This window comes from Musca vetustissima, unplaced genomic scaffold (assembly GCF_032173495.1).
Source record: "Musca vetustissima isolate MV318-11 ecotype Yass unplaced genomic scaffold, APGP_CSIRO_Mvet_v1 utg112749, whole genome shotgun sequence".
Taxonomy (NCBI): domain Eukaryota; kingdom Metazoa; phylum Arthropoda; class Insecta; order Diptera; family Muscidae; genus Musca; species Musca vetustissima.
The window spans coordinates 1-72,089 of NW_026888073.1; the positions used below are offsets into that span (position 1 = coordinate 1).

The window sequence follows — 72,089 nt, forward strand, 5'->3', positions numbered from 1 at the left end:
TTTAAAGGCCTTAAAATGCCTTTTTAGACCACAGAAAATTAAAATGCGTTTTCTAGGCGTTAGAAGCGTTTAAAGGCCTTAAAATGCCTTTTTAGACCACAGAAAATTAAAATGCGTTTTCTAGGCGTTAGAAGCGTTTAAAGGCCTTAAAATGCCTTTTTAGACCACAGAAAATTAAAATGCGTTTTCTAGGCGTTAGAAGCGTTTAAAGGCCTTAAAATGCCTTTTTAGACCACAGAAAATTAAAATGCGTTTTCTAGGCGTTAGAAGCGTTTAAAGGCCTTAAAATGCCTTGTTAGACCACAGAAAATTAAAATGCGTTTTCTAGGCGTTAGAAGCGTTTAAAGGCCTTAAAATGCCTTTTTAGACCACAGAAAATTAAAATGCGTTTTCTAGGCGTTAGAAGCGTTTAAAGGCCTTAAAATGCCTTTTTAGACCACAGAAAATTAAAATGCGTTTTCTAGGCGTTAGAAGCGTTTAAAGGCCTTAAAATGCCTTTTTAGACCACAGAAAATTAAAATGCGTTTTCTAGGCGTTAGAAGCGTTTAAAGGCCTTAAAATGCCTTTTTAGACCACAGAAAATTAAAATGCGTTTTCTAGGCGTTAGAAGCGTTTAAAGGCCTTAAAATGCCTTTTTAGACCACAGAAAATTAAAATGCGTTTTCTAGGCGTTAGAAGCGTTTAAAGGCCTTAAAATGCCTTTTTAGACCACAGAAAATTAAAATGCGTTTTCTAGGCGTTAGAAGCGTTTAAAGGCCTTAAAATGCCTTTTTAGACCACAGAAAATTAAAATGCGTTTTCTAGGCGTTAGAAGCGTTTAAAGGCCTTAAAATGCCTTTTTAGACCACAGAAAATTAAAATGCGTTTTCTAGGCGTTAGAAGCGTTTAAAGGCCTTAAAATGCCTTTTTAGACCACAGAAAATTAAAATGCGTTTTCTAGGCGTTAGAAGCGTTTAAAGGCCTTAAAATGCCTTTTTAGACCACAGAAAATTTTAAATGCCTTAAAATGCCTTTTTAGACCACAGAAAATTAAAATGCGTTTTCTAGGCGTTAGAAGCGTTTAAAGGCCTTAAAATGCCTTTTTAGACCACAGAAATTAAAATGCGTTTTTTAGGCGTTAGAAGCGTTTACAGGCCGTTAAATGCCTTTTTAGACCACAGAAAATTAAAATGCGTTTTCTAGGCTTTAGAAGCGTTTAAAGGCCTTAAAATGGCTTTTTAGACCACGGAAAATTAAAATGCGTTTTTTAAGCGTTAGAAGCGTTTAAAGGCCTTAAAATGCCTTTTTAGACCACAGAAAATTAAAATGCGTATTCTAGGCGTTTATTCTAGGCGTAAAATGCGTTAAAAGCGTTTAAAGACTTTAAAATGCCTTAATAGACCACAGAAAATTAAAATGCGTTTTCTAGGCGTTATGAGAGTTTAAAGGCCTTAAAAAGCCTTTTTACAGAAAATGAACATGCGTTTTCGGCGTTAGAAGCGTTTAAAGGCCTTAAAATGCCTTTTTACACCACAGAAAATTAAAATGCGTTTTCTAGGCGTTAGAAGCGTTTAAAGGCTTTAAAATGCCTTTTTAGACCACAGAAAATTAAAATGCGTTTTCTAGCCGTTAGAAGCGTTTAAAGGCCTTAAAATGCCTTTTAACACCACAGAAAATTAAAATGTGTTTTCTAGGCGTTAGAAGCGTTTAAAGGCCTTAAAATGTCTTTTTACACGACAGAAAATTAAAATGCGTTTTTTAGGTTTTAGAAGCGTTTAAAGGCCTTAAAATGCCTTTTTACACCACAGAAATTTAAAATGCGTTTTTTAGGCGTTAGAAGCGTTTAAAGGCCTTAAAATGCCTATTTAGACCACAGAAAATTAAAATGCGTTTTCTATGCGTTAGAAGCGTTTAAAGGCCTTAAAATGCCTTTTTACACCACAGAAAATTAAAATGTGTTTTCTAGGCGTTAGAAGCGTTTAAAGGCCTTAAAATGTCTTTTTAGACCACAGAAAATTAAAATGCGTTTTTTAGGCGTTAGAAGCGTTTAAAGGCCTTAAAATGTCTTTTTAGACCACAGACAATTAAAATGCGTTTTCTAGGCGTTAGAAGCGTTTAAAGGCCTTAAAATGCCTTTCTAGACCACAGAAAATTAAAATTCGTTTTTAGGCGTTAGAAGCGTTTAAAAGCCTTAAAATGCCTTTTTAGACCACAGAAAATTAAAATGCGCTTTTTAGGCGTTAGAAGCGGTTAAAGGCCTTAAAGACCTTATTCAGTACGCTGTTTCAAATTTCGTGCAAATCGAAAGATATATAGGGACTTTGGTACACCACATTAAATCGGACGAAAATATATATGGGTGCTATATCTAAATCTGAACTGATTTTTTCCAATTTCAATGGGGTTCGTCCTTGGGCCAAATAAGAGACCTATGCCAAATTTCATCCAATTCGGATCATAATTTTTTTCCAATTTCAATGGGGTTCGTCCTTGGGCCAAATAAGAGACCTATGCCAAATTTCATCCAATTCGGATCATAAATGCGACCTGTACTTTGTTCACAATTTTATATGGACATACAGACGGACGGACATGCATAAATCGGCTTAAAAAGTGATTCTATGCATATTCTCAAAAGGAACCATGTGTCTATCTCGTTTCCTTTTGTCTGTTACAAACATATGCACAAAGACATAATATCCTGTACCACAGTGTGGTGAAGGGTATAAATAGATCAGATTTTAGCAAATACGTACAGGTTCCACATATAGTTTCATTTATTACTTTTCGAGCATATAGGTACACATTTTTAAGACTACCTCCATACCATCACCACCACTAAATTTAGTATCAATTACTTCCAAACACAGTTGGCGATTGGGCCTTGTTAGTAACTTTTAAACGAAAAACGATATCTTCAGCCGTTTTTTTTTTCACAGCTCAGAAAACAGTCATAGATTTTTTTAAGAAAAAAAATTGTTTAAATTTTTTTTTTTAATTTTTTTAACTTCAATAAATAAACTTTATAAATCAAAATTATCTTCGGAATCAGAATCAGACATATCTGGATGTTTCATTAAAAGATATCTCTTGACATCATCGTCTATAATAATATTTTTTTGCAGACGAAATTGAAACCCATTTGACAATGAAGATATCAAAGGGTCTGGCGAAACTAATAAATCATTTATGATATCATTTTTCCTTAAATTTTTCCTTGTATTGCTCTAGCGTATGTTTCGATAGTCCTTGTTCCTGGCTTCAAGAGCTTCTTCGGACATTATACCAAGGTATCAGTTAAATGGTACCAAGGTATCAGTTAATTGGGTGTTATTATTATTTGATTTTGAAAACTTTCTGGGCGTGCTTCAATAATCCTAGCAATCATATGGTTTGTAATGGTACTTCAGCGAAATTATCAGTGACCGTCATGACACTAGGATAGTGTCACTAGGATAGTGTCAATGCTACGACAACGCAGTTTGTCGTAGCATGGATATATATCGACCCTTTAGCGGCTCTCTTTGACAAATTCCATGTGTACTTGATATGTCCAACATCTACAAATAGCGCCAGTGCTTTTTCATGAGACCTGCTTTAAAATAGCAATCGTAAGTTCAAATTTAAGAATTTCAGCTCTGTCTGTTCTCCAAATTGTACCAGATTTGGTACAATTCTGTACTTTTCATACACTCCCACAGTAACCTAAGTGGCAGCTTTCCGAATTCGAGTTCTAACCGTTCACTCAAGTCCACATTGTACCAAATTTTGTGCTTTTCGTACCCATAAGTACGAATTTCCAAAACTACCTCAGTCATGCACTCCAATAATAACCTTATGCCATGTTCTGACGGGCATTCGAACAACGTAGTTCGCTCTCAGAATTACGTACATGAATTAACCCGTTCATACAGCACTATTCTTAATTCATGTCATCAGAGTTTTTTATTTCAAACTTTTTGTTTCTTGTTTTACACCAAAATTGTAACATATTTGCGTGAATCACATATGGATCTAAATAGAAAAAATAATTCTCTTTCTCCTGACTATAATATCAACCCCTATCTCTCTACTTTTAATTCATGTTTTCCATTTTTTCTGAAAATATTGTTGTTTTCAATAAGTTTTTATATTTTCTCAACTCAAATGTCACATTTAAAAAATTTGAGAATTTTTGTTTGGGTTTCCCAGCTTTTGTTTCTCGTTTTGTACGCTAATTAGAACCAAGGGGAAAGAAATGCATATTGCATTATGTAGACAACAAAATTTACATCCTTCTGAATATATAAAAATTAGAATGTTGGTTACTTTTCATTCATCATTTTCAATTTTACTGAAAAAGTTTGAAAAATTTAAAAATTTTTTCATGCTGTCAAAATTAATTTATTTTCGATAAATTCTCTCAATTGTTAGAGATGGGACAAAATTCTTGGTGATTCAGAGAGTGATTCGAATTGAACAACGTACAAAAGTCGGTGTTCGCTCAGACAATTTTGTATGGGGAACTAAGTAATTACTTCATAATTAAGGGTCGAACAACGAATGAGAGAGCGAACAACGCTCGTCTGTACATGGCATTAAGTGCACATTTAAATATCCCAGCTCTATCCGTTCACCAGCATCCAAATTGTATCAAATTTAGTATCATTTATTACTTTTCGTAGACGTTAGTAGGAGGTTCTAAAACTTCTCAATTTCACACTCCAAAACTTTATTTTTAATGACAAATTTCAGGATCCCAGCCCTATCCGTTCATATAGATCCAAATTGTACCATATTTAGTACTTATGAGTTCGAATTTCCAACACTGTCTCAATCCTGTATTCTAACAGTAATTTTATTATACCCTTCACAACACTGTGGTACAGGGTATTATGTCTTTGTGCATATATTTGTAACAGGCAAAAATAATCGAGATAGACCAATGGTTCCTTTTGAGAATATGCATAGACTCACTTTCTGAGTCGATTTATGCACCAAAGTCTCTGAAAATCATTTGATTTGTACGAATTGTGGCATAGCGTATTGAATTAAATCTAGAATGGCGTATGCTAAGTTTTGTGAAAATCGGTGCAGATTTAGATATAGCTTCCATATATAGTTTCACCCGATTTTAGGTAAATTGTGCACCAAAGTCTTTGCTAATTTTTTTATTGGCATAGATATATCGTAGCTTCCATATATAATTTCGAATTATTTATGTTTATTGTATACCACATAATCAATAGGTGTCTGATTGAGATTAAATTTTAAACAGTGCAGCATACCGAATAGAGTTTGTCAAGTTGGCTTTAAATCGATTTACACAAATCTGTCCCACTGAGCGCAAACGACTCTAAACTTGCCCAAATGAAATGAAATTTAGCATAGGTTCCAGAAAGACATTAAAATCACATATTTAAGTTCGTTCGATTTCATGTCAAAATTCCTTAAAAAAGGCGACGTCTTTTCGGATACATATGTAGAATATACCCAAAGTGGTGAAGGGTATCATACAGTCCGACTTTACTACTTTCCTTACTGGTTTTTAAATATACGTTTTCCATCTCTATCCTTTTATTCAAATCTGAATTGTACTAAACTTAGTACCATTTAGTACACATAATTACGCATTTTTAAAACTAACTCCATGTCTCATCCTACAATCCAATCCTTAATTTTAATTCAAAATTTTATGATTCCCGCTCACACAAAACAAATTGTAACATATTTAGTACCATTTTGTGCTTCTCGTATCCATAAGTACATAATTCCAATACTACCTTAAATCTGTAATTTTTCATTCCAATTTTAAGTTTTCCATCTCTAACCGTTCACTCAAATCTATATTGTACCAAATTTAGTACCATTTAGTACACGTATTACGAATTTTCAAAACTACCCACATATCTCAATCCTGCATTCAAACTGTTATATTAATTCATAATTTCAGGATCTCGGCCCTATCCATTCACACAATTGTTCAACAATTTGTAAACCATTTGGTACCAGTTAGTACTTTTTTTTGTACACTCCAATAGTATTTTTAATTCGAAAATTCTGGAGTCCAGCTCTATCCGTTCACACATAATTAAGTTGTGCCAAATATAGAACCATTTAGTACACATAAGTACTATGCTTCCATATCTCAATTCTATATACCAACAGCAACCACTATTCCAAATTTTAGGTTTCCAGATCTCTCCATTCACCCAAATCCAAATTGTACCAAATTTAGTTCCGTTTAGTACTTTTCGTACATATAAATGCGAATTTCAACTGTAATCTTACTTCCAAATTTCATATATAAAATTTCAAGATTTTAGCTATATATGTTCAATATATGTAGAATTAGAACTACATTTAGTACTTTTAGTACACTTATAGGTCGAATTTCCAAAAACCCCTTTTGTACATCTTTCTAACTTTCCATCAGTGACCCACATTCCAAATTTCAGAATTCTAGCTCTTCCCGTTCGCCTAATACAAAGGGTACCATATTTCGTACATTTTAGTACTTTTCGTACCCTTCTAGTACGAATCTCCAAAAACCCAGCCTTATCTCACGCCTAAACACCAACAACAACCCACACTCAAAATTTCAAGCTTCTAACTTTAGCCGTTTCGTCTGGGCGATGATCTGTCAGTCAGTCACTCACTCACTCACTTAACACTAAGCTCTTTTATATATATAGATAGTATGTAGAACCCAGATTTAAGATGCATTTCAATGTAAACTTACATGTTATTCATGATTTCGGAGCAAAAATAAAAATGTATTCCACCAAATGCAAATGAGATGCAGATGATGCAGTCTTTGCTTCCTTTCTTCCGCTGTTGGTTACGTTTGCAACAACAATGCGTCAAAAAATAACAAATAGCTGGACCCACACTCACACACACAAATGTTTCTTTTTCATTCACATCAAATGACAGCCGTGCCGGTTATGTCAAAATGTTGTCTCGAGAAGAAACAGCTGTTATTCTCGCTAACTGAAAATTGTATTTGAAAAATAAAAAAAATTACAAATTGGCATCGGAATTGCCTCCGAGTTATTGGTTCCAACTTCATGATCTTTTCTTTAAAGAAATTGCCAGTAAAAGTCAGAAACTTCTATGTCAGGAAAAAATTATATTCTATGTCCACTGAATTGCTTGCTTTTCGCAAGGTTACGGAATACGCCGAAAATAATGGCACCAATACTTTCTGACAGCTTAAGTGGCATTCAAGCTATGAATAATCAAAAAAAATATTAATACAAGAAGATGCTTTCAGGAACTATGTGATTCCTCCACACTTGAAGACTTCACGGATTCACTAGGTTTAGAAAGTTTGAACATTGTGGTAAAATTCCTAAAAGAAGTTGGAGTTGATCTATAAATAAGAAACATAAAACAACAATGGAGAAAGTCAAGTCTGTAGCTTCAATTCGTTGTCGGACAGCTCACACTTGCCACGTGTTTTATCGAACTAAACGAAAAATATAAAAAAATCTCGTTTATATGGTGTATGGACTAGCTGGAGGAGACCTGCCTCCAGTTTTTAAACAGATACAAACATTGTAGCTCTGAACATTCTAACTTCAAGTTGGACGTGAGTCAGGAAGGAAAGGAGTTAATAAAAAAAATGGTACAGAAGTTGTGGCAGGCAGGTCACGGAGCCCGGAAGAAACAAAACACAAATAATAGAAAGACTCCTTCAATAAAAGATTCCCATCAACATGTCTATAAATAATTCTTTTAAATAATCTATACAGACCTCCTCCAATACGTCTACGAAATACCATCTATAACACGTCTGTGATAGACTCCAATAAAATTTTCAGTATTGGCTTCCACCAATTCGTCTATAAAGACTTTTTTCAAGTGACATACATAAAAGACCTACGCTCGTCTATGAAAGACTCCCTTCAGCTTGTCTTTGAGAGGTTCCCTTAAGCTCGTGTATGAAAGACTTCCTTCTGTTCCTTCATAAGACATCCTTCAGCTCGTCTATGACAGACTCTCTTAAACTTCTATATAAACACGCCCTTCAGGCTGTCGTTTATAAATGACTTTAACTCGTCTATGAACAAGTCCATAAAAACCCACTTCAATTCGTCTGTAAAAGACTTCCTTCAGCTCGTCTATAAAAGATTCCCTTGGTCTAAAATACTCCCTTCAGCCTCTCTATGGAAAAACTCCATTCAACTGGATTATAAATAACTTTAGCTCATCTATGAAATACTTCCTTCAGCTCGCTTATAAATATTCTCTTGATCTCAACTTGTCTAAAAAAAGACTCCCTGTTGTTTGCCCATAAAAGTCTTCCAGTACGTCTCCTTTAAATTACGGCCCTCATGTATACAAAATATAAATACTATTTTTATTTTTCAATTTCCACTCATTTCGAGTTTTGTTTTGTTGTCCTTTTATTTCAATTATCAAAACAAAATAAACAACAATTAAGCAATCATGGATGGAAGTAATATAATTTTAAATATAACCTATAAATATAATAAAAAAATAAAAAAGAAATATACATGAATGTTAGATAAAAATGTGTATAAATGTAAATTTTTGTAATACATATATAGTAAATAATGAATATATATAATTTATTTCGATTTTATTTCATTGTATATATTTTTTTCGTATCACATTAACGAATGAAGAACAAAAAAGCTATTGAATTGTATTCATGTTTATATATATATATATATATATATATATATAAAATTGGTATTATAACTTCAAGATAACTTTGGATAAATTGTGAAATGTTCGTTTTTTTATTAATATTAATTGTTGTTGTATATATTGAGGTGTTAAATTAGTTTGGAATACATAGTTAAATACAGTTTGGAGGAAAGCGTGTTGTCGATACATTTTTTTCGTTTACACAATGTACATTTATACAATAATAATTAAAATAAAAACATATTAATAATAATAATAATAAAAACATTTAATAGATTCATTTCACTAAGGTTGTATTGTGTTTTTCAGTTTATTATTTTTTTTTTTTGTAAAACTTTGTTTTTTTCTTTGTATATTATTGTAATCTTGAATACACATCAATCATCAAAAGTCTTTAAACAATAACGAAATTTTCGTTCGTTTGTTTTTGTGCGTGTCCGGAATATTTCAACAGTTAAAATTTGGATTATATGGCGCCTGTTTTTCATAACTACCATTTTTGGGTACACCGGCTCCAGCACCGCCCACTGCCACATCATAGGATGGAGGGGCTGCTGATGGCATCATTGCTGGTGGATAGGGTGCTGCATAGGGTTGAACACTGTAAATAAAAAAATCGAAAAAGATTATAATTTAAAATTCGAGCATATGTAGAATAAATTAAAATTAATAGTAAGGAAAGCCCGTGGTCGGACACGATACATATGATACACCTACAACAATTTAATACAACACAAGTCGTTGCTAAAAAGTATATGTACATTATTCTGTCCATCGGTTGGAAGTAATATAAAAAAATGGATCTGCATTCAAGAACATCGTCGGCAAGAAGAAGATCGTCTATGACGACTGCCTTAAGCTTGTCTATCCTTTGCCCTTTTAAATGATCTATACATACCCCCTTCAGCTCATCTATGAGAGACTCCTTTAACTCATATTTCTTTCAATACGTCAATAAAGATTCCTATCAAATGATCTATAAAGATTCCCTTTTTTAGAATCGTCTGTAAAGATTTCATACAGCGCGTCCATAAAAGACTTTCTTCAGCTCGTCTATGAAAAAACTCCAAAATCCTCGTCTATGAAAGAATCCCATTAGCTTGTCTATTGAAGACTTCCTCCAGCTCTTCTACAAAAGACTCCCATCAGCTCGTCTAGACCCCTCTTCAGCTCGTCTACAAAAGACTCCCTTCAATTCGCATATAAAAGTTCGTTTACATTGTATCGGATTTCGTTAACCCAGTGGATTTAAATTGTTAATTCCATTGTATATATGTCAAATAAATCCTCATAAAGTAGGTTAACCCGATAAAAATTTCTAATGTAAATGTCATTTAAAAGACTCCCTTTAAAAGACTCCGTTTGTGTCCATTTTATATGGTGATTGTGTCCGAGCCTAATACATTTAAATTTGCCTTTTTCATTTCAAACTTACCCTGGAGCTGGTGGCTGTGATGCTGGCATTGGCATCGGCATTTGTGTAGGAACTCTGTAAAGTATTAGATATGAAATAAATCGTAAATAAAATCAAACTATTTTATAGAAAATGTTTCGACATACCCTTGGGGAGGATACGGCGTGGCATAGGATTGTGTATGATATGCTGCTGGTGTTGCCGTTGTTGTTGCACACACAGGCATTTGTGTGACAGGATAACCACCAGGTGCTGTATGTGTGGCTGATGTTACAACAATTGGTGCTGCAAAGAGAAAGAGAGAGGGAGATAGAAAATTAGTATAAAATAAACATAACTTAAAAAAATTACACGGGTCTCAAATAATATTCCAGAACGGATAAAAAAATTAGGATTATTAGAATTGGGATCCTTCCTTTAGAAAAAATATTTTTTCTATAAAAAAAATTCACAGGAACCTCAGGTCGTTTCTTTTCTATAGAAACAAATTTGCAAGAAACTCAGGTCAATTTTTTTTTCTATAGAAAAAAATTCGCAAGGCTCTTAGGTCGATTTTTTTCTATAGAAAAAAAATCGCAAGACCCTTAGGTCGATTTTTTCTATAGAAAAAAATCGCAAGACCCTTAGGTCGATTTTTGTTCTATAGAAAAAAAAACGCAAGACCCTTAGGTCGATTTTTGTTCTATAGAAAAAAAAACGCAAGACCCTTAGGTCGATTTTTTTCTATAGAAAAAAACCGCAAGACCCTTAGGTCGATTTTTTTTCCTATAGAAAAATTCGAAAGACCCCTAAGTCGATTCTTTTTCTACAGAAAAACATTCGCAAGACCCTTAAGTCGATTTTTTCTATAGAAACAAATTCGCAAGATCCTCAGATTTTTTCTACTTCGATTTTTTTCTATAATAAAAATATCTTATTTTTTTCATATAGAAAAATTTGCGAGACCTCAGGTCGATTTCTTTATATTTTATCACCTCCCACAACTTCCGTTTCACGTTCCCGCTTTAATTTTCTGCGACGCAATATGACGGCCAATGTTGAGAGCAAGAAAATTGCCAAAGCAAAACAAAAACTAATTATAAATGCGCTCATCATAAAAAGTTTTGAAAATTAAACTTTTGAATTCTGGATTGAATTTTGCAAACTTCACGATACAAATGTTTTATTAATACTAACTTATTTTTTTTTAATAAAAATTATATCAACTTTTAATATATTGATGATGATGAGTAATCGGCTTAGAGGTACAGGAGAAAATATTGCAAAAAAATCAAAAAACATTGACATTTCTAATGAATGGCAATGATAACGAATAGTTGTAGTTCGGATTGTAATCTAATCGCATGAAAATTTATTTTTATTTACTTTTATAGTGCCGTGTTAGGTTAGGTTTTACAAAAAGTAAAATAGGTTGGAGTTGAGATTTTTGGTTTTATGGTCATGATCACAATCATTTTTTCTCAAATCGTTGCAAATCAATTTTAAAATTATCAGCAAATAAATACCTGGCGTATACGCAGTGGCTTCGCTCATACGCAATATACTAATAAGGGATTTCGATTTGAAGAAGAAGATATATGGGATTTTGAATCTGTCTAGACTCAATGGAGAATTTCTATATAACTTCTCCGGAATTCTTAGATAGAAAAGGACCATCTAGAGATTTTTTATAAATTGAAATTCATCTCTAGACCTGAATACCATGCTAACATATTCAATAGAAATATATGTTTTTTTAAATTTAACGCAGATTCAAACAATATTTTTTCCAAAATTTTACATTTTCTTTTTAAATATTTCCTCCAGTTTTGAACTTTTTCCGCCTTACCCTTTTTCTGATTATCCGCTCGCCTACGTTTCCTTGTAACAAACACCCCTATTGAGGTTATTGTAAAGATGAAAAATGTTATGCCCAGAGCAAAAATTATTGCAGAATCCTCCTCCATTTTGGACAATCGACTAACAACAAAAGTTAATACTGAATACCACAAAAATTAGCAATTCTTAAAACAAATTCATATTTGTGTTTTATTTTTCGCAATTACCACTCAGGTTAATCTAATTGTTTTTCTCTCTTTCTCCCTCTCTCTTTAGATAACAAGAAAAAATACACACAACAACGATAAAACTGATAAGAATGAAAATACATATTTAGGTTGTTTGATTTTCGAATTGATTAGAGAGTTTGAAGTAGAGTTTTCAAATATATAATCAATATCTAAAAAAAAAAAAAAAAAAAAAATCCAAGGCGATAAGGATAATAACCCAAAAATATGAATAATAAATATATTATATATAATGACGCTGTGATCCCGCACCACTTTGTCCTATGACGTTGGCTAGAATAGTTGATATTACTACGTCAATGTGGGCCGGGGGTAATTATAAACGTCTGGTCGGAAGGAACAACAAACGAGAGGGGAAGAGAGAGAGAGAGACATGAGTTATTCAAAAGAGGGAGAACAAGTATTAATTATATTCTGCTCACTGATCGGTCACATTTTCTTTTTAAAAGGCCAAATTTATTAAAACTCTGTTATTGGTGAAACAAAAATAGGGACAACCTTGGCAACCCTGTCACTTGTATAAATAAATGCTCACGTTTTTTGTTGTGATAATAACTCTGCAAAATAGTAATCCCTAAATAACCTAAGCTAATGCAGGTCTCCTCTTAAGTAAATAATAAAGAAAAGATACGTGCTGCGTGGGTTCTATGAACACTGTCGTACATTAATTTTATTTTTATTTTTTGTAAATAAAAAAATAATTTCATTCAAGTCTCAATCGAAATCTGAATCAATTTTCCCAAAACGTTCCACGCAGCATTCTAGACTCAATTCAATACGCTATGCCATATTTCATGTAAATCGAGTGATATATAGGGACTTTGGTGCACCATTTACCTTAAATCGGACAAAAAAATATATGAGAGCTATATCTAAATCTGAACCGATTTTCACGAAACTTAGCGCACATCATTCTAGGCTTAATTCAGTACGCGGTGACAAATTTCGTGCAAATTGAAATGTATTTAGGGGCTTTGGTGCACCATTTATCTAAAATCGGACCAAAATATATATGGGAGCTATATCTAAATCTGAACTGATTTTCACGCAACTTGGCACACATCATTCTAGGCTTAATTCAGTACGCTGTGCCAAATTTCCTGCAAATCGAAAGATATTTTGAGGCTTTTGTGCACCATTTACATAAAATCGGACGGAAATATGTAAATCTGAACTGATTTTCACGCAACTTAGCACGCATCATTCTAGATTGAATTCAGTACGCCGTGCCAAATTTCGTGCAAATCGAGCGATATATATGGACTTTGATGCACCATTTACCTTATATCGGACAAAAATATATATGAGAGCTATATCTAAATCTGAACCAATTTTCATGAAACTTAGCGCACATCATTCTAGGCTTAGTTCAGTACGTTGTGCTAAATTTCGTGTAAATCGAAAGATATATAGGGACTTTGGTGCACCTTTTACATTAAATCGGACGAAAATATATATGGGACGTATATCTAAATCTGAACCGATTTTTCCAAATTTCAATAGGGTTCGTCCTTGGGTCAAAGGAATGAGCTGTGCCAAATTTCATCCAATTCGGATAATAAATGCGACCTGCACTTTGTTTACAATTTAACATGGACAGACTGACGGAAGGACGGATGGACGGACATTCATAAATCGACTTAGAAAGTGATTCTATGCATATTCTCGTTTCCTTTTGGCTGTTACAAACATATGCACAAAGACATAATACTCTCTACCACAGTGTGATGAAGGGTATAAAAACACCAAACGCTAATGTTTATAATCACTCGCTATCACTCTCTCTCTATCTCTCTCTCTCTCTCTCTCTGTTCAGTCTCACACAAATATCCCTCTCCATATCCCTCAGTTATTACTGAAAGTTCATTCTACCACCACCTACCTTGTTGTCGAAATTCGGTTTGATTGTGAACATTACGACGTTTGACACAACACCAAACAATTACAGCACACCAAAACAATACCATCAGACCGGCGATAATGCCGCCAATAGTTATTGAAACAATTGCACCGGTATGCATTTTACGAAAAATATATAAATCAATATAATAATATTGAACGACACACGATTTAGAATTATACGACGGTAGTGTTCAATCTCTGGTTGCAACTAAATGGGAGAGGCAGATAAATAATCGGCTTGTTGGATTCAATACAACGAAATAAAATTGGTTTGATAAGTACTTAATCGAACAATATGTATACATTTTGAATCGTGATAAGATAAATACTGAAGAGGGTGGGTAGTATTACTCATACAAAGCTTATTTTTGGTGGGTATTTCCCCTTTGAAATTATTTGTTTATTTATTTATGGCTTGTGAATTACACTATGATTTGGATTTTTGTTTAAATATTTCTTAGCTTGGATTTTTTTAAATCAAAATTTTTTAAGCAGCAACTTAACAGTGGAATTTCCTCCAAAGACTGGATTTATATTTTTAGGTCACAATTTAATCGTCGATTTTTTTTTTTCAATATAACCTACCTCCTTGTGTAGTTAGTTTATGTGTATTTCGATGTCTTATACAAAGACGGATCATTATAATAAACGAAATAAATAGAATTATGCCACCCATTATTAGTACAACAATAGCTCCGGTAGGCATGTTTTTTTTCTATTTTGGTTTTGATTTTTTTTTTTGAAAATATAAAAATTAAAAAAAAAACGAAAATAAAAACAAACGCCATTAAGACTTGAAATGTTTTAATGCAACTGAAAATAGGTGCTGAGGTAAAGGTGTCGGTTATGTGGTTTCATCTGTTTCTATAAACACATCAATGTCGATAAATGGATTGCAAAATGATAAGATTAGTAAAAACATACAAAAATAAGTAATGGTAATAATTCCAGGAAATTCCGTTTTTTTTTAACTAAAAAACATGCACACACACACTATTAGAAACATTTAAATTAAATTTGAAGATAATATTGTTTCGCCTCTCAATATCATTTGAATTGTGTTAAAAAAAATCGCATATGAACATCGAGCGATTGGATTAAGTAGCCCGGCCATAGAACACCTGTATTATGTCTCCAGTCTTTGGTATCACTTGTCCACCCATTCCGTATATTTATATTTACCACTTGTGGCCTGTGAACAACATCGAGGTTGTTCTCGATTCCGATTCCGATTTCTCTTTCTCATACACGATATTATTATAACACAGCAGCAAATAAGAATTGTAAAAGCCACTATGGCGAGTATAATAAAAAATATTGCTGCAATAATTATCATTGTAAAAAAAAATAATTAAAGAAGAAATAACAACAAAATAAGAGATCTGTAGGCGACGAAAATTAATTTAATACTGATGAAGAATATTGAGCAAAATATTCTGATTCAATATTCTGATTCAATAGAAGTAATACAACATTATTATTATTGTTCGGTAGACCACAGTTAATTATTTTTTTGTTTTAATTTTAAACTGCAACAACAAACGATATAACAAATGATTAATAATGAACTGCTGTTAGAAGGGAGAACGGATTTGGGGTGGAAAGAGAAGCTGCAGCAAATCGTCGGTTCCAGTACTTTTTTAATAGTAAATCTAGTAAAAGGGAAACATTTCAAAATTGCTCTCAGAGTACAAAATAATTTGAAAAGTTCGGGAACGCAAATCTAGTAAATATGCCAAAATTAGATGGCAATACATCAAAATCAACATAACAGGCAATCAGAAGTAGGCATTATTGTTTACCATTTTTACTCGACCAAATTTCTCGAGTAAAAAATTTACTAAGAGAAGGCCATTTTGTTTTGTGCTCTCTTAAATTTGAGCCAATATTTTACCAGTTTTGTGGGTTGAGGAACGATTTTCTAGTAAAAAGTTGCAAAACATGTAGAATGAGTAGATTCTTTTAGGTTCTGGAACGGAACTAAAACTTTTTAAAGTAGCAAACATAGATTCGGATTTTTTAAAAATATTTTTTGAAGTTGCAAAAGAACGCGTGGATTTGAAACAAAATATATTTTTTAAGTATAAAACCAGTAAGGAAAGTAGTAAATTCGGACGGGGCCGACTATGTGATACCCTTCACCACTTTGGGTATATTCAACAAATGGAATCCTAACAGACGACGCATTTTTGAAGGACCATTAACATGAAGTTAAGCATGTCATTCTGCAACCTATACTAAATTTTGGTCAGATATAGAGTTCCTTCTTATAATGGGACAAAATTATGTCAATAAATTTAAAGCGAAATATCGAAATCTAAAACGATTTCATCGAAACTTTTCACATGTTAGGTTACACTTATTTCAGTATGTTTTGTGCATTCGGCAACATTTTGAGTTCTTCATTTACTTATTAATCCAAATTTACTTTGGTGCACTATTTATCTAAAATCGGACAAAAATATATATGGGAGCTATATCTAAATCTGAACCGATTTTCACAAAATTTAATACACATAGTCCTAGACTTTATTCAGTACACTCTGCCAAATTTCGTGCCAATGGAAAGATATTAAGGGACTTTGGTACACCATCTACCTTAAATCGGACGAAACTATATATGGGAGCTATATCTAAATCTGAACCGATTTTCATAAAATTTAATACACATCGTCATAGACTTTATTCAGTGTACTATGCCAAATTTCGTGCAAATCGAAAGATATTAAGGGACATTGATACACCATCTACCTTAAATCGGACGAAACTATATATGGGAGCTATATCTAAATCTGAACCGATTTTCATAAAATTTAATACACATCGTCATAGACTTTATTCAGTGTACTATGCCAAATTTCGTGCAAATCGAAAGATTTTAAGGGACTTTGGTACACCATCTACCTTAAATCGGATGAAACTATATGGGAGCTATATCTAAATCTGAACCGATTTTTACGATACTTAACACACATCATTGTAGATAATTCATTACGCTGTACCAAATTTCGTGCCAATCGAAAGATATTAAGGACTTTGGTACACCATCTACCTTAAATCGGACGAAAAATATATGGGAGCTATATCTAAATCTGCACCGATTTTTCGCAATTTCATTTGGGTTCGTCCTTGGGCCAAATAAGTGATCTATGTGATCTATTTCATCCAACTCGGATTATAAATGCGACCTGTATTTTGTTTACAATTTAACATGGACCGACAGACAGGCGGACGGACATGAATAAATCGGCTTAGAAAGTGATTCTATGCATATTCTCAAAAGGAACCATGTGTCTATCTCGTTTCTTTTTGCCTGTTACAAACATATGCACAACGACAAAATACCCTGTACCACAGTGTGGAGAAGGGTATAAATAGGCCTGGATTTAAAAAAAAGAAAAATAGTTTTTTAAGTAAAAAATGATATGACGTAAAAAAATGCCTTAAGTATCAAAAATAGGCGTGGGGGTTTAAAAAATATTTTTGAAGCGGCAGAAATAGGCGTGGATTTTTTGCAGTTTGTGCGAATTATTTATAAAATTTTTTTCAATATTTACCCGCAGCAATATATAAAAGCAGCAATATATAAAAGCAGCAACATTATTCTGGATCTTTGGACTTTTTTACAAACAATTACTTGTTATTTACCTGATTTAGCAGGTGTATCCTCTTTAAAGTCGTCAAGACACCATACTAGTAAAGCACAAAAAACAGTTATTATACCAACAATTATTACAGCAACAATCATTGCAAAAAAAATTAACCCGAACAAATTTGATTTGAAGGAGACGATAAATATTTCCATACTGAATATAACACAAAAAATATATATTTATTATATATCGCATAGGCAATTCCAATTTTAAAATATAGAAGGTATCACTCATGCAGATGAAAAACCCCAACAGACAAGATGCCAGAAATAATTCATATCAGTGTTGTTTAAGGGTTGCCATCGAGGATTGGTTTTTAGGGTTTAAAAAAATTACATATTTATCCTGATGTATTTTTTAATTTTACTATTTCATTAATTTTTTTCTTTATTTAATTTTTTTCAATCCACGGTTTTTTCTTTATTTCCAACTCACCCGATCTTGACAATTCCGTTTGATTATGAACATTTTGACGTTTAACACAACAATAAATTAAACATATACAACAACAAATAAATGTAATGCCACCAATGATGGAGCTAATAACAATAAATGTAATTAAACCACTGTTCATTCTTTATTAATTTAAAAAAAGAACGATTCGAATTAAAAAAAAAAGTAAACACATCCCTCTTCCTCAATTAAACAACCACGTTGTGGCCCCGGGAGAAACTATTCAAACTAAATGAAAAAATAGATTTATTGAAATATTATTAAATAAACTAAAAAAAAAATAGTGATACCGATGCGTATCGATGAAATTGTCGACACAAAGAGAGAAAACATTGCGTTTTGATAAGATAATTTATTTCGTTTACATTCCCCAAGTGGCCCCAGGTGTTTTTGGAGGTAAGTTTTTTTTTACTAAACATTTTGGTCGAATATTCCCAAAAAATGGCAATGCTATATTCATCTACTGAACCCTCAATTCGTATAGAAAGAAATAAGAATGATTGAGAAGATAATTCTCACGGATTGGTTATTCTCTTTGGAGATAAGCCAAATGAAGTTGGTATTTTTGTATAGCATACTTTTAGGCGAATGTTTTGGTTCTTTCAATTACATTCCGTGTGCTTCATAAACGCGTCCATTCAAATGCCCAAAGGCGTGATTTTTAGATAAATTTTTAGAAGAATATTAAAAGGACTCAGGGAGTGGAATTTCTAAGGAATAAATAAAGGACTCAAGGCGTGTTTTTTTTTAAAGGAACAATTAAAGGACTCAATGCGGGATTTTTCAAGGAATAAAGGACTCAAGGCGGGATTTTGCAAGCAATAATTAAAGGACCCAAGGCATGCATTTTTTAAGGAATATTTTAAGGTCTCAAGGTGTGATTTTTAAGGAATATTTTAAAGTCACAAGGTGTGACTTTTTGTAAGGAATATTTTAAGGTCACAAGGTGTGATTTTTTAAGGAATATTTTAAGGTCTCAAGGTGTGAATTTTAAAGAAAAAATCAAAGGACAATTTTTAAGGAATAATTAGATGACTCAAGGCGTGAAATTTTTAAGTAATATAAAGAGGACTCAAGGCCTTGAATTTTTAGGGAATTTTTAGAGGACTCAAGGCGTGGAATTTTTAAAGAATATTTAGAAGACTCAAGACCTGCACTTTTTAATGAATATTTGAAGGACTCAAGGCGTGCAATTTTTAAGGAATATTAAGGGCGCAAGGTTATCTAAGGCATCCAAACGACATGGATAATTTATCTACTTTATCTAAGTAATGTGAACAGTAATATTATGACGAAGAAAAATTAATTACGTTAACCAAATGACGTAGATAATTTATCTACGTCCTGAAATAATATGGATATGTTATTAATATTTTATAAATAAATAATAAAAATTATCTATGCATCCAAGTAATATGAGAACAGATAAATTATCTGCACTATCCAAATATTATGGATAAATTATCTAAGTTATTCAAATAGCCTGAATAAATTATCTAAGTTATCCATATATTGAAGATAAGTTTTATATTTGTATTCAGTTAATTTGGGAAGGTTTTATATGTTACCAATGTAGATAAATTATATGTGTTATCAGTTAACATAAATTATATAAAATAAATTATGTGCTATCCAAATGATGAGGATAATTTATCTACGTAATTTGGAATGTTTTTTTTAATGCCATGCTCTAGATAATTTATCTCTGTCATATAATAATATGGATAAGTTATCTACATAATCCAAATGATGAATTTAAGTAATATATGTTATTTAGGTAACATAATAAGATTTTATGTGGCGTAGATAAATTATCTCCACTGTGAAAATATGGCGGATAAGTTATCTTTGCTATTCAAATGTCGTGTAAAGATTATCTATGTTTTTAAAATGATGTGGATAACTTCACAGCGTCGTGCGAACGTCAAATATAAGTTCTCTACAATATTCAAATGACGTAGAACAGTTATCTACGTTACAAAATTATTCAGATAAATGAACTATGTAAATCATTTGAGTTGTCGTCAGTTAACTGGAGCAGATTTCAGTTGTCGTAGATAAGTTATATGTGATAGCTAAATAATATGTATAAATTATCTGTGCTTTCCAGGTGACGTGGATAAATTATCTATGTAATCTCAGTAACATATGGTATCCAGTTAACAGCTTGGAAGCTATAATATGTCGTAGATAAATTATCCAAATAACGTGGATAAGTTCTCAATAATATTAAAATGACGTAGATAACCTCAATATGTTATGCAAATGACGTAGATGTGTTGTCTAACCTATCCTAACGATGTACATATGTTTTCTACATTATTCAAAGGACGTTTATATATTATCTTAAGTGGATTAATAAGCTTAGCTATCCATATGATTGGAATAAGTTACCTATATGTATTCCGTTAACTTGAGAAAATTAAATTATCTGTGTTGTCTGAATAATACGTATAAATTATCTATGCTATCCAAATGAGGAGGATAATTTATCTATGTAATCTAAGTAATTTTGAAAGTTACTTTATACCGTTTTTTACCTATCTAAAAAATTATGTTATCCGACTGACATGGATAATTTATCTGTCTTATCTGCAGTAATGTGAATATTTTATCTATATTATCCAAATAGCCCATATAGGTAGTATATGCATCCAAGTAACATGAGAATCTCTTATATGTCGTAGATAAGTCATTCAAATGACGTGGATAATTTATCTATGTTATCTAAAGCAAACTGTAAAGTTATTTTTAAGCTGTGAAAAGGTTATTTACGATATCCAATTGGCATGGATAATTAATTTATATTAAATTCCATGTTGAGGACTATCGATGCAATCCTTTTCCACCACAAAATGATCACAATTTTTGAAGTGAAAAAATAAATAAATTATCAATCACACCGAATTGCATTTACATTAAATATCCGTAAGCTGTTGTAACTGAATTTTTTATATAAAATTTCAAATAAATATTTCACACTGTAACACAAAATTTTGAATTTTCTTAAAATAAATGTAAAAAAATGACGCACTGATTTTACTTTCGGGAAATATGGCATTTGGATTCCTTTTACGTTTCTTGGCGTAGGTACAGCACATCACCGTCACGAATACGAAGAAGACCACAGCGAATATACAACAAATAATAATTGTCGATGTGTAATGATGATCGTTTAGGGTAAATTGATCTCCAGGATCTGCCATATCCTTATCATTATTATTGTACTGAGTAATGGGATCACGATTAAAGGTAAACATTTTTGATTATTGTTTTGAGAATTCTTCTTAACTTAGGACCGATTCTAAACGACTACAAACTATAACTGATGCTAACATTCGGCAAAATCGTGTACAGGTAAGGTAGCTCGGTCGTCGTTTACGTGGATTGGTTGGTTGGGCGATAATCAGTAGCAGCAGCAAGCGAGGAGGGACAACATTCAATTAGAGCCTTGTCAAACATTCACATATTGATCTGAGACCCAGATAAGATAAAAAAGGAAAAACTGAAGACTAGAAGCAGTAACGGTGGCAGCGCCAGAAGATAATCATTGGAACTCATACACAATTTACAATAATAAATATATATGCACGTATCTAGTTAGGTGATTTATCAGGAAAATCACGATCACGTTAATGTAAAGTGGGCATTACGATACTTTTTTCCGAATTAATGTCAAAAATTGCGGATTTTTTTGCAAGGTCATCATCGCCAGCCAAACAAAAACCCCTGTTGGTGCGCGCTGTGATATTGTTTGTATAGCTCCGCCTATTGCGTTACACTATAATTTCCGTCATCCCCTCCCTTTCGGCGAATTAATTTTTTTTATTGGTGCACTCAAACTCAACAGTGATTAGACGATAGGTAGAGTTCGGCAGTTTGCGTCAATACCCCATTGTAAATCTAAAAAAAATATTAAGCTGCGTAAAATTCGATTCGATTCGATGAAGTGGGTACATTCTTCGTTTATTGTTACTAAAGGAAAAACAAATGTTTTTTATTACCGTTTTATGGGAGCGAGAGGAAACCGGCTGGTCGGCTGGTCTGGCGTTCGATCGTTTGTTCTCAGAATCCAGTAGCCGTGGGTAATTCGAATGTTGGGGTATTCCAAGCAAGACAAAGGGAGTAACAAAATGGGGTGATAATAATTGGTAAAAGGGTAGAATATGGCACAGATAATTTTTCTACGTTATCCAAACAATCTGCATAAATTATCTAAGATATTGAAAAAAAATCAAATGACTGAAAATAAGACATCTATGTTATTCGGAAAATCATTATCTATATTATCCATGTCGTTTGGATATGTTATCTACGCTATCCAAACAACGTGGGTAAGTTATCTAGCTTAAACAAAACAATGTGGATTAGTTATCCAACATATTTATGCAATTGGGATAATTTATCTATGTTGTCCTAGTAACTTGAGAAGGCTTTGAGAAGGCTCTAAGACATTTTATCTATGCTATCCAAATAACAAAGGAAAGTTATTTATGTTAGCCAAATGTTGTGGATAACTTATCTGAATTATCTAAATAATATTGAATTTTGTTTTATGCCGTTGAAAATGCATAATCGCCATCTGCCTTACACAAATAAGTTATCTATGATGTCAGTATTCTGAGTATAAGTTATCTATGTAATTCAGTTATCTTGAGAACATTTTATATGTCGTAGATAAATTATCTTTGCTATTCAAATATCATGGATAAGTTATCTATGATATCCAATTAACGTAATTAATTTGCTAACAACGCGGATAAATTATCTAACTACCAAGACAACTTGCGAAGATTTTTTATATCGTAGATAACTTATCCACGCTATCCAAACTGCGTATAAAAATTATCTATGCCATTCAGTTATCTTGAGAACATTTTATATGCCGTAGACAAATTATCTTTGCTATCCGAATATCATGGATAAGTTATCTATGACATCCGAATTACTTGGAAGGTTATTATATGTCCTGTACATGTTATCTTCCTTATCCAAATAACGCAGATAATTTATCTAATTATCAAGTTAACTTGCGAAGGTTTTTTTTATCACGTAGATAACTTATCTATGCTATACAAATAACATAAATAATTGATCTATACTATCCAAATGATATGGATAATTTATCTGTGTTATCTAAGTAATATGGAAAGCTGTGTTTTTTGTTGTAAAAAAGTTATCTACCAAATATAGTTGGTGTATATATGTTATCTATGTAATTCAGTGATGTTGAAAAGTATCTACATTATCCAAATTATAAATATAAGTTATCTAGGTTGTCCAGATAAACTTATAATGTATTATATGCCGTATATAAGTTATCTACGGTATCAAAATACCATCGATAAATTATCTATGCTATCATGTGGATAATTTATCTATGTAATCTAAGTTATTTAGAAAATTGATTTATCCAATGAAAAAGTTATCTACGTTATCCAACACAGTTGTATATAAGTTATCTACTTTCTTTTAGTGATATGGATACGTTATCTACGTTATATAAAAGTTAGCGTTATCAAAATAGGTTTTATATGTCGTAGATAAATTATCTACACTATCCAAGTAGCGTATATAAGTTTTTTATGCCATCCAAATTGCATGGATAGGCTGAAAATTGTCCCAGAAAATTACCAATCTTTAAATTCACAAAGAAAAATACCTTATGCTCGGTTCAAAAATTCCCTAATGTTTTGTTCAACGCTATTAACTACGTCGCACTTTTTTTGGGTACATTTTTCTATAGCGGTCATATAATTAGTGAAATTATTAAAATGTGTAGAACGTCCTATTTATTTTAAAAGCACTTGAGATATTTTTTGCTAAACAAAAAATTAAATTAGAAAAACAAATATGTTCAATATATTGGTCATATGCTTATAATATTATCATGAATGGATTTTTCCAAATAAATATAGAGAATTCATGCGAACTGATTCTACAGTTCAGATAATAACCGGATATGGCTGGTTTCTAGAAATTTTGGAAACCGGTATTATTTTGCCCTACTTGTTGTTGTTGTCGTTTATTTTTAAAAGGTGCTACGCGTTTTGACAATTAAATTTTTGTCTATCATCGCAGTAGTCGCCAATTCCCCAGCACCTTGACCCTAGACAACTATAATGCATTGTAGGTGATTTTTTCCATACGCCGATGAATAATCGAAATAAATAAAACACCTGAACTTTGTTTCCTCGTGTACTAGTTTTTTTGACGTCGTCTAACAGCGTAACGATAAGAAAAAAATAAAACTCCCCCAAAATTTCTAATCACATACCACGATGACGACGACAACGATGTTAGTTGAAAGGTCTAGACGAAGAGTTAAGATTTTAAAAATTTACAATTAAATAAATTTGATGTCTGCTGAAGATATAAAAAAATAGAAATTAAAAAAAGTTCTTTATCGAGTAAAAGTGAGATTTATCATAAATAAAATTTTGCAGCAGGAATTTATGACTATAGCCGTTAGTTGGGGACAGTGGCCAGACAGTCAGTGACGTTATGTCTGATGCGAGCCTTCTTTTTTGGAATCGTGGGAAAAGTTCTTTGTCTGTGATTTATCACCAAACAGATGTTTCAAAACAAAAAATTGATTACCAAAGTAATGATTTAGACAATGACGTTATGTCTGGACTTTTGTTTGGTTATCAATTAATTAATAAAACAAATGCTCACGTTCATAGCTGTTTCATCGATATATTGGGCCAGCTATCTAGGGATTTAAGTGAGAAAAGTTCGTAAAAACGGGTCTCACAAATGAAATCAAAATACAGGTAGTATAAATTTATATACCATCATATATCGAAATGTTAGTCACCTGAAAATTATCTTACGGACCTCAGGGCGTATGATGAACAAATGATTTAATAACATTTTAAACATATAAAACATACGCCACCTTGGCTTCAGTATGTTGCTCTATTCGGGGTCTCTTATGTATTTTTTCAAATATACTTTTCGGATGTACTCAAGAAGTACAAAGCCGATATTATTGTCTTACAGGACATGCAGGATTACGCGCTGCATTATAGCTGATATGAAACGAGACAGGAGAATAAAAGACCTCGTCTGCAGATTCACTCTAGTAGATGAGCGAATTGCTATAATCCGCATAAAAACGATGTTCTTCTACATCAGTCTTATTTGCGCCTTTACTCCGACCGAAGACAAAGATGAGCGCCTAGAAACAGCATATGATCGCTGTCCTGGCCATGACGAAAGCACTTCTTGTCCCGATAACAGTACAGAAGCACAATGGCAAAGAATTGCCCAATCCCTAAAAACTGCAGCAAAAGCAACACTTCGGTACCAAAACCACCACCATGAAACCCATGGTACGATCAGGAGTGTCGTAATGCTACAGATGTGAAAAACGCAGCATATAGGGCAACCCTGCAGACAGTAGCAACACGTAATGTGATGGAGAATTATCGGGCGAAAAGGAGAGAGGAGAAACGTGTTTCAGAAAAAAGAACAAGAAGCACATGAGCGTGAGCAAATCGAGATGTACAGAGCCAGAATGAAGTCCGGAAATTTTACCAACAAGTAAAACACCAAATCGAAGGTTTTGGTGCAGGCGCATCCTCCTGTAGAGATGAAGAAGGAAACCTGGTGACATATATAGACAGCGTGTTGAGGATCTGGAAGGAGTATTTTCAAAAACTCTTATCAAATAGTGGCGGTGAAGATGGTACGCCAAAACCAATATGATATGATGGTATAGAGTGTATACCACCTAGCCAAGATGACGTCATAAAAGCAATTAATCGACTCAAGAACAATAAAGCAGCAGGAGCCGGCGGGTTACCAGCCGATCTATTCAAGATTGGTGTTCAGATTCTGATCAGGAGCATGCACCAGCTGATTAGAACAATTTGGCTAGAGAAATGCATGCCCAATGATTTGAACCTCAGCATTTTGTGTCCCTTGCGCAAAAAATGAGACAAGACCATATGTCCCAACTATAGAGGCATACGTGTCCTTCCCATCGCATGCTATCCAGTGTGATGTGTAAACGATTGAAGACAATGGTCAATGACATTATTGGACCATACCAATGCGGCTTCAGACCTGGCAAATCCACCATTGACCAGATTTTCACTCTGCGCCAAATCCTGGAAAAAACCCACGAAAAACACATCGACACATTCTACCTATTCGTCGACTATAAAGCCGCATTCGACAGCCCAATCCGTTCAGAGGTGTATAAAACCATGTCTGCGTTTGAAATTCCTACAAAATTAATTCGGCTATGCAGGATAACTTTAAGTGGTACAAGATCAGCAGTTAAAGTCGGAAAGGACATCTCGGAGCCCTTTGATACCGAACGAGGATTCAGACATCCTGCTGGAAAAGGTCATACGAGACGCAAAGGCGAACAGGAATGGCACTCTGTACACCAAACAACACATGTTACTCGCCTACGCCGATGACATCGACATAATGGGTCGAACATTGAGAGCGGTAACAGCCACCTTTGAACAAATTGAGGAGTCTGCCCAGATGGGTCTGGCAGTAAACGGCGATAAGACCAAGCTGATGGTATCAACGCGCAAGACGTCCAGTAGACTCGGAACAAATGTGGAACTTGATAACTACAGCTTCGAGGTAGTTAAAGTTTTGAAATTCGGAGAAGGATTGTGATGGCCAACATATGTTACTATGGTCTAAGCAAGCAGTTTAGAAACAAGGCCACCTCCCGCCAGATGACTATACATGTTCTCTACAAAGCCACTTTTCTAAAGGTCTATCAATTATAAAAGACCTACAAATATATTTTCAGAATACACAAGGCTATTAGATGATCTTCTACGCCCAATACTCACAGAATTTTGTATTCGACTTAACAACAATTTTGAAAATATTTCTATTATTTTTCTATGTATTCCACTGAAATAATAATATACAAAAAATGTCACATAAAAATTTATTTGGGAAATGGCGCCCAACAAGCTAAGAACTTTGTTTTCTATTGAATTTTAGTTGATATATTCTATTGAAAATAATATAAATAATAAGAACAATATTTAATATTTATTAACATTAATCATACTTCCATTAAGAAGGTGATTACCACATTTTACGTCATTCGGTGACGCCGCATTGTGGCGTTTTTGTTTGAATTTTTCCAAAATACAGGAAATTACAAGAACACAACTGGCCATAGTTAGGGTGCCACACAATGCAATAAATAAAACCGAAACCATTTCTAGAAGCTAGCAAAAAAAAGAAAAAACTTCAATATTCAATAGGCGATACGGCGATACTGAAACCCGAAGCAACGTAGCAAACTGACGTTATTATGTGGGTCATATAAAATCGGCTACTGGATGGTAAAAACAAAGCAAAAATACTTGCTACTAACCATTTTATCAGAATTGTTCACACGTTTGTTGGTGGATGATAATAAAACAAAAACAAAAATGAACAATTATAAATTGTTTGTGATTAACAACAAAAACAATAATAATAATAACAAAGAAATTTGTTATCGATATTCGATAACTGTTTACGTGCTTAGACACCAATGCGTTATTTTTTTTTCCACCACAGTGTGGTGAATTTAGTAGTGTATTGCGTACGACGTAATTTTTCATAAATTTAATATAAATAAGGCCCATCCGCAGTGATCTCTCCACATAACCTTTAGGACTTCCATTGCCTATGGACAGTATTGTAGGGTCAATAGAAGACCTTGAGGTCTTTAATTTTTATATAAGAAAATATTTTTAAAAAAATCCATGCCTTGATGGTTTTCGAAAAAACTATTTTTTACAAATCCACGACTTGAAGGTATTTGATTTTTTTAAATATTTTTATAAATCCACGACTTTATGGTTTTTGACAATTTATTTTCCACTTTGAAAAAAAATGTTTAAAAAACCAGTAAGGAAAGTAGTAAAGTCGGACTGGGCCGACTATATGATAACCTTCACCACTTTGGGTATATTAAACAGATGAATCCTAACAGACGTCGTATTTTTAAAGGACCATTACCATTCTGCAATTGTTCGCTTGGTCAATTTAGTATAGGTTGCAAAATTAGATCAGATCGGACACCCGTTGATTATTTGGATATATATCTGACAAACATGAGGAGTTTGGTGCACCATTTACTTAAAATCGGACGAAAATATATATGTGGGCTATATCTAAATCGGAACCGATTTTCACAAAACTTAACACACATCATTCTAAACCTACATCATTACTCTGTGCTAAATTTCATGCAAATCGAAAAATATATAGGGACTTTGGTACACCATTTACCTTAAATCCGACGAAAATATATATGGGAGCTATATCTAAATCGGAACCGATTTTCACGAAACTTAATACACATCATTCTAAACCTAATTCATTACTCTGTGCCAAATTTCATGCAAATCGAAAGATATATAAGGATTTTGTTACACCATTTACCTTAAATCCGACGAAAATATATATGGGGGCTATATCTAAATCGGAACCGATTTTCACAAAACTTAACACACATCATTATAGCCTTTATTCAGTACACTATGCCAAATTTCGTGCAAATCAAAAGATATAGAAGGACTTTAGTACACCATTTACATTAAATCGGATGAAAAATTAATATGGGAGCTATATCTAAATCTGAACCGATTTTCAGGAAAATTAACACACATCATTCTAAACCTAATTCATTACTCAGTGAGAAATTTCGTGCAAATCGAAAAATAAATAGGGACTTTGGTGCACCATTTATATTACATCGGACGAAAATATATATAGGAGCTACATCTAAATCCTTGGGCCAAATAAGTGACCTATGCCAAATTTCATGCAATTCGGATCATAAATGCGACCTGTACTTTGTTTAAAATTTAACATTGACAGACGGACATGCGTAATTCAAATCATAAAGTGATTCTATGCATTCTCAAAAGGAACCATGTGTCTATCTCGTTTCTTTTTACCTGTTACAAACATATGCACAGAGCCATAATACCCTGTACCACAGTGTGGTGAAGGGTATAAAAATATTTAAAAAAATCCACGTATTTGAACAAAATACGTTTATAAATCCACGACTAGATTGTATTTGAATAAAATATTTTTTACAATATAGATATATAGAATTATATATATACTTTATAATATATATTTAAACGGAATGACGAAATTAATATACTACTATGTTAAGGGGTATAAAAATCCAAGTCTTGGTGGCCTTTGAAAAATATATTTTTTTAAAAATCGACAATTTGGGTGCCTTTAACATTTTTTTTAAATGCACTATTTATTTATTTTGTTTTTTTTTTAATTTTTTTTTTTTTTTTTTGACTTGATATCATCTATTGTTATTAGAAAACCTACATATACGTCTCTTATTTTCTATAGAAGACCTAGAGGCAAAGGACATACATACCTCCCATCATCTTGATATACAATTTGTATAAATTCTTTTTAATTCGATATAACATTGATTTCCAGCGACTGACGACTGTTGCGCATTTGACGGGTTCGTCGTTTTAAAAATATGGCAAGGAAAATTATCATAGCCGATAATATTACAATTGCAACAAATGCTATAATTATATTCCAATAGAGTTGCATTTTATTTTCCAATGAAAACTAACAATTCACAATAAAATTAATTAAATTATTTTTTCTTTTATAACAAACAAAAAATACAACACAAATTTCCACTTGAATTGTAAAATAGCTACTGAAGGCACCAACAATATTTTTTATTAATATCTAAAATAAATAATAATAGAAGAAGAAACAAATATCAAGTCAAAATTAATTACTAGACTTGTTTTAGGAAAATATGTACCTCCTTCACCAGTATATGAATCATGAATGGTAGATAGGGTAGCTTGGTTATTTATATATTTATCAATCAATTAATGCTACTTTTTTGTTGTTGTTGTTTTATTTATTTATTTTGTTATCTTTTTTTTGCAAAACTTAATGCCATTAGATAAATCAATGTGTGACAAAAATCCACAAATGTAGATAAAATTATCTAGAATGTAATCAAGATATCAATTTTGCGATAACACATTTCGTGTACACTCCCATATTTTAATCAAAATCTTGGCCAAATAATTCTTGTAGGGAATTGTATTGATATAACGCCCATATAACGGTGTGTGGACATGTTGAAGACCGCCATATTTTTTATAATTTATATAAACCTACTTTTAAGAAATTTCCCAACTATAATGTGAATTTTTACCCCAGGGCTGCATAAGATATTTCAGTTCCAATAGCTTTGAGAGGTTTTGGATTCAAAAAAGTGGGTGCTTTTAGGTCCAAAATGCTGGTATTTTTTGTTTGTTAATAGCATTTGGGAGTTGTAAAAACCATAAGCGTGATTCTTCAAGAGTTTCACAGTATTTATAAAATATTTAGTTATTTATTATACCCCACAGTATTCTAGATTTGTGTGGCCTCAATAGTTTTATACCTAATGAGGGTATATAAACTTTAATACGGTGAAAATGTGCCTCATCGAAATATTGATTTTAGGCCCCATGTTTCTTTGGACCACAGCCGTTGCAGAAAATTTGGTGTCGACAACTCTCGAAGACAGCAACCGATTTCATTCAAACTTTGCACATGTTAATATTTCTGTCAAACTTAGTTTAAGTTCGAAGTTGGGGAATATCAGTCCACTCCTTCTGGTACCTTTCCCACAAAATGTTCAGAATTGTGCTAAAAATTAATTTTTATCCGATTTAAACCAAACCTTGCACAACCTATTAACATTACCAAGACTATATCAAGTCCGAAGATGGGATCCATTGGTCCACTATTTCTGGTAACCTTCCCCAACTCACTACCCCCCCCCCCCCCCCACAGAGGGTCAAAATTTTCAATATTTATAATATCAATACCAGGCGAATAGAATGTCCGATATTAACCAAACTTTGCACAACCCATTATCTTTACGAAGTCTAGATTAAGTCTGAAGATGGGAACCATTGGTCCTCACCTTCTGGTACCTCCCCCACAAATGGCCAAATTTTCAATATTTATGAATCTATCTTATACTTATACTATACAGACGTGTTTTCTTAAATCATACTTACATTACTGAGTCCTACAACAAATAGCAAAAGTGCAGTTACTCTTGTTTTGTGCTCTGTTTTAACATTTACAAGAATAAAATATTTACAACAAAATTAAAAGACGCTGCGACGACGATGTTCTTGCCTCTCCGAGGCGTTCAAAAATGAGCAAAAAAGCAACACCAAGTGGTTCTCAGAGAGCAGAAAACCAAAATTTTTATTTGCCTCTCCAAACTTTAGATGATGATGATATTGAAGATGAGAACAATAATGATGAGATACTTGTCGATAATTCGATAAATGCTAAGGTTCCTCCCATTACCATACTGAAGTGCAAAATTGAACAAATTCATGAGTTATGTAGAATACTCAAAATAGACGATTACTCTATTAGAAAGATTTCAATTGGATTGAAACTTTTTTTAACGAACGCTACTGATGTCGATCCCGTCTGCAAAGCCCTAAAGGAAAATCTAAGTGTAGAATTTTTTACATATACGGCAAAACACGAAAAACCGTACAAAGCCTTACTATTAAATTTGGAAAAAATGGACCCAAATATATTAAAAAAGGACCTTATTAATATGGGATTGAAATGCTTAGACGTCAAACTGGTGTCCAGAAAAGTACAAAACGCTTCCCAAGAAAATGTACTATATGTAGTATATTTTAAAAGAAAGTCAATTTCCCTTAAGGAACTGCGACAGGGATACTCTACATTGAAACATATCAAAGTACGTTGGGAATATCAAAAACCTAACAGAAACCAACTTACGAGGTGTTACAACTGTCAAATGTTTGGTCATGGATCAAACCGCTGCAGCGTTAAAACTTTTTGTGCCAATTGTGCTGGAAACCATAATGCTTCTGATTGTAAAATTTTAATTGAAAAATGTGCTAACTGCCTTGGTCCACACAAATCAACTTTTTTGGATTGTCCTGCAAGAAAGAAGTTCTTAGAAATTAGGCAGAAATTTCAGCCGAGACGTCAAACTAGCCCAACGGTACAATACAATAACAGTGCAAATTACAATAATATGTTCCCAAACACGCTTAATCAAGAAGTTCCACGTTCCAACGGATGGAATATACCTCAACAAAATCAGCCAAATACGTTATTTTCTTTAGAAGAAATGAAAAATTTAACCGTTGAGTTAATTTCAAATTTAAGCAAGTGCAAGTCAAAGGCAGATCAATTTGAAGTTATTACTTCTTTGGCTTTTAAATTTTTGTATTGAGTATTACCCAATTAAATATAGTTTCATGGAATGCGAGAGGTGCTCGAAGCAAACTTAATGAACTATTTTATTTTCTGGAAACCCAAAATATTAATATATGTCTGCTTAATGAGACATGGCTAAACAGTAGTTGTTCGATTAAGAACCGAAATTTTACATGCTACAGAAAAGACCGTCAAGACCGAAGAGGTGGTGGAGTTGCTATTCTAGTCAAAAAAGTTATAGAACACAGTTTATTGCCTAGTGTAAATACCTCTTTAATTGAAAATATTGGTATACGAGTTTTTTCCGACAACGATGCTCTCGATATTTACTCCTGTTATTTCCCGGGAGGCAATAGAAATCTCGCATCAAAAAAAGTTTGCTTTTCCTCCGACCTGAGAAAATTCATCGCCACACGCAACAAATTTATAATCGGAGGCGATTTTAATTCGAGGCATGCGTACTGGGGCTGTAATAGAAGCAATGCATGGGGAAATATTCTCTATGAAAAACTTCAACTTAATAACGTACAAATTTTATTTTCACTTGATTGTTCATACATTCCCGCTGATCACAGAAGACAACAAATCTTGATCTGTACATAACAAATTCGTCTCAACTTGTTCGACAAGTTAAAACATTAAACAACCTTGGCTCCGATCACCTACCACTATTTTGTAAAGTTGGGTTCAGTGTGACATCAAGAGAAAATCATTTTCATAACTACAAGAAAGCGGATTGGAACAAGTATCGTCAGTATATTAAGAGGAATATACCTACATCTTTCTCCGAAAATACCCCCATAGAGGAAAATCAAATTGATTCAATATTGGAGAGTTTTACTCGAATTATAAAAAATGCTGTTGACCATAGCGTTCCAAAACAAAAAATAAAGTATTCAACAACACCATTACCTAATCATATTAAAATATTAATTCAACACAGGAATGTATATTGCAGAAATTTTAAACGTTTTCATGATGCAGATGATCGATATCAAATGAACAGGCTTAACAAAATAATTAAGGAAGAAATGACAAAACACAGGAATAAATCGTGGAATGAATTCCTATCGAAATTAGACAAAGGATCTAAACCATTTTGGAACATCTCTAAAGTTTTGAAAAGAAAAAACAAACAAATTCCTACAATCTTACATAATAACACTGCCTATTATACATCTTAAGAAAAATGCAATATTTTAGCAGAGCATTTTCAAAATAATCACTCTTTGTCGAATCACTTGAGCGATATAATGACTATAGAAGAGGTAAATAAAGGTGTTTGTGAGGTTGAACAAATTAATGGCAGAGTCTCCAATATGTTTTTAACAAATACTGATGAAATTGGCAATTTATTAAAACAACTAAAAAACAAAAAAGCTCCTGGCTACGATATAAATAACTTATGCTTGAAAAACCTGCCCTTAAATGGAGTTAAATATTTATCATTCATCTTAAATTCTTGCTTAAGTTTATGTTATTTCCCTCATACATGGAAGTGCTCTAAAATTATACCAATACCAAAAGCAAACAAAACTGGAGATTCGACATCGGATTATAGACCAATCAGCTTACTTTCTTCCTTAAGTAAGGTTTATGAAAAAATCATAAAAGATAAAATCTTACAATTTATTGATCGGCACAACATTATTCCTCCACAACAATTTGGATTTAGAAAGGAACACAACACATCACAACCTTTGTTAAAAATAAGGGATATTGTTCACGATAACTTCTCCTCTGGCAATTCCACCGGAATGGTTCTACTCGACATTAAATCAGCCTTCGATACCGTTTGGCATAATGGCCTCATTTACAAGATGTACAAGCTAAACTTTCCCATAGAAATAATTAAAATAATAATGAGTTTTTTACGTGAACGTTCATTCTTTGTCTCAATCGGCTCATGTTACTCCGAAAGGAAAGATGTAATTGCAGGTTGCCCTCAAGGATCTTGTCTTTCTCCCATACTGTACAACATTTATACGTCAGACATTCCCAAATTACAAGGCTGTACTGTCTCGCTGTTTGCTGATGATACTTCAATTCTTTGTTCAGGCTGTTTTAGTAATAATATAATTGTTTCCCTAGAAGCAGCGTTACTGGAGTTAAGCCATTATTTTTCAAAATGGAAAATTCTTCTAAACAATGAGAAAACTGAAGCGATATATTTCACAAGAAAACGTTGCGCACGCTTTATTCCTCAGCGACCATTACATTTTCACAATAAGGATATCATATGGAAGAGTAATGTAAAGTATCTTGGAGTAATCCTTGATACTCGAATAAATTTCAAGAGCCACATTCCTCACATTGTTGACAAAATCAATAAAATTACAAGAATGATGTATCCATAATTAAACCGGAACTCTGAACTAAATATAGAAAATAAAATCCTTATTTATAAAGGTATTTTCCTTCCTGTGATGTTTTATGGAGCTCCAGTGTGGTCGTCTTCAGCTGAATGTCATATTAAAAAACTGCAAATCTGCCAGAACAAGATTCTCAAGATCATATATAACCTTCCATGGTTATATTCCACGAAACAACTACACCATTTGACGGGTTTTGAGCTTATTCACCAGAAGGTTAAGAGGCTGACTGAAAATTTCATTTTGAGATGTCAAATGTCCCAATATCAACATATTAATGAACTAATTCCATTGTAATTTTATCAACTTAACGTATTCTTCTTCTCCCATAACTAATTAGAGAGGTTTTTTTTTGCGAAATTTTCCTGTAATATTAAATATTAACTATCATACCCAACATTGTTATAAAAATAAACATAATTATAAAGTAGAAAAGGGCTATTATCTATATTACTCGCAATAAAGAAAGAAATTGAAAAAAAATGAATCTAATATCGGACGATTAGAATGTCCGATTTTAACGAAACTTTGTATAACCTATTATGTTTACCAACCCTAAATCAAGTCCGAAGATGGGAACCATAGGTCCTCACCTTCTGGTATCTCCCACACAAATGGCAAACTTTTCAATATTAATAAATCTAATATCAGGGGATTGGAATGTCCGATTTGAACCAAATTTTGCACAACCTATTATCATTACGATGTCTAGATTAAGTTCAAAGTTGGGACCTAGAAGTCCATTCCTTTCGGTACCTCCCTCTCGAATGGTCAATATTTTATAAAATTTTATCAACATTAACATTGATAAAAACATATTTCTTATATAAAGTCAATAATAAAATCTGTATGTAATTCCGAAGACCTCCGCAAACCATAGGCTGGGGGTATATATCTGTCGGCAACACCGACGGACACTTTTTTACATCATGTCTCGACTTGCTGAGTCGATGTGTCGACATGTGTGTCCGTCTGTACACGCCACAGTTATGGACAAATCGTCACGAAATTTTGCATGTAAGACCTGTTGTGGCCTAAGGGGACACCTACTGATAATGTTCGTTTAATTTAAACTATATATCATGTCTTATATTATATTGAAACTTTTCTAGTGTCCCAATATAGACTATATGGCCCTACAGCTCGTTTACATTGATGCCTTACACTTCAGCTCGCCTATATGGAGTCAATGGCCCCTTAATTCGTTTTTATAGACTTCCAGGACATTTTGTTCAGTTTTAATTAACTTTATATCCGGTCCGAACAGATATTAAGACGGCTGATATCCTATCCTAAGGTACCGATAACAATTTCTAAATCTAAAATAAAAAAACATCGTTTAGAAATTAAAAAGTTTCAAAAATTAACAAAAATTTAAAAGATTTCTGATACCAGGTAAATTTTTTATTCCTCGCTCTTTACGTTTAATAAAAATGTGGATGTGCCTAAGAGCTTTATCAGATAAAAATTAACATAAGACAACAGGATTCCATGTCCCTTAGACATTCTCTGGTCCCTCATGTTGTCCATATGGACCGGCTGGTGGTTCAGCTTGATTTTTATGGACAACCACGTTCTTTAGCTTATCTATATCGACACATTGGCTCTTCAGCTCGTCTACATAGAGACTCACTGGCCCATCACCTAATCACCCACTGTCACACTTTCTATTCACTCTCAGGGTCGTCATTTGGTCCATATAGGCCTGATGATCTGTTGGTCTTCACATGTCTTACTAGAGGCTTAAATCGATTTGCTTCATGTCAACTCAAACAATAAGCTCAAATTTCAAATATATTTCACAGCATTGTTATGGGTGAGTGCGTCCGTACTTTGGAATTTCACCATCACATGGGCATTACAAAACAAAAAAATAAATTACACAAAAGTGCAGTGCATAAAAAAAAACTTAGTGTTAAACACATTATTATTTAACAAATTCATGAAATTAATTATAAATTCGATTATAATTTTTAAATAATTATAACTTAAAATTAAAAAAAATGTACAAAAATTAAAATAAAATATAAATAAATTCTTAGGGATTACTTTTAGTCTAAATAAAAAACAATGACCTTATACTAAAAAACAACAACAATATTCAATATTACACGACACTATTATAGTTTGGTTCCTTGTGTTTGAATTTGAATATGGAAAAGACGGCAATACCTAAAGGGATTCAACATCATTAAAAGAAGACGAAGAAAATTTACAAAAAAAGCAGACAAAAAATTTCAAATTTTCCGACAAAAAAAAAATATTGCAAACTCACCAGCTGTTGACATGGTCACACAGGTTGTGGCCCTGGCCAGACGACGACGTCGTCGCATAATTATGATCATCCAAAGGAGTAAAATTGCGAATAATAAAATAAATATTGGAAACCAAATATCAAAATAGATGTAGATCATTTTCGGCTATTGATTTTGATTCTGTTTTTTTACAAACTAAACGATGGAATTTTTCATTCCACAACGAAATGTTATTGTGTCGAAATATTTTGGCGTACTATTGAAACAATTATCATAAAAATTGCTTAAATAAGAAGTGGTGAGTATACACACAAAAAAACAACAACAAAACACTTGTTGTCAACTATAACGTACAATTAAAAAAGTCTGTTGAAACGAAATCATAAATTTTGTCTATGATGGGAATTGCGTTTTTTTTCAAAATGACTTAAGTCTTAGAATTTCAAATAGAGCAGATAATGTGAACATGACAGAAAGATAAGAACAGAAATGTAATTCATCACTTGTCTATATACACTTCAGGACCATATGGACTCACTGGATATTCATCATGTCCATATAGACACCTCGTCGATATATACTCCCTGATCCTTCACGCCGTCTATATGGACTCACTGGCTTTTCAGCTCTTATATAAAATTATCACTGGCTCTTGATGTCGTATAATCGAAAACCAGGTCCTTTAGCTCGCCAAATAAACGCATTGGACTTTCAGCTCGATTTTATATGGACCACCAGTTCCTTTAGCTCGTCTATATAGACTTTATCGGATTCTCTCTGGTCTTTTTTTCAGTTTGTCTTTTTATAGACTACTTGCCTCTTCAGTGCATCCACATATGGACACCCTGGTATTTACCCCTCGATTTCAAGCACATTATCTGTCCCTTCAACTTGACTTTTCGTCGTTTTTCTTTCAGCACGTCCGCATAGTCATTGGACCTGCAAAACTCTTACAAAAAAGTTTGCTTTATTCAATAGTAAAAAAATTAGTTAGTCTATTTTCAAAATCACTGCAACCGATAACACGAGGATATAATTCAAATATATTTATCTTTTTGTGTTTGTTGTTGTTTTTTCGCTATTTTTTGCATACACACAAACACATACCCAATATGATGTTATATCAAAATTAAAAATGTCCATACTTTTCCATTACAAATCCCTACATATGCATATGATGATAAGATACGGAGAGGGAATCAATAGTTCGCCGTTACTCACCGAAATTGAAATTTTGAAAATAGTTTCCAAGACAATTTCTTTGAATTCAATCGAAGCAAGGAAGAGTAGTGTGTGCAACGAGTGAATCCTAAGGTGTAAATCAAATAGAGGGATTTTACGAAAAGCCGGACAACACATTATTCAGTGTTGCTAGAATTAAAACGCAATAAAACAGAAGAAACCGGTTTCTAGTACTGATGCTTGTAAGGGAATAAAAAAATCTATACCCATCACTTTGAAAATCTATTAATTGGAATAAATAACTTGCAGCTTGTTTTAGAGTAACCAAATAATTAAAAAATGCTAATATTTTTTTAGTTTTAATACCGCAGGAGTAGGAGACGGAAGTGGATTGAGGAGGAGTGTTATTAATGTAAGTACAAATGTACTTTTATGTCTTCATTTATTTACTAAACCTGATAATCGATTCCATAGGGCCAAAAATACCTCAAATTGCAAATTTTCTTATAGGAATTTCAATAACCAAATGCGGAATTGGCAGGCAAAAGGTCTATCAAGCAAAGATGAATGTAGATTAAGAAATCCAGTAGTGTATACAATTCAAGTTTCACACGGCCAACGGCCAAATTGATGGTACAATACCAGCCACCCGCATGTTGGCTAGACTAATTTAAAAAACCCTACAACATTTATATAATTAGTGGCTACATTCCGAGATAATATAGTCCAATAATCTATATAGAATCTCTGGTACTTCTCATTATCTATACAGATTACCTCGGGTGATCTCCGTAGATTGTATTCACACGATATTCTCGAATTGTTTCCTCAACTGCATCCGTGTGAATACGATTCAATAATCCTGCTTGATATGCCTGTTGGTCTAGAGGCTCCCTTTTGTATCTTTGGACCTCTCTCTCTCCAGATCATGCAGATCCTTCTTACAACATACCGGCCTATTGCCGTGTTTATTGTTAAGAAGGTTTCTTTATCAGCTCCCCAAGTGCTGCCGGCTAGCGACTTGAGAACCTTGTTTCTGCACCTGATCTTATTGCAAATAGCTGTGGAATGCACGGACGACTTATGAAGACTATCGAATGTGACCCCTAGAACCTTGGGGTAATTGGTGGTCGGAATTGTGGACCTGCATATTCAAAGATAGCCGCATCTCCGATGTCAATTTGGTAAACAGTGTGGCCGTTGACTTAGTGGATATTTCCATATTCCTCGTCCGGAAAAAGTCTGCAATATCCACGAGATATGGGTTTAGCCTCTCGCAAATGTCATCAATTTTAGGTCTTGACGCCATAATCGTACAATCTTCTGCATAAGTTACGATCTTTATGCCGTCCGGTGGGTATGGAATTCCAGAGAGTTAGAGGTTAAACAGTTCCGGAGATATCACTCCTCCTTGGGGAACTCTCTGTTTAACTCTACGGGCCTTCGACTTCCTGTTTCTGAATTCCACGAGTCAAACTTGGCTGGAGGGTTGTTCTCTCGACGTCCTCGAAAATCTTGGCGGTATCAAATGCCTTTGATAGGTCAAGCGCCACCATGACTGTCCTGTTACACGGCCTGTTCTGGTTGAGTCCTTCCGTGTGTGGAAATGGTGTGCAAAGCTGTTGTTGTACAATGGTGCTTCCGAAACTGAGTAGTATTCACGAATGCTAGGGAGTAGTAAAGCCTCAAGTGTCTTAACTACTGGCGACAAAAATGAGATCGGCCTGTATGACTCAACTTTGCTGGCATCCGGGACCACCCTGCCCATTTACCAGGCATCGAGAACTATTAGGGTGGCTATCGACAAGTTGAGGACTTTAGTAAGGTACTCTACTCCGGGGCCATCAAACTGCTACAACATCACCATGGAGATTCCATCTGGACCAAGCGCCTTGGATGATTTCGCGCTTCTAAAGGCACTTGCAACATCCTCCAACGTAAATTGTGGTGGTTCCTCCAAGTACCTATCAATGTATGTGGTTTCTTACTTTGCATTCTGCTTCTACATTTACTCTCTGGACCTTTTATGGCTCTTTAGCTCGTCTATATAGAATCCGAAGTCTTCCGTTTACCAATAAACACTATTTGCTGCTGCTGTCTCTCTCTTTATATATATATATATTTTTTTTTTCTTGAACATTTAGCTGGAGTTCAAGGTCGTCTATCGGAAACACTTGTGTTTCATTTCCGTTTGCTTTGGATTTTAATCGGTATCCGGAAGTAGGTGGAAGAAAAAAGAACTGTACGAACAGTTTATAAATATGTAGAGTAATATAAAAAAAAAAAAACAGTTGAACCATTGAATTCTCCACCAGCGATATAATTGTGGTCAAATAAAAAAATGTTGATAAATTTATTTTTACTTTCCCAAGCATGTTTTGGAAATAATAGGACTGATAAGACCTCAAGAATGCTTAAAAAATATTTAAAAATACATATTCTTTTTTATCATCGCACATTTTTGAAATGTGTTTTTTTTTCATTGCTTTTGAGGTCAAAACTATGATCCTTACATTATAAAATGTCGCTGTCCATTTTTGGACTGCAGACGGCATGGATGTGCTGTGTGTCATTTTCCTTCATGTCTAACCTTATACTCTTCTATGGAGCTTGCCTTAATCTACATCATCATCAAAAATCAAAGTGGCTCATGTAGACCCTTATCTCTCTTTTATTTGCTTCTTTTCGTTTTTTGTTGGCTCACAACGGACAAAAGGTGTCCGAGTGACGCAGTAAAAGTTTACATAGCATTAATCCTAAAGTTTACATAGCATTAATCCTAACGTTGTGACACACTTGTTTGTATTTGCAGCTGCCGGACAAACCGATTGATTGTTTCAAACTTGTTTTTTAAACAATAATAATTATTAGTTCGCTAGTTTTAATAGCACCTATTAATTCTTATGTAAATTCTGAGATTCTCCACTTATAAATTTATTATGGAGTTATTTTTCAATTAATTTATTAATGCAATCAATTGTGTTGCCATGTAATGATAGCTGTTAATCGACCAACCTCCATCAATTGGAAGATAATAATACATAACAAATTACAAACAAATATACATAATTATTTGTGAATCAGAAAAATTATCATTGGACTCACCTGATAAGACAGTTCCACGACGTTTCTTCGTACAACAATAGCCACAGCAGCTAAAGATGACAAACACGAAGAAGAACATGAAACATATTCCCCAGAAATCCATGTCGCCGTCGAAATCTTCGTGGATATCGTCGAAATCCTCTAGGTAACCCACTGGTGAGGTGAGTCAAAATAAACATGAAATAGAAAAAAAACTAAATTAAAATAATTGTTACTACTAGTGACCACAAAACATGTGGTACACCGGTCGCTAATCATACACAATTCCACAATGACGACTTACGTTTCGTAAAGTTTTGCTTAAAATCCAAGAACAGAAAATTGTTAAAATTGTTTAAACAAAGAAAGAAAAACGTCACGGCAAGGACGTTGTTCTTGTTGTTGTTTCAGGGAAATCACCAAAATATTCTTTTTTAATCGGGCACTGGATTGCTATAAAAAACGACCACTTGTTGGTTTGTCTTAATTTTCGTTATCACGATCCCTTTTTTCTCTGATATTTGATCTACGATTGGTTGTTGTTTAGCTATAAAGATATCAGTTAATATCTAATTTTTATTTGTTTATATATTTAGTAAAAAAAACAACAGACAATTGGGGTATTCGGTTTGGTTTTCTTTGCGTCACTTCTTTATTGAGGATGGATGGCTGGTTGAATGGTGGGGTCGCAAATTTTTTACACAAACATCAAAACACGCACACACACTGATGATGAAATACAGATGTCAATGGTAATCAGCTGATTGATGATGGGGGGCAATGACATACTTAAATAACAGCGTATGTCATTTGAATGACAATTTACTAAAAGAGGTTGATAGGTAAAGAAAGCATATTTTTAATTAGTTAATCTGAAGTTCAACGATGACTCTTTGTGTGATTGGTACCAGAAGATGTGAATGGATCGGTTCCATTGGACTTTCTTCAGGCTTAAAATCGGCTTAGTAATTTTTTTTATATGTATCGCAACATTAACTTAGTCATATGAAATAGTTATTCAATGGAACGTTTTTCACAGTCACTCGAAATAGTTATTTAATGAAACATTTTTCATCGGTTCCTTTGGGCTATTTCAGGCTTAAAATGGGCTTAGTAATGTATTTTTTATATGTATGGCAAAATTAACACAGTCATATGAAATAGTTATTCAATGGAACGTTTTTCACAGTCAGATATAGTTATTCAATGGAACGTTTTTCATTTTGATTGGTTGTTGGTTTATGTTCTTAACTGTCAAATCTTTTGGTGTGGTGTGATGTGTGTGTGTTTTGTGTGCAAGTTCTTTCTTGTTTTGATTGTACGCCAAAAGAAATAAAAACAACCATTTCATTGAGGAACAAATATAAATCACGCCAAGAATTTCATCACCGTTTTTTCAACCCGAAAAATGTCCCGAAAGAATAGAAGCCGCCTGGCCAAGAAACAATCCCGTAAAAGTTTCCGTCAAAAGAAGAAAATATTACGAAAAATTAATCAAAGTAAATTTGGCCGTAACAAAGATGCTGTTGTAACATCGAATGGGAATAATGTGGTGCTTCTCAATGGCCAGACGACGACCATAAATGATTCCGCCACCACAAGTGACAAAGCGGCAGCGGCTGTAAGTATGGTGATCTTCAGGCGGAAAAGTCATCCTGAAGGAAAGTTAATTTTATTACCTAAATTATAATTTAGTTGTTATCGTATAGAGTTCCATGAATAAGTTTCGACCATCTACATATGGATGCATTTGTTTCTGTGTGGTTAAACCGCGCTGCATCTTCATGGAAACTCAATAAGTGCTATACTGATTTTTAATTGTAATGCAAAATTATCTATGGATATCCAATAACAGGATAATATCAAATTTGCTATTTACCGAATCATAGAAATGCTCTAATTTACGCGCCAAAATTATACTTAGAGTCCAGTTGCAGTTTGCTTGAAAAAATATTACTAGATACTAGGATTACAATGATGTGTAAGTCCATACATACACATCCAATCCAATGATGTGTAAGTCCATACTTCCATACTTATTATGGACCTCCAAAGTTCCGTTAGGACCATTAAAAAAACAAGCGCCTTTATGTAGCTGTATATTCAGTAGAAGTCCCTACTATTTTTCATTTAAAAATAAGATTCTCTTAAATACACGACCGAAGGCCGATCACCCGTAAAAATATTTTATTCTAAAGGCCTATATCTCTAAAAGTTGTATACCAAAAGATAATTGTATTCTGCAATAGTTGTCCCATTATCAATTATTTTAAAATTCTCCATTATTTTAAAATAATTTTGTTAATGCTTCTTTTGTTAATCCTAAGGCGTGTTAAAAAAAAAATTGAAAATATATTACGGTTAGTCCTTAATACCCTGGTTATAATTACATATTTTAGCTATAGGCTTTCAATCTAAAAGTACTTCCAGTTTTACATGATAATTTCTAAAAAATATAACCATAACATAATATAATTTACATTGTGTATATGAAATATTAATTCTGTCAGTCGGTCTTTTAACTCCTCGTCATATCTATATCTCATATTAAAACCAGGCCACCTGCTTAATGTAATAATGATGCTATCACCCGGAAGAATTGTGATAGGGATGCAATCAGATCTGATTCTGATTACGTTTGACTATATCAGTCCCAAATTTTGATATTTTGAAAATTTTTAACAAGCACTCTGCAAAGATTCTGATTCGTAGAAAAATATTCCTACCAGAAATCCATTTACACAAGAATGTATTTGCTGGTTTGTTAGCCCTTGGTCGGAATGTACAGATTCAATCCGGTACATATAGCCGTCTGGTCCAAGCATTCCATGTTCTTTGTAACGGAATGATTTAAACATCACATGCCGTTACATTCACGATGACAGGATAAACTCCAATACATACCAACTGACAGTTATCCCTTCCACTAAGATTACCATTTAGAGAAAGAAAAAATATTATTTTATGGATAAGGGGGATGTTTTCATAATGAAATACCTGAAAACACCCAACAACTACCCCCTTAAACATTTTTCAAAACAAGTTCCATTAAATTCCTTTGTATTCTTAAAACATTACCTCCCTTAAGGGCTACACAAATGATGGTAACCCTTAATACAAACCCCTCACAAAAAAGCTCCAATGTTAGGAAAAGCTTTCCGCCACCCCCGCCCAACATTTATCATAACAAACCACCCCATTTTTCGCCCTTCTCAGTCAAGCTAAACAGCACTCAACAAATTTTCATTAATAGAAAATCTTTTGACTCATACAGTTTATTAGACAAAAAAGAACAGAAAAATACAAAAACAACAAATACCCCAAAAAGCCAACAAAAATTTTAAGTGATATTTTTTTTTAATAATCTTGCAAAAATAATCAATAGTTTCCTATAAATTACCAATAAAAGAAAGTACCTCTCAACACATTTATTTTAACTAAATAAATTAAAAAAAAGCAAAGCAACATGACCACTTGTGACTTATACGATATCTGGTCCAAGGCCTGTAATCATTATGATTTACCCGAGGCCAGCATACGTTCCTGGTATGAACGTATACGTTGTAAACTCAGCGAAGAGGATAGTAAACGTGTCTATCACAATTGGTCATTTATGCTGGCCCACAAACGGCCCGAATTGGAGAATGCCAAACCGCACATTGTGTTGGCAGCCTTTTTCCAATACTATGAATTTGATTTACAAAAAAATTGTGTACAAGAAAATTGTGAAATATTTCGTGAATTTTGTCGTGATGCCATGGTGGAGGATGTAAGTACATAAATAGAATAATAGAACATTGAGATAATTTAATATAATTAATTGTTTTGAAATTTTCTAGGATAATATGAAACAAATTGTCTGCCGTTTATTGGGTGAGAAAAGTACTGAAACAATTACCTCAGACATAGATGATGATATGGCCATATTACAGGATTTGGATTTGTTGATATTGGCGTAAGTATTGTGCAATGTCATTTACACATATGTTTGGTAATAGTTTTCAAGGTTGTTGTTGATTTTTTGTATTTTGTATCTAGTTCCTCACCAGATGACTATAAAAACTATGCAGAATTATCACGTCAGGAATGGTTGAATGCTGGTAAAAGTAATTATGAAGATCTGAGACGTAAGGTGAGTTTTTACAAACAACAAAAACAAATGTATACGTATTAAGTGATCACAGAAAACCTATTATAGGAAGTATTTGCATATTTTTAATTAAATCGTAATCTTCACTCTTCCTTCAAGGGAGATTTACAACTTTTTTTGTTGAAAATTTTTCCCTTTGTGAGGATGGTAGCTAGAGGAGTGGCTCGATTCGGAATCGCTTTTATTGTCGTTGTCGATTTAGGATTCTTAAAAATATTTCAAAATGCAAAGATCCGATAACAATTGTGTCTATAAACAATACTATGAATTTGAGGAGACACCCTAAGGTTGATATTCTGACAGGTCTAAATATTCTACCACTGACTATCAAAAAAAAAAAGCTAGGAAACCACCGCGGCGCGGCATAGCTTATAACTTATCGGCCTATTGTCACCACCCCAAGTGCTACCAGTCAGTGACTTGAAGGCCATGTTTCTACTTCTCAGTTTACCGCTAATAGCACCAATAGCGGTCAACAAATATTAATAAAAAAAAAAACAAAACCATTCGTGGGCCTTGAATAAATATTCTTACAAAAAGTCCACGCCTATTGATAGGCTAAGAAAAAAATTAAAAATAGTCCACACCTATTGAGTGGCTGTGAAAAAAAAAATATTAAAAATAATCCTCACCTATTGATAGTCTATAAAAAAAATAAAAAAAGTCCACGCCTATTGATAGACTATGAAAGAAATTAAAAAAAGTCCATTGATAGGCTATGAAAAAAATTAAAAAATAGGCTATGAAAAAGATTCCACGCCTATTGATAGGCTATGAAAAAAATATTAAAAATAATCCACGACTATTGATAGGCTTTGATAAAATATTAAGAAAATCCACGCCTGTTGGTAGGTCTCAAGTTTACTGGTGTGCCTTAAACATTTTTTAAATCAATCCCCCTGTTGGTAGGTCTTGAAAAAGTATTTCTAAATCCACGCCTTTTGGTAAACTGTGAAAAATATTTTTGCTAGACTTTGAGACAATATAAAATGATTTCCTAAAAAAAGTTCTCCGCTCTTTTGTGATCACTTAATATTGGAATTATTACTTTATAACAAAAATGTCTCTCTCGATTAATTTTTCTAACCTGTTTCTCTCTTATTTTTTCGTAGACTTTAAATGCCCTATTGGCCTTGGACATATATCAGACACCGGAATTTAATGCCAAATATGCCAAAGCAGCACGTGCAAATATTGAACGGGAATTAAAAGATTTAGAAAATTGTTAGATATATATAGTTACTATTTATATACACATATATATTCTATATTCAGGCTTCTTGTTCTTTATTCCTTTCAATGGGAATAATGTTCCATTTGTTTTTTGTAGATCTATTTATTTTGGAATAATTTGTTTTTTTGGATGATAGTTTAGAATTTGTACCAAGTTTAAAAAAATGATTTATAAAATTTTAATGAAAAATGATTTAGAATTACTTTTGAAAGGATTTCAAGAGTATTTTAAAGAGGAGAATATTGGTATCATTCACTCATTGTCGTACATTGCCATTGTAATATCCTTACCCACACAAACACTATCAAAATTACATTTTCAAAATTAATTAAATATAAAATGCTTCTAACCCAAATAAAAAAGTAATTAAAAAATGAAAACCCCTGAAATTGGTTTCTCCGTCCATTCGCTTTTTTACATTTGTACTAAATTTACAAAATTATAATTATACAAAAACAAGATTTGGATCACTTATTTCCGAATAACTTCCGACTTTGGCGACAATAACAACCTCATAACTCCTCTGGTACAACTAATATTTATGTGTTTAAAAAAAATGTGTTCTCTGCTTAATGTGTAATAACAACAACAACATGTAAATGCCAACAAATATTCCAAATGAACAATAACAAAAATATATACACCACAATAATGCAAAAAAAAAAAAACAATGTCCCCTCGCTTTTCACTGCGGAATTTGTAGTTTTATTTTTAATATCAAGCAAAAAAGGTTTTTTGAATTTCAAATTTCATCGTTGGACAAGTCGTTAGGTAGGTATCCAATGGAAAGTAAACTGAATCATTATGGTGGATGGAACTTAAAATGGAATTTCAAAGGAATTTTAAGTTACCACCCTAATATCATTAAGTATCAGTTCGCCTATTATCATAATGGAGGAGTAGAAGTGAAATTGATTATGAATTGAATCGTTAAAATAAAATATTCTATAATAATAAAAATGAATGCATTTTATAAAAATAAATAAAATATTACTATATTGAAATTTATCTTATGAAGAAATTTCTATATAGAGAAAAATTAGCAATTCAGCTAAAGATTTTATTCCTACATAAGAAAAAGTTTATTCAATTCAACTGAGGAATACTTCTCTATATACAAAAATCCTGAGGAATATTTTCCATACATAGTCAGCTGAGAGATATTTTTTCTATGTGGAAAAAATGCCTTGGTTTAGCTGAAGAATGTTTTTTTCAGTATTGAAAAAATATATAAAAAATATTTAAAATGTCCACGCTTATTGACAGGCTAAGTCCACGTCTATTGATAGGCTATGAAAAAAAAATCAAAAAAGTCCACACCTATTGATAGGCTATAAAAAAATATAATTTCTATAGAAAAAAATAATCCCCTATTCAGCTGAGAAAAAAATATGATTCAATTCAGCTGAGGATAACTTTTTTCTATATATTAGAAAAAATTAAGCATTTTTATATGTAGAAAAAATCCTCCCTCAGCTGAATTGAGGATTTTTTTCTATATAGAAAAAAAGTTTCTTCAGTTCAGCTGAGAAAGATTTTTTTTATTTTTAAATATTTTTTTCAGTATAGAAAAAATTGCTTAGTTCAGCTGAGGGATGTTTTTTTCTACATATATAGAAATTCTTCAATTCAGTTGAGGATGACTTTTTTCTATATATAGAAAAAACCCTCAGTTCAGCAGCAGTTCAGCTGATGAAGACTTGTGTATAGAAAAACGATGCATTTTTATATGTAGAAAAAACCTCCCTCAGCTGAATTGAGGATTTTTTTTCTATATAAAAAAAAGGTCTTCGATTCAGCTGAGGAAGATTTTTTTCTATATAGAAAAAAGGTCACTTCATTCATTATTTTAAAATCAAAACCTGGTCTTCTTCACTCTCTCCTCCCTAAGTGATAATATTGATATTTATGATTTATTTTTCTTTTCTCAATGCCCACTGAAACCTGGCGGACAAAAATCAAAATGATGAATTCTCTATAATTTGATATTTCCCCGTCATGTCAAAATCCACGGGGCCGAATTATATTGAATTTATCGTTTAGATACAGTTTTCAGGGGTAAATAAAATTCAAATTTACTTTCCACAGAAAGGTAAGTATTGCATTTTTTTAATTAAATTTATTAATTTTTTTATTAGTTTCTTAAAATTTACATTTTATTTTATTTTTATATAATTATATATATTTTTTATTTTTTAATATTCTATATTTTTTTTTGCATTAATTAAATATTTTTCAAAAGAAGCAAACTAATAATGATGATATTCCAAGCTCGTCAAGAAAATCACCACCAAAAATGTGGAAAAAGAGTCCACTGAAGGCTGCCTATATAAATAAATTTCAAAAATTTAGAGATGATAAAGCGGTAAGTTTTGCAATTGAATTGAAATTTTGTTGAACCAAATACACTAAAATTGAACTCGAAAAAATGTTTGGAAACTATGCAAATTGAAAAAAAATATATATATTTTTTCCCAGAGGATGAAATACCTCCAACCGGTTGAGGTATTTATTTTTAAACAAATTTGGTCCTTTGAGATCTCAAAGCATAAATACTTCCTAAGAGAAAATTTTCAATATAGACCTTTGGTTTAATTCACATTGTCATATATATAATTAGATATTTCGAAGGTCGAAGGGCTTATAGACATCCTCGTGATCGATCCCGAAATATATACTTCCTATCAATCTTCACGTCAAATTTGCTCATGTTGTTCAGACTATCCAGCTTCCTTTGCAAGGCGAAGGCCTTAGCCTTGGAAAATTCTTCGAGTTCATTATAAGCGTGTTCGTTTAGGTCCATATGAATAGAATTAAAATTTTTAATATTAATTTGTTTTCTATCTATCTCCTCTTTCTAGAAAAAATTACTTAAACGGAGTAAATTGATTATGCTTGATCTGAACAAGTCTCAGCAAGCCAGCAATGGTAGTGGTGGCGGTGACAGATTATATCTAAATAAATCGGCTCGGAAGCAATTGAAATCACCCAAGCAGATCAAAAGAAACAGAAATCTTAGGAATCACAATAAACCAAAAACTCCTCTCAAAAGTCAAAAAAATCCATTGGGGAACAACAAGACCGCAGAGGATATCAAAGAGAAAGGCAACAACAACAACGCTAATGATAATGAGGATGATGATTGTATTTTGATAGAGAAAACCTCGACACAAATTATCATCGATGATGATAGTAGCAGTAGTAGTAGTAGTAGTGATGATGAGGATGATGATAACACCAAGAAATCCCAGAATTCCAAAACACCAACAGCCAACATACCCGAATATCAATCATTGTTTCAATCGTTTACACAACGGGGCTCATCCACTCCCCTTAATAAAAATAGCCAAAGACTAGTGGCTTCAAAGAGAAAAGCCAACAATAATAATCCCCAAAGCTCACCACAAAATGTATCCTATGCCCAAATTGTGGCCAGCACCACAACACCGAACAAGAATTCACCACAACAAGGCAATGATTTATTTTTTGTTGATGTTAATTGTAATGCATTTCTAGGAAATATAAAATACATTCCAAGGAAACCAATAACGGATACAAACAAAAATCCTTCGCAGCCAGATGATGATGATGATGTTATTATTATTCCCGACAATGATACAACACTGAAAGATCAAACTAATAGTGCAGCTGCGAAGAAAATCGACAATAAATCATCATCCTCCTCCAGCGAATCGTCATCAAGTGATGACTCTTCATCAAGTGAAGAAGAAGAGGAGGAGGATGGAGAAATTGTGAGCAACAATAAAAAGAAAAAACTGCAAAACATTGCTGATGATTCTGTTGTATTTATATCGGAAACAAATTCCAATGATTTTATACCCTTAAATGATGGTAGAACCACCGGAAATAAAAATCAAGCGGTAATAATTTATTTCAAAAATCTGACTTTTTTAAATTATCCCTTTTGTATTTTAGAAATCTCAAAATCCCACTCAGCTCTCCAAGCCGCCAGCCACCAAACAACCCATGTATAGTGATTTGTTTACCAGAAATGAAAAGAAACAACTGGAGGCTTACAATAGTAATGCCTATAATCCCAATGCCGGTGAAGGATTTACCGTCAAGAAACGTCCCGTTATTATAGATGGAAGTAATGTGGCCTTCAAGTAAGTAAACCGGGAAGTATTAGTAATGATAAATAACACTGTGAGAAAAAATCGAAATCATGATTTGGGAGGGGGGTGGAAATTTTCTATTGGACATGAAAGACCTTGGTAATTAAATGAAACCCCCAGCCAAAAAGATTTTGGTGACTAGAAGCAGCGTGGATTTTTTAAAATATTTTTTTCAAAGACTGTAAGACGCGTGGACTTCTTTTATTATAAAGCTTGGATTTTGTAAATTAACATACAAACAAAATTTCTGTTTCTTTAGGCACTCCTTGGACAAAGGCTTCTCGGTGAAAGGTCTTAAAATTGCCATCGAATATTTCGAAAGTATGGGACATGAAGTTAAAGCGGTTATACCACAATTCCGAATGAATCAAAACAAATCAACCGATCCTGCCGAATTGGATAGACTGCATAAAAGTGGTAAAATTGTACAGACGCCATGTAAAAATTTACCCGGACTTACCAGTACCAGTTATGATGATCGGTACGATGATAAAATTAATAAACATTATCAATTAATATTTTGTATTTAATTTAAATGTTTTTTATTTACAGTTTTATATTACAATTGGCCTGTGCCATGGACGCTGCCATTGTTTCCAATGACAATTATCGTGATTTGCTACATGAAAATCCGGCATTTAAGAAAATGATTGAGACGCGTGTAATTGGTTACACGTGGTGTAATGATATATTTATATTGCCCAAGGATCCCTATGGTAAATGGGGTCCCACACTGGATATGATACTTAATCGTTCATAGATTTATGCTTTTGTTTGTTGCTGCCTTTTTTAATGATTTTTTATTTTTATTTAAATATTATTAATGTTACTATTAGTTTACAACGTTTTTCTACTCAACGCCAAAGGATTTTTAGCTTTTGGAATTTCGTTTTGAGAGTTTCTATAATTTTTTTCACATATTAATTTTACATGGGATGATAGTTGAAAATGTTACCTTTAATGATATGTTAAAGGTTTAATTTTGTTTAATTATTATCCTATGATACAACATGATTTCAAATATATTTCATAAAATAATATGTTTAAAAATTATGAATTACTAATAAATGTAAATATATGTACCTGAAATTAAGATAACATTATTAGATAGTCAACCGGTGTCAGGCTAGCGAGTACTAGTTTTTTTCATATAATAAACTTTATTTTCTTATTTGGAAATTCGTTTCAATCCAAAACAGCTCTTGATTAAAGTGTTCCTCCTCCCCTCCTCTTTCAATTATAGTTGCCGAAATTAAATCGCAAGTATTGATTTTGTACTTATTGTAGAAAAAGAAAATTGAAATATCAAATATATTTTTTCTATGTTATTTCATTTATTAATTTTTTTCTTTAATTTTATGTTCCTATCTATACATCTCTAATAATGCGTTATTATATATTTTTTGTTTAACTTTTTCTAATATAATAATAAGATAACCCAATTAAATTTAGATACAAATAATGTACATAATAATAAAACTAAATAAACCATAATTTCTAAGTTTTTTTAATGCTGAATTTATTTTTTAATTAATATTTTTCATGGAGTATTTTTTCAAGGCCTAAGGAGGGGTGGATTTTCAAGGATCATAAAAGGCGTGGATATTTTATTTTTTATTCAAATAGTATTTTTTTCAAGGACTATCCTTTTAAGGCCTATGGAATGTTTTAAATCATATTTTTAAGGACTATTATAAGACGTGGATTTTTTAAATCAAGGACTATTATAAGGCGTGGATTTTTTAAATCATATTTTTAGGCGTGGATTTTTTAAATCATATTTTTAGGCGTGGATTTTTTAAATCATATTTTTAGGCGTGGATTTTTTAAATCATATTTTTAGGCGTGGATTTTTTAAATCATATTTTTAGGCGTGGATTTTTTAAATCATATTTTTAAGGACTATTATAAGGCGTGGATTTTTTAAATCATATTTTTAAGGACTATTATAAGGCGTGGATTTTTTAAATCATATTTTTAAGGACTATTATAAGGCGTGGATTTTTTAAATCATATTTTTAAGGACTATTATAAGGCGTGGATTTTTTAAATCATATTTTTAAGGCGTGGATTTTTTAAATCATATTTTTAAGGCGTGGATTTTTTAAATCATATTTTTAAGGACTATTATAAGGCGTGGATTTTTTAAATCATATTTTTAAGGACTATTATAAGGCGTGGATTTTTTAAATCATATTTTTAAGGACTATTATAAGGCGTGGATTTTTTAAATCATATTTTTAAGGACTATTATAAGGCGTGGATTTTTTAAATCATATTTTTAAGGACTATTATAAGGCGTGGATTTTTTAAATCATATTTTAAGGACTATTATAAGGCGTGGATTTTTTAAATCATATTTTTAAGGACTATTATAAGGCGTGGATTTTTTAAATCATATTTTTAAGGACTATTATAAGGCGTGGATTTTTTAAATCATATTTTTAAGGACTATTATAAGGCGTGGATTTTTTAAATCATATTTTTAAGGACTATTATAAGGCGTGTAGTATTTGGCGGGTTATTTGGGATACCATTTGTATTTTGTTTTTTCAAAATAGTCAGGCTTAATCCCAGTTTGTTGTTTTTATAAAAAAACAACTTTTTATTAGTGGGGAATGACAACAAACTGGGATTAAGCCTGACTATTTTGAAAAAACAAAATACAAATGGTATCCCAAATAACCCGCCAAATACTACTGAAGTTGTAGACGAGGCACGGTCATACTGTTTGGTTTATTGCTTTAACTAGCAATGCCAGCAACAACGTTATGTGCATTCGTCACAAAGTGACGACACATAGCAGTGGGAAATGTATTGTAGTTGTCTGTAAATGCCTTGTTGACCACGAAGTCAGGCGCCAACGAAACGAACTTCTCATTGGGGTCGTATCGCTGGTAACGTAAGAACTTCGAATTGTCACAAGAGACATTTGGGTTTGAAAGGTTTTTTTAAAGAAGCTATTAATAGCTTCTGGGGAGAATATCCCAACAAAAAACTAAGGGAACTGATGAGGAATAGTCTTCCCTGCCTTACCCCTCGGCGGACAATGCCATACATTCCCCACTAATAAAAAGTTGTTTTTTATAAAAACAACAAACTGGGATTAAGCCTGACTATTTTGAAAAAACAAAATATTTTTAAGGACTATTATAAGGCGTGGATTTTTTAAATCATATTTTTAAGGACTATTATAAGGCGTGGATTTTTTAAATCATATTTTTAAGGACTATTATAAGGCGTGGATTTTTTAAATCATATTTTTAAGGACTATTATAAGCCGTGGATTTTTTAAATCATATTTTTAAGGACTATTATAAGGCGTGGATTTTTTAAATCATATTTTTAAGGACTATTATAAGGCGTGGATTTTTTAAATCATATTTTTAAGGACTATTATAAGGCGTGGATTTTTTAAATCATATTTTTAAGGACTATTATAAGGCGTGGATTTTTTAAATCATATTTCTAGGGCTCTCCATAAGGCGTGGATTTTTTAAATCATATTTCTAGGGCTCTCCATAAGGCGTGGATTTTTTAAATCATATTTCTAGGGCTCTCCATAAGGCGTGGATTTTTTAAATCATATTTCTAGGGCTCTCCATAAGGCGTGGATTTTTTAAATCATATTTCTAAGGACTATTATAAGGCGTGGATTTTTTAAATCATATTTTTACGGACTATTATAAGGCGTGGATTTTTTAAATCATATTTTTAAGGACTATTATAAGGCTTGGATTTTTTAAATCATATTTTTAAGGACTATTATAAGGCGTGGATTTTTTAAATCATATTTTTACGGACTATTATAAGGCGTGGATTTTTTAAATCATATTTTTAAGGACTATTAAAAGGCGTGGATTTTTTTAAATCATATCTTTTCAAGGACTATTATAAGGCGTGGATTTTTTAAATCATATTTTTAAGGACTATTATAAGGCGTGGATTTTTTAAATCATATTTTTAAGGACTATTATAAGGCGTGGATTTTTTAAATATATTTTTACGGACTATTATAAGGCGTGGATTTTTTAAATCATATTTCTAAGGACTCTTATAAGGCTTGGATTTTTTAAATCATATTTTTAAGGACTATTATAAGGCGTGGATTTTTTAAATCATATTTTTACGGACTATTATAAGGCGTGGATTTTTTAAATCATATTTTTAAGGACTATTAAAAGGCGTGGATTTTTTTAAATCATATCTTTTCAAGGCCTATCAAGGCGTGGATTTTTTAAATCATATCTTTTCAATGCCTATCAAGGCGTGGATTTTTTAAATCATATTTTTAAGGACTATTAAAAGGCGTGGATTTTTTTAAATCATATCTTTTTAAGGACTATTAAAAGGCGTGGATTTTTTTAAATCATATCTTTTCAAGGACTATTATAAGGCGTGGATTTTTTAAATCATATTTTTAAGGACTATTATAAGGCGTGGATTTTTTAAATCATATTTTTACGGACTATTATAAGGCGTGGATTTTTTAAATCATATATTTTTAAGGACTATTATAAGGCGTGGATTTTTTAAATCATATATTTTTAAGGACTATTATAAGGCGTGGATTTTTTAAATCATATTTTTTTAAGAACTATATACATATTTCACTTTGTTGATATGTTTACAGCAAATCATTTATTGTCAAATCAATAACCTCAATTTTTGGCTCAATTAAAATACAATCATTACTTTCGTTGCTCGGAATTAAATCACAATTACTTCTTGATTCTATATTGTTTACATTGCACCCGGACACTGTTTCTTTAAATAGCCTTTCCAGTACTTTTGATGTTTTCGTTACAGATAATTTCAGATTTGCCTCCTTAGGGCTGGATTTCGAACTGCTACCCGCACAATACAAAGACAATTTTCTGTTAGTTTCATGACATACTTTTTTTGATTCATCACAGCTTCGGTAAGAACACAAAGATAATTTGCTACCAGATTCATAAAGCCACTCCGACATAATTTTGTTTGAAAATTGTTCAATAAAAATTTAAAAAATATATGTACGTGTGAATAAAAATTATTTACCCGTCATTGACTTCCATTTGTACAATTCATTTCGAATTTATTGAGCCTTCAAACATTAGCAAGTTAAATAAAACTATAACACTGGCTTCGAACAATAGGTTTTTTATTACGGTATTCTCTATATATTGCAAACCCCATTTGCCTTCTAACCAATCGACCTACAAGGGTTTCATCTTCTTTCCAGCCAAAAATAAGAAGGAGAAAAAAATCAAATACTCATTTTGATGCTTGCATATGTTTAAATTATTGTCATTCTTTATTATTGCTGTTGTTGTAATTTTTAAATATTTATTATAACAATTGTTTTGAAATCGTGAACAAATTAGATTAGGAGTATAAATGTTATATATAGTAGATTGATCATAAACCACAAAGTTGTTTTTTTCCTTCAAATATTATTTAGAATTGGTAATTGGATTTTTCTCGTTGGTTACAATGTCAATAACAGTTGTGCCGGTTTGTGTTGATGCTACAGTTCCGGTGGCAGCAGCGGTCGTTTGACTTGTAGTGGCATTCTCATTTTCAATTGTAATGGTGGCAATACCATTATTATTGTTGTTGTTGGTTACACCATTTTCACTCGTTGTCGCACCTTGCTGTTGTTGTCCACTGGCCGGCTGTATTATATCATCATATGCTGGTGGACAATCTCCACTCTTGGTAGTCGTACTACAGCTAGCCTCTTCGTGTATGTTCAGTGTTGAGTTGGTGTTCATGTAGGCACTCTGGGCATTTTGACGAGCTGAAGAAAGGAAAAAAAAACAGAAAAATTAAATATTTTTAAAATCAATTAAAAAAATGTTTATGTACTATAGGAGGCGTGAATATTTTTTAGTATATTTTTTTTCAAAGACTATAAGAGGTTTGGATTTATTATGTAATATTTATTCAAAGGCTATAAGAGGTGTGGATTTTTTAAAGAATATTTTTTCCAGAACTAAAACTGTCGTGGATTTTTTAATGAATATTTTTTGGCGTAGATATAAAAGGCGTAGATTTCTTATGAATATTTTTTGGGGACTATAAGCGACGCAGATTTATTAATACTTTTTTTGTAATTCTTTAAACAATATATTTCAAGGATTATAAATGGGGGGAGGATTTTTAAAATAATATTTTTTCATAGACTATAAGAGGCTGCGATTTTAAATATTAAATACTTTTAAAGGCTATCTATAGGAAACCTATAATGTATTATTTCTATTGAAGTCTATAAGGGCTTCTGCCCATAGAAGAATTCATAGATATTATATCAATCGAAAACCTCATAGTTTTTCTATGTATAGAAAATCTCAAAACGCCTCATAGGTCTTCTTTCCAATAGGTCTTATATCTGTAGAAGATCTCATAGGTCTTCCATCCAATAGGCATTCTATCTATAGAAGACAACATACATCTTCTGTCAATAGGTGGATCTTCGGTAGATCTCATGGATTTTCTTCCTATAGGGTAAGAGTGTTACAAATGGTATAATTCTCATTTTTTCTTGCTAACAAAATATTAACATAAATTAGCATTAACACTAAAGAGCGGCTACACAAAACATTCAATAACCTTTAACGCTCCCGACATTGCAACATCCATATGTTATCAGCTGCTATCAATGGTCTGTCTCTCCCTCTCTTTACTAGTTGGAGAACACACAGTGAATTCGGTGTATCTGAAAACCGACTATGGAAAATTATTTCTTAGAGTATTAAAAAATATATGATTTATATAAAATACTTCATGTTACAAATGATATTGGGATTATTCGAAATTTCCCTTAGTTTACTTTTTAGGTATCAATAATTTCAAAACTTATAATCATATGTCTCTTGTGGAACCTGTTGTAGAACCCGAGATCAGCTTCTTGTTTAAAAAAGAGAATGACTTTTGTTATTGATCAGATATTTGAAAAAAATATATATTTAAAGTCTTCTTCTATTTATATTTCATTTATATTAAGGCTGTAAACTACATTTCACAATTAAATATAAATTCATCGAAATTCTATGATTCCCAGCTCTCCAGTGACTAGTTCCACTTTATACCCCTTAACTATGTATTTAACTGATTAATTTGACATGAGGATGTCCTAATAGGTAACCAATTAGCACTCCTTCGCTTACCCTAGGATTAGTATTATACTAGTTACAGGTTTACTGTCAAAAACTAATTACATTAGACTACCCACCTTTATAGTTTCGTAAGAACTATATAAATTTTCTCTTCTCTTTTGACAAAAACAACTGAGTTTTTTCTTTAATATCGCAGTGACTCCTTCTCGCTTACTATAGGATAAAAAGTTAATAAATTGATTCTACTTGTATTACTTTAGGGTCAAATTAGTAACTTTTACGGTTTATTACTAGTGCTGGGACTAGTTATATACCATAAAATGGATGGTATATTGCTAGCGGGCTTTGCCAGTCAAAAAGCTTGATATTGACCTTCCTATACTTCTAGGAATTTCGTGTTCTTCGTTTGCCGTTGTTCACATCTACAGGGTGTAGGTCCGTAGGACTTCTTTCGACAATATGTTGCCATTAACATCGATTGTATTTTATATAATTAAAATTGTATTCCATTATCATATTCCCAATTTCACCAGAATATCCAATATTACAGTTGATATTTTTCACATTCTATTGAATTTCAATAATCTGGAGCCCACTGTATTTAAATTCCATTAATAAATGTTTTCTCTTGTATTTTGTCTGCCCTGCGCATTGACTAGGCTAATTTAAGTTGCTCAGCGTTAGCCCCACAATCAGTTATCTCTTGTCGTTGGGGGCACAAAGTTGCCTAGGCGAGCGGTCATTTCTTTCGGATTTCGTTTGTGGTGTTGAAAAAGAAAAAAAATAAACAAAATAAATATGTTTTAAAAAGGAAGCATCTACATATTTTCGTACCTAATTTTATCCAAACACCTTGTAAATAGCATCCTTTTATTCAAAAGAAACCTCCTCCTTCAAATTCAAAGGTAAATGTGAGCAACGAAAATCAAATCCGCGGAATTTCTTTCATTAAATGCATTTATGTAATTGTTTATAAAAAAGAGGCAACAACGACAACAAAAAGTCCATTGTGGTGGAGCATTCTCTGGCCATTAACCAATTAGTTGTTACTCATTTTGGTTTTAACAATTTCATCATTCATTGAAGCCTTCCATTGATTCATAAATTTTTCGGTTTGCCGAGCGTTCGTGTCCGTCCCTCATAAATGATGGTGGTAAATAGTTTCATTGATATGCGTAGAGGCGCATTTGACAATTAGTCAAACTGTTTAACAGCAGCAACAGCTTGTGCCAGCGGTGAAAGTTTTTAGTGCAAATATCAAATATGACGTTTACAAAGAAACCAACAACAGCAACAACAATAGTAATAACAACAAATACACTCGATATGTAACATGTAAACAATAACAAGGTCTCTGTTAAAACGTGTTTGCTGCGTTGAGAAAGACAATTATGTGTGAGAGGGAGAGAGAGACAGTGAAAGAGAGAGTGCGTAGTGGAATACAGTGTGTTGTACGTTACCGAAAGAGATGTCAATTGAAAGATGAAATAAAAAGCGCCTGTAATTAAAAATAGCTGAAATACAGAGGATACAAATGATTCCATATTTTGTGATAAATTATCAAATGTATATTTCATAATAAAGAACAAGGTATGCCGTTAATAATGAAAAACAATATTGGCCATTCCAAACACCCTTACACACCATATCAATTTCAAGAAATTTTGCATAATTAAATAGCAAAGTGGTTCCGAAGAACGAACTAGCAAGACCCGTTGTAGAAATAATCAAGTGAAAACGCGTTAGATTCGACCGGGCCGAACTTTGGATACTCTCTACCATAGGTGAAATGAAAATATAGGGAACATAACAACAAGTCAACCTATACGGATAATTCTACAAATATCAGCAATTTTTAACCCTTTGTGGCCCAATGTTGCCCACAGGCAACAAAATGTTTTAGAGCTTATATTTAATACACAGTTATTAAATATATATTTTTCGGAATACATATGTCAGGACCTAATTATGGACGACACATATCAAAAGAAAAATCAAAAAAATTTAAATTTTTGGTAAAGTTATGAGCCTTTCAATATAGAGAAGAGGGCAAAAATGTGTACAGTACAAATTTGTGTATACAGTCCAAATTTTTTAAATCGTTTCGTATTCGAAATGTACGAATAGTACCATCAAAATTGTTGTTGAGCCATGTAAAAAAGAACCTAAAGATTAATTAAAAGGGTTTTTTTGCGATATTACATTTGCTTTTGTTGATATTGAACTTTTAGTTTTCGGAAAGAAGGTACTGTATCTCCCGAATGCAAGGATGTAGCGACGTCAAATTTTGTTCATATCCTATTTAAGATAGATACATTAAATCTGTGAACAGAAAATAGTTCTATTGTCACGGAAAAAAATTCGGAGCTCAAAGGGTTAATGAAAACCCCAAAGCCTGGACTGATACTAATAACGCATGGTAGAATATACGATTCTCAAACTAGTGCTATTTAGACTAAAAAGTTAGATTACATAGTGTAGGAATTAGCGAATATTTGGGGTTATAATTGTCTAATTAATGACCGATTTTTTTGCCAATTTTTTCCTTCAGAGGGTATAATTATATATGGAGGATGCCTAAATGCTGGTCGATATATTTCATTATCGTCAGGTTCGAGTTTTTTTATTTTTCCTTAGAAAGCGGAATGATTAAATCGATGACTAAATCGTCTGAAAATTCCATCATTTGTAGGGTAAAACTGACTATTTCAGGTAACGATTATCCCCTATACTATGGTAGAATACGTCTATATGGGGACAACCCCTACACACGGAACTAATCAGCTATTTTAATATAAGAAAGAGGTTATATGTGAACTACCCCTAAAAGGGGACGAATATTAATAATTTTTGGTAGGAAGATTTCTTACCATATGCGACTACAGAATACCAAATTACAGGGAGTTCTCTCAAGAACCATAAAATGCGAAAATTTTTAGTGGAAAAATTTGGTATTCAATAAATACCAAATTTCAGCAAATTCGTTTTAAAAACGCGCTTAAACCTCCCGAAAAAGTGGACCGATATTTATAGTTTGTAGTGGATACATTTGGTACCCAAAAAGAGCCCAATCGGTTTAAAAATGCGCTTAAAACCCCCAAAAAACCGTCATCGGGGGTACCATTATATGGGGGCTACCAGAAAAAGTGAACCGATATTTATAATTTGTTGTGGAGACATTTAATAGCCAAAAAGAAACCAATGTACCAAATTTCAACGAATTAGGTTGAAAAGCACGCTCAAGAACCTCCGGGTTCTTGAGGAGGAAAATGTTCATAGTAGAAACTATAACTATAAACTTGTAAAATTAGTGGATTCTTTCAGTTTCTGGACCGGAGTTGTTGTCTTAAAGGAAGCTTGAAGTAATGAACGACTCCTTTGCTAGTTTGTGAGGTTGCTAAACCCCTCAACTACCTCATATACAAACTAAAAAAATTGAGGTAATTAAAATTTTCTTTTGTAAATCAGGACTAAATTTAAAACTTCTTTCCAGTTTTTGAGTAAGGGAAGAGAGGCTATATATATATATATATATATATATGTGAAATAAAAATGTCCTACCTTGAATTCTAATTTCGCTGAGATCTTCAAAATGTCGCGAATATTTCATACAACATTTCACATTTTCAAAACACCAATACAAAACAATTGACCAGCCAATAATAGCACAAATTACAGTAATAACTAAGAGAAATGTAGGCATTCTATAAGTTTATTTAATAAAAAAATTAAATAAACTTTGATACCTTCCCTTTTGATATCACGAATCAAACTAATTCCTCAGTTCGTAGAACACAAATTCGATAACGAAAACCGACATTTCCCACATGCCGCAATCGTTAATTAATAAAATAATTACTTAATTCCCCATTATCTAATAATTACTAAATTAAGTACTCAGTTCTCCGTTCTGAGATATCAAACGATTTCTACCATTGTTTAATCCGAATCACACTCTCAGAAAAACAAAGAAAATTTTCGCATTCATAAAAAATAAATTAAATTGATAAATAAATGTTCTCGATTTTTTATTTTTGTCGACGAGCTTTCTCGAGGAGGGCTCACAATCCTCCTATCTTCCGATTGAGAGATCTATGCAACCACCCATTGGCTATTTCATTGGCAAAAGTCGGTAACAGATGGCCGAGAGAACCGGGTTGCAGAATCTCAAATGATATCTGTCCTGAATTCTCTCCGAAGAACTTCTTCGCTGTTGGCACATAATAAGAGATTAGATCTCTCACTTCAAAATGGGACTCCAGCGTAGTGGATTACTGTCGTCTATGTGAGGACGAAGAAGAGCTAGAAGCAGTTGAACATATCTTCTGTAGATGTCCATCGCTGTGTGGCAGAAGACATAAGCATTTTAAAGGTTATGAAATTGATAATCAAGGTTTCTTCTCTAAAATAGACCCCAACCAGATACTAGGCTTTGTCAATCTGACATGGCTAAAATAACCATCTCTAGGATCTCCTTCTCCCACTATCTTCTCCTCTCTCTCTTCCACGCTTTCTTCTTTTCCCGTTCTCTTTTCAGGTATAAAGGATGATAGCAATATTCTCCGAGTGGACGATTGTTACTAACAACAGTACATCCCTATCCTAACCCTTCTGATAAGGGTTGCTACTGCATTTAGGATGAATAATATAGTGAAATTCACACTATGGACATATTCATGTCCTAAACAGGACAGGAGAATCCGAACATTGTCATAATAGAAATTCAAGTGATTATATATCATTCTATACCAATTTTGAGAATTTAAAAAGTCTACTTCCTCCTCGAAGGTGCAAGAAGGCCCTCGTACTTCTGGATTCTGTGAATTTTTAGGACCTTAATTAAGTGTAGGACCATCAAATCTAGGACCTAAATCTATTTTTTGATGTTTCCTCCTAAAAATTTTTATATATATCACAAGTTTTTTTGGTGTACGGAATCGGTTTTTATTCCGATATTATTATTTTTTTTAATTTAATGAATCCTACCTTGACCTCTAATTTCGCTGCGATTGTGAACATTTCGCGAAGATTTTATACAACAGAAGATAGTTACAAAACACCAAAATAATGAAATTGAACCACCAATAACACAAGTAATTACAATTATAACTATAAGAAATGTTGGCATTCTATTTGCTTAATTAACAACAAATAAAAATATTTTTAAAACCGCACTGTTTATATCACAATGAGAAACTAATTCCTGTTAGGAAAATGTGTATATTGACCGAAATTAATTCGTTATCAAGAATAACATTTGGCCAAATGGCGATAAGATTAAAAACTAACGTTTTTCCAATTGAGAGTCCCTAGTTATGCAGATAAAGACAGAGAGCGCATGTTTGATTTACAATTTTTTGTATTTCCCCTTCAACAAAAAATATGTGGTTAAACAGAACTAGTCATAATGGTCACATTTGCAAATGTTATTTCCTTGAATATGATGCCTAGTTCAGATTTGAAATGCATTTTTATCAAGTTGGAAATCAGATTTTATGCTAAAGAGAGGCATTAAAAAAGAAGACATATGTAACAAAAAAGGCGTTTTGAAAGATTACGTAGGGGGGCTCCATATGACTAGAATGACGAATCGGAGTAAATGTCGCCACTGACGAAAGATTTAAAACGATTTAACGTTTTCTCTTTATATCACCAAACGTATATAGTGTGTTCTCAAAACACATAAACGTGCAATAAAATATCGAGGAATAATATACAACTTTAACCCATGAACGAGCCCTCTAATTAGAGAGACAATCGAGGTGGGGATTCGTGAAAGAATAAAAGTTCAAGATTTGAACTTTTAAATGTTAAGGATGGAGAAACTGAAAAGAATTGCAGTGTGACCGGAAAGAGGAAGTCGACAATTGCAGCCTGAATGATGAAGCTGGCCGAGTTTATAACAAAAATGTTCGCCATAAAGTTTTAGTTTACCGTTTGCCATAATAGACTAAAATCAAAGTAACCTGTGCTGTCAAAAATTTGTAAAAAAAACCAAAACTCATTTTAGGGTTAATATCGTACTTATCCACAATATGGCATAATTATTACCCATGTAATTTTTTCCATAAATTTGCCTTTGACTGTATTCAGCTTTCATGTGTTCAAAAATTGCTAAATAATTTATATTTTAAAATATATTTTGAAGTTTCCCGTCTCTAAAACTTGTAAGATGTAACAAACAAACTATTTATTTATATTCAATTGTTTTTTTAAGAAATTCGAAGTATAAAATTAACTGAAGTCGGCAAAAAAATTTTGTCATCATATATAATTATATACTGTAAATTTCTTAAAAACTATTCAATATAAATCGGCAGAAAGTTAGAGTTAAGTGGTAGTTGTGTAGGGTATCATATTGTCGGGCCCGTTCAACTATACTGCTCCGCTCCCTGGTTTACTTTTACATTTTTAAAGCTGAAAATTTGCTATGTTTTAGTTTCTATAATTTTTCTATTAATTTATAATTGTACAGTGATTTTTTCCTTTTTCCCGATAGAAAAAAACCGCCTCATTGATAACACTGTTTATGCATTCTGCAATCAGCTGGCAGACATCTGTGGTATGATAACAGAGGGAGAGAAAGAGACAGAGAAGAGCCAAAACAACTTGTTGGCATTGAGAGGCATTTGTCATGCCAAAAAACGTTTGGAGAAAGACAAACAATGGATATTGAACAGAGATACAATTCCACACTGTAACCGTTACTTAAAAATATAATTTCGAAATTTTTAATAATTTAAATATGACAGTTTTTTACAATAACATTAAAAAGAAACTGTCTTTAATTCCATGTATTGATTTTTCAGTGACCTAATGTCAAATTTTTCTAATTAGACTAATAAAATTGATTTAATTAAATGATTATTAAAAGTATGTAGGAAAAATATATAATAAGAATCATATTTGAATGAATCTTGATAAGAAATCATTTCGCCAGCATCATTTTACATTTTTTTTAAATATTAGAATGGCACGTGCATTTTAATTTCAAATTGAATTGATTTTAGTTAATTATTTTTTATACATGTGGAAAGATAACGATCTAGTAAGTTTATCAGCGGTCCATTTAACCCCAAGCACCAAGTGACTAGTTATACGTCAAATAGTTTAACACATGTTAAAATTGATTTCAAAACTACACAAAAAAATATTGTGACCCAGGTCAGGTTTTGCAAACTCAAGTTCATCGACAGGTCAGTTTAAAATTATTGCATTGATGACATTTTTATATTGATTTTCAAAAAAAGATAGTTTATTGCAAACTGAATAACATTAATCACACGATTGATTAATTAATTATACCAATATAGTAGAAAAAATATATTTTCAAATTTGTTGTTGTTTTTTTTTTAATTTTGGCCATGTCAAATAACAGTTCAAGTTCATTGTTAATTTTTTTCTGAATGCATAATTTTTTGCATAATTATTATATTAAAATTGGTTGTTATCTTTTCTTCTTTTAAATTTTATTTTGTTTCTATATTTAATGATGTGGGTTTTGAGATCAAATTGTATTCGATTGTGATTCATCTTCTCATCTATATTTTTGTGATGATAATGATTGTGAATATGCAAAATATTGATACAGAGATAAAAACAAAATGACATATTTTTATGCATCCCCTTGGTCTTTAAACGGTACAATAAAATGTACACCTTTAAAAATATAATATGAGGTTTGAATAGAGGGTGGGTTGTATGTGTTGATGATAATAACATTCATTTAAAATCTATTCAGGACACATTTAAAATTAACATATGAATGAATTATTTATAATTAACATTAAAAGGAGGAAAGGGGTTGCATTCTGAGAAACCCCACAGAAATTGAGATTCAAATGAAGACAAACATAGGCTTCGTTCAAGAATTTGATTTTTTTTTAAACAAATTTTTTCCGTACAAAAAACTACCAAACCGTTATGTTATATTTAATCAAAAATAAATGTAAATATCAATACATGGTAGTTCTGTTCTATAAACTTTCAAAATTTGGCAGTATTTTAGTCTATTCAGAGAAAACTGTTCTGTAATCGAAAATCCACGACGGACTTACAACTGATCAATTGATGATAGGACCTTACAACGACTCATGTGGGCATTGGAAAATATTTTTTTACAAATCCATGTCTCATGTGGGCTTTGGAAAATATTTTTTTTTACAAATTCATGTCTCTTGTCGGCATTAAAAATATATTTTTTTAAATCCACGCATAATGTGGGCATTTAATTATCCACGCCTCATTATTTTCAAAATTCACGCCTTGGTTGCGTATTAAAAGATATTATTTTTAAAACTTCCACGCCTTAGTGAATATTGAAAACATATTATTTAAAAAGAACGCCTTGGTTGGTACTGAAAAAATATGGTTTTAAAATTTCACGCCTAAAAATCATTTGAAAATATTCTTTTGAGAATTGCTCGCTTTAGTTGGGCATTGAAAAAATATTCTATAAAAAATCTACGCCTCTGTTGGACATTAAAAAATATATATTAAAAAATCTAAAAATCATTTGGACATTGAAAAAATATTGTATAAAAAATCTACGCCTCTGTTGGACATTAAAAAATATATATTAAAAAATCTAAAAATCATTTGGACATTGAAAATATATTGTATTAAAAATCTACGCCTCTGTTGGACATTAAAAAATATATATTAAAAAATCTAAAAATAATTTGGACATTGAAAAATATTCTTTAATAAAACTACGCCTAATATCGGCATTGAAAAAAAGTGTATAAAAATCCACACCTCGTAGGGATCTTAATAAATATTCTCTAATAAATCCAGGACCCGTTGGACATTGAAAAAATGTAGTTCAAAAAATTTACGAATCCCTCTAAACTATGTTATAAACGTAACCTAAAAACGAATAATTATCACTGAATTGCATTTTTCATATTTTATCTTATTTACATTATCACATTTGAGGTTAGGTCTTTTGTCCTATTGAATTAATTTACACTGCTCCAGGAAATGCAAGCATTAAACGAACCACAACCAAAAGAAAGCAACTTTTCATCAATAAACGGTATTTTTATTAGTTTCATCTTTATGCTCATCTACCACCATGTTTTTCCCAAAACTTGTCAAATCACATTGTAGCACCACCACCATCATCTTTTACTGCAAGATCAAACCGTACCCATTTTGAATTTAATTTATGCATCGGCATTCTTAACCCCCTTCTTTTGTGTGTTTGTTTACCTATTCGTAATAGATGATAATTTTAACTTGGTATTAATTTTTTGTCTTTCGATTTTTATTTTTTCTTCTTTTAGTGTCTCTTCAACCTCTGAACGTGTCACACATCTCCCAGCACACTCCATCACCATCAAACTGAATTTGCCGCACACAAGAAAATCCACACCGACTGTGGGGAGATGATACGACGCGTCTTAACATACAGTGTTTTGGGCGCCAGTGCCGTTGGCACCGGCCTTAGCCTACACACCAATGATTACGACATCAATTCGTTGGGAATTGTACGGCTGAGCCGTTCCGCCGTGGCTGTCATCGATGTGGCTATGACGTATAAACGGGAATTGTACTATCGTGAATGGGATAAAAATTCCGCAGAATATAAGGCCGAGAAAAGTCGGGTACATACAATGGCTGCAGAACGGTTGCTACAGCTGATATGTGTCAATAAGGGAGTCTACATTAAGGTGGGTCAACACATCGGAGCCCTGGACTATTTGCTGCCCAAGGAATTTGTACAAACCATGAAGGTGCTACATTCAAATGCCCCCCAGAATCCCATAGAGGATTTGTATAAGGTGATCAAACAGGATTTGAAACGTAATGCCGAGGATATATTTGATGATTTTGAAAGGGAACCGCTGGGAACGGCATCTTTGGCTCAGGTCCATAAGGCAAAATTGAAGACGGGTGAAGTGGTGGCCGTCAAGGTACAACATCCCTATGTTAAGGGCAATTCCCGTGTAGATATGGCCACCATGGAATTGGCGGTGAAAGTGCTGGCTCTGATTTTTCCCGACTTTAAAATCCAATGGCTGGTCGATGAATCGAAAAAGAATTTACCCATCGAATTGGATTTCCTCAATGAGGGTAAAAATGCCGAAAAGGTACAACAACAATTTCAAAAATACAAATGGCTCAAGATACCTCACATCCATTGGGATTTTTGTTCACCACGCGTCCTCGTAATGGAATATATTGAGGGTGGCCAGGTCAATGATTTGGAGTACATTAAACGCAACAATATCGATCCCTTTTCCATTGCCAATAAAATTGGTCAACTATATTCGGAAATGATATTTAATACCGGGTTTGTACACAGTGATCCACATCCGGGTAATATATTGGTACGCAAACAACCGGGTAAGGAAGTGGAAATTATCCTGCTCGATCATGGGCTGTATGCAAATCTCACCGATAAATTCCGTTATGATTATTCGAAATTATGGTTGAGTATCCTGAGTGTGGATCGTGTGGGTATGCGTAAATATTCTCAGAATCTGGGTATAAAAGGTGATCTATATGGGCTGTTTGCATGTATGGTGACGGGAAGGCCGTGGGAGACACTGGCGAAGGGTGTAAATAAAGTCAAATATTCCAAAGAGGAGGTGAGTTCGAAAAATTATTCTCAACTACATTAAATGTATTAATTCTCTCTTTTCTTTCCCCCTGCAGAAAGATACCCTGCAACAAAACACCTCACTTGTACTACCTCACATCTCGGATGTCCTCGAGCAGGTCGATCGTCAAATGTTGCTGATTTTAAAAACAAATGATTTAATACGCGGCATCGAATCAACGCTACGCACACAAAATCGTATGACCGCATTTTGGGTTATGTCCAAATGCTGTCTTCGCTCGTCATTTGGCGAAGAGAAATCTGTGGCAAAAACTAAGTCAAAGCGATTGGGACTCATATTACGGGAACGATGGGAAATATTTAAATTAAATGTCTATTATTTATATTTGGGTCTAATTAATTTTGGACTAATGGCTGCCATTAAGGAGTTGCTATGACATTAAAGAGCAGGACGAACAATAGCTATTCTTAAATTAAGTAATTTTTTTGTTGTTTTAGATAATTTTTTAATGTAATTATTTTGAGTGTAATGTGTAATTTATTTTTTGTAAAATAAATTTGTAAGCTTTGTAAAAAAAACGAAGAAAAAGAAAAAGGATGCAATTTTTAATTGGAAAAATATTTTTAAAACATCCACACCTTGGGTGGTGATTGAAAAAAATATAATATAATATATATGAAAGAATTAAAAACATGGTATTGAAATTTCAATAAATTACCTCTATGTTGTTCTAGAGCAAGCTGTCTCTGGACTTGACGCCGCTTATTCATGGCCAACTTTAAAATGAAAAGAGAATGGAATATATTTTTATTTGAAAATTCGAATATTGTTGATGTTTCAAAGATTTTCAATTAAAATTCCATTTGAAATGGGAATCATAATGTTCGAAAATAAATAAAAATGAAATCTATATTTAAAAAAAAATACATATAATTCGAACATTTATTTCCCTCAACATTTCAGACAATAAATTTTAATTGAAAATTGCTTAATAAAACAAACAACATCAACTAACCCTTATCAAAACCAGACCCACAATCAGGAGCAGCATAAGGAAAATCACATACAAATAGGCATACGAAAAGTATGGATATGTATATGTTGGAGTAACAACAACACCAGGATAACACGTTGGACAGTAGGGTTGCCATTCACCCGGATAAGTGGTCCAATTTCCGGTTCCATTCCAGTATGGTGACAAATTGGAAATATTCCAATACGACGATTGAGTTGTTGTTGGAAATGACAATGTCCCGTTATTGGCCAATGATGATATTACGGTTGTTGTCAAATTCACACCCAGAGGTGAGCTGGTTGTATACTGGTTGCCGGCATATAGCGGAACCGTTGTCGTGGTGGATACATTTTGAATATCCAAACGCAAGGCCGACAACATTTTTTTTTTTTTGGTTTTTCAAAAAATTTTCAAATCACTTTTTCACTATCCTCACTGTTGGCGAACGTCGTACTCATAACCCGTTTGTTATTGCAACTAACTGATTGAAGGAGAAACTGTTTGAAATTTCGCAATTTCAATTTGGTGAAAAACGAATCGACTCAACTTTCTTAAGCCAATTACATACATTTATTTCGTTTTTCGATAGATAAAAAATTGGCCAAAAACAAGACGGTGGCATTTTAAGTCAGTGTATTATTTTTATCACCTGGTTGCTTGCTACTGGTCTTTGATTTGTATGTGTGTGTTCGGTTGTTGCTGTTTGTGAATCAAAATTATTTATCTATTTTCGGTAAAGTACACTCGTTTTTATTTGTAAATATATATCGGACATGAGGACTGAAAATTATTGGGCGCCGTAAAATTTTTCAAAGTCCAAAAGAGGGACTTTGAAAATTAAATATACGAGGCGTGGATTCCTAAAGGGATATTTTTCAGGGTCTATATGAGGCGTGGATTCTTTAAGGAATATATTTTCAGGGTCTATATGAGGCGTGGATTCTTTAAGGAATATTTTTTCAGGGTCTATATGAGGCGTGGATTTTTTTCAGGGTCTATATGAGGCGTGGATTCTTTAAGGAATATTTTTTCAGGGTCTATATGAGGCGTGGATTCTTTAAAGAATATTTTTAGGGTCTATATGAGGCGTGGATTCTTTATATAATATTTTTTCAGGGACTATACGAATATCTTTTCGGGGACTATACCAGGCGTGCATTTTTTAAAGAATATTTTTTCAGGGTCTATATGAGGCGTGGATTCTTTAAAGAATATTTTTTAGGGTCGATATGAGGCGTGGATTCTTTAAATAATATTTTTTCTTTTCAGGGACTATACGAATATTTTCTCAGGGATTTTTTGTGGATTTTTTAAAGAATATTTTCTCAGGGACTATTCGAGGGTGAATTTTTTAAGGAATATCTTTTCATAGACTACACGGGGCGTGGATTTTTTAACGAATATTTTCTCAGGAACTATTCGAGGTTAAATTTTTTGAGGAATATCTCTTCAAAGACTACACGGAGCGTGGATTTATTAAAGCTTATTTTTTAAGGGACTATACGAGGTGTGAATTTTTAAAGAATATTTTTTCTTTGTTAGTTCTACAGCTTTTCAGCCAATTTACTATTTATTTACATACTCTTGTATGTATGTGTGATATATCAAAAATATTTGAAATCGATTTCTATAAATTACCATAGATAAGATAGCATAGATATATCAAAAGAACGATTCACATTTTCTGTGTGTGTGTGGGTATGGGGTCTTACGTATATTTATATATGAATATATTGATTACAATCCGATATAAGAATTCACACAATGTCTTTTTTATGAAATTTAATTACAAAGATAATCAAAGAAAAAAGTAATAAAAAAAATAAATAAATTTTACGTTCCCAAGTACAAACTTTCACGAAGACTTCGGGACTACCAGAACTAATTTGTTTCAATACTAAACATTAAAACAAAATATAATATGCCAGACCTGGTATTGATTCTCCAAACAATAATGCTTTAATTTCGCCGATACATAATGTACGTCAAATTCAACAAGTTAGTTGTGCTCAAATGCTTCACTCTATCCAAAGGTCGAATTAGAATACATGTAAGGAAACTGAATTTTAGGTACGTCTAAGCAGTATCACTGATAGAAATTCATTTTCAAAGATATTTATTCATAGATCTGAAGAACAAAATATTGCGTCTTTGAAGCGTGGACTATTTTTCTAATTGAGGCGTGGACTTAAAAATATATGTTTTCAAAAAATCAAAATTCGTTTTTTTAAGAAATTCTCCCGGCCTTTTCCCACATTTTTGCAAATAAGAACGCATCATGTTCACAATAATTTATAATTTTTTTTTCAATATTTGATGAATTTTTTTATGGTATTATAAAAATTCTGCGTTTCTTGTTGTTTTATTTTTAAAATTTATTATGGGATATACTATGGTATTGTTTTGTCATGAAAGGCAAATTTATAACAACATTGTGGTGAATGGATGGATGGTAGGTAACTGGCCTTATTTCAATTTTTTTTTTTGCGAACAACATGTGGCGGATGTTGTTTTGCTTGCCAAATCTGTAACTTCTTCGACCTTCAGCCATCAAACAAAAAAATCTAAAACATTGTACGATAAGAGATGCAACACCACGC

The 72,089-nt window shown here is 32.6% G+C and overlaps 3 protein-coding genes across 3 annotated transcripts; 2 read left to right on the plus strand and 1 right to left on the minus strand.

Annotated features, from left to right (window-relative positions):
- Window positions 1–9,084: 9,084 nt before the first annotated feature.
- On the minus strand, window positions 9,085–41,606 carry LOC133335905 (protein shisa-5). The gene is made up of 5 exons (XM_061544198.1): window positions 41,591–41,606; window positions 41,308–41,460; window positions 10,198–10,336; window positions 10,073–10,126; window positions 9,085–9,238 (listed from the first exon to the last, which is right to left on the minus strand). Exons 2-5 carry the CDS (start codon window positions 41,408–41,410, stop codon window positions 9,085–9,087), a joined length of 450 nt encoding a protein of 149 aa, XP_061400182.1. The 5' UTR covers window positions 41,411–41,460; window positions 41,591–41,606.
- A 3,139-nt stretch (window positions 41,607–44,745) lies between these two features.
- On the plus strand, window positions 44,746–46,673 carry LOC133335910 (uncharacterized). The gene is made up of 4 exons (XM_061544204.1): window positions 44,746–45,055; window positions 45,126–45,241; window positions 45,325–45,418; window positions 46,549–46,673. The coding sequence occupies exons 1-4, from the start codon at window positions 44,753–44,755 to the stop codon at window positions 46,663–46,665; spliced, it is 630 nt and encodes a 209-aa protein (XP_061400188.1). The 5' UTR covers window positions 44,746–44,752; the 3' UTR covers window positions 46,666–46,673.
- A 20,599-nt stretch (window positions 46,674–67,272) lies between these two features.
- Window positions 67,273–68,926, plus strand: LOC133335906 (aarF domain-containing kinase 1). The gene is made up of 2 exons (XM_061544199.1): window positions 67,273–68,501; window positions 68,569–68,926. The coding sequence occupies exons 1-2, from the start codon at window positions 67,296–67,298 to the stop codon at window positions 68,908–68,910; spliced, it is 1,548 nt and encodes a 515-aa protein (XP_061400183.1). The 5' UTR covers window positions 67,273–67,295; the 3' UTR covers window positions 68,911–68,926.
- Window positions 68,927–72,089: the final 3,163 nt, after the last annotated feature.

What these genes read in the sequence shown, in the direction of transcription:
- LOC133335906 (XM_061544199.1), top strand. Translation starts at nt 67,296, where the DNA reads ATGATACGACGCGTCTTAACATACAGTGTTTTGGGCGCCAGTGCCGTT. An exon ending in TCAAATATTCCAAAGAGGAG is followed by an intron (nt 68,502 to 68,568) that starts GTGAGTTCGAAA and finishes TTCCCCCTGCAG; the next exon opens with AAAGATACCCTGCAACAAAA.
- LOC133335910 (XM_061544204.1), top strand. Translation starts at nt 44,753, where the DNA reads ATGACCACTTGTGACTTATACGATATCTGGTCCAAGGCCTGTAATCAT. An exon ending in GTGATGCCATGGTGGAGGAT is followed by an intron (nt 45,056 to 45,125) that starts GTAAGTACATAA and finishes GAAATTTTCTAG; the next exon opens with GATAATATGAAACAAATTGT. An exon ending in TTGGATTTGTTGATATTGGC is followed by an intron (nt 45,242 to 45,324) that starts GTAAGTATTGTG and finishes TTTTGTATCTAG; the next exon opens with TTCCTCACCAGATGACTATA.
- LOC133335905 (XM_061544198.1), bottom strand. Translation starts at nt 41,410, where the DNA reads ATGGATTTCTGGGGAATATGTTTCATGTTCTTCTTCGTGTTTGTCATC. An exon ending in ACGCCGTATCCTCCCCAAGG is followed by an intron (nt 10,127 to 10,197) that starts GTATGTCGAAAC and finishes AATACTTTACAG; the next exon opens with AGTTCCTACACAAATGCCGA. An exon ending in TCACAGCCACCAGCTCCAGG is followed by an intron (nt 9,239 to 10,072) that starts GTAAGTTTGAAA and finishes TTTTATTTACAG; the next exon opens with TGTTCAACCCTATGCAGCAC.